This window comes from Typopeltis vanoorti, chromosome 21 (genome assembly GCF_054136105.1).
Source record: "Typopeltis vanoorti isolate ZY-2024b chromosome 21, IOZ_Tvanoo_1.0, whole genome shotgun sequence".
NCBI classification, from domain to species: domain Eukaryota; kingdom Metazoa; phylum Arthropoda; class Arachnida; order Uropygi; family Thelyphonidae; genus Typopeltis; species Typopeltis vanoorti.
In genome coordinates, this window is record NC_143569.1 from 45,841,798 (window position 1) to 45,913,886 (window position 72,089).

A 72,089-nucleotide genomic window follows, 5' to 3' on the forward strand; every position below is an offset into this window, starting at 1 on the left:
CTCCATATGACATCGTCGAACTCACCTTCCATCGACAGCTCCCGTAAGGATTCCTCTCGTTACGACGAGAATCGCACTCGGGTCTTTTCTTCAATCATATTTTTTTTTCAACATAAGTTAGTTTCAACTTCTTTCGGTTGACTAATCTTCAGACCTTTCAGCCCTTCAAAGTCCAATTTTTTTTATAGAATGCATCCTTTGTTTTCTTAATTAAATCTTCAACTTACGTGGTGCGACTTATTTTTTAAGAGGAAAACTGCTACTCGTTAACTTGAGTATGAGTAGTTATGACTCAATTCATGGAATCTATCAGCACACCACTAATCTCTGTTTCTTAACTTTTCCTAAGGCACTGTCTCCGAAAGCGAGCTACTATATCATCCCCTTTTTAATTTTGCAACATTCGCGTCGTATTTTTCAAGTTTATTCTCAAGTAATATCAAATTCTCCGTTCGTACTCAACTGGATTTCTTCAATCTTCACAATACACGAGCTGCATAAGAGGGATGAAATAAAATCAAAATGGTGTCTGGCGATTACGTGATTTTGTTTTTTACGTCGTCTTATTATGCCCTGCTCGTTTGCTATGTGTTTTCAAAACTAACAGGAAGAGGGAAGATAAAGGAAAAACGTTTTATTCGTTCTTTTTTTATTATTTGTAAAACTTATGGCTCCAAATACTGCAGCCTAGGGAAGAAGAATTTTCTTTGCTACTTGAGTAATATTACTTGAACAGTCTGTGCGCATTTGGAAGAAAATAATAAATGTTAACTGAAGTTATTATCTTCATTAGTGTTATCTCCAACTGAGTTTCAACGCTCGGGATCATACATTAAGAATTGGAAACTCTTACGCAGGTACAGATAGAATTTGAGAGTCATTTGGAAAGTCAAAGTTTCGCTTCCTTTTTTTCTCATTTTAAAGTACCTGGTTAGAGAACACGAGTTCGAAACAGTCATTTTTCATCATTAATAATATTTCCAGGCATTTTTCTTTTCTATTAATATTAGTCATAAATCTATGTTGCAATCATTCAGTCCTTAATTTCGCTTAAGGGTCGATAGCATATGGATTTCTCCACAGCACTTTAATTTTGCAAATCTAACTTTTCAGTTATTTATCTATAATAATAAAACAATGCATTTAAGTATAACATAAAATATGCTTTTGAAATAAATATCTAAATTAAATGTATTAGTATAGTACTAATTAATATAAATTTTGTAATTGGGGAGGTATTGAAAAATATTTCAATACCAAAAACAATTCCGGTTACTGTTTTTGTGCTTGATTATTCAACCCTTTGGATAACTCCCTCGAGTCAAAATTCTCTAATATAACATTTCACTTTTTGAATCGAATAAAACCTCTGATATATGAGCGGATTCCAAAATGCAGTCTTGCATAAAGCCGTATTTTCAGTGAAAAATTAAAAATAGGATACCAAACTAAATATTTTGAACGTTGTGCGCTTCTTCAGCTCCATAGTTGACTTATAACACAAGCAGATAAATCGGCTTGTCGTGTAAACAATGGTCAGATAGATTTGCTGGTCCTCGTTGTAATGCAGTAAGTTACGAATATCTGTGATATCCAATGTTCATTACTGATTATTTTTGCACAGTAAATCGCTCTCATACATTAAGGTCTTTAATGTATGAGACTTAATGTAACTTTAAGGTCATAATGATTTCGTGGTAGGCTTACTTGTATTTCGTTTTTTCCCGTAGTATTTAACTGTACCATTACAAGAATAATTTAGTTTTCAGCAGAGAGAAGGATGTGTAAAGTCGACGAGGTATTCAAAACAACGAAAGTCTCGATATCTGTCCATATATATTTAATATGCAGGGTTAGTTTGTAATTCTTACATATAAGTACATTTGCTCTCGTATTTCGCCAGATAGACATACTTTCTGTAGTTTCTAACTAAAATATATTAGTAGCGCGTGTGCGCGTGATAGAGAGGGTGATTGTCTGTATTCATTGGTCAGTTTGTCTGGATGTAACGGGGGAAAACATCCCCCCCTCTCACAACCTCGGTCCAAGAATGATTAACTTGGTCATCGTTTATTTATAATTTTTTACAATTATAAATAGGGGAACAAAGGAGTCCACTGAGATTAGATTTGGAGGTCTTTTTACGTGAAGGAAAGCCAGACTTATCTGTGGTATGCTAATTGACGGATCTCTAATGCTGAGAGTTGGGAGAAAAGGAGGAGGATGTTGCTGATGTGTTTCCAGCATTGAATTCGGAGTCTGCCTCTTTTTCGTTTCCCATTTGTGGGGACGTAAAGGACCAGAGCACCAAAAGGTGCAGAGAGCGGGTGTCTGAGTTGGTGGCCAAGCCATTTTATTTGGTTGCTTTGAACAGTGATGACTAAAGAATCTCGCTGGTTTCCTCCAGCGAGATTCTTTAGTCAATATAGTAGAGTTGGGAATATGACCTTGCCAGGAGTAGTCCAAGATATTTCTCAAACAAGTAGTTCCAAAGCTATTTATAATAGTGGTTGCTTGGTACCAAGAGAAAAATCTGAGAAGAAATTCTCTGTCGAGATTTGAACTGTCAGATCTCTTCATTTAGCAATCGTGCGCCACTGACACCACGCGACCGAGGCTCGAAGTGAAATCAACAACTTCGCTTATTTGTAGCAGCACTCAGAGCAAAACATTGCAACCTGTCATCGGGGGTATTCAGACGACATCGCAAATTTTTGAAGGGATTCCAACATTCCTGGTTATACAAATGGTTTTAAAGGATCCGATAGTTCTGTGTAAGACCTTCCAGCTAATGATTTATTTCTTCCATACGAATGTACAAAGAACAGGATGAATTTTGATAAATTATCGGATCATGCTTAACAGTCAGTGTCTTTAATGTTTGTCGAAGTAATTTGCACGTTAGACTGACAGGAAATCATTTTTTTTTTCTAACTACGGAGATAAGTTTTCACAATTTTTAAGAAGTTTTTAATTGGATAAGTTCATTGTTAAGAAATTTATTACCATTAAATAATGCAATATAAATGTATTATTTACATGAATATTGTAAATAATATTCATGTAGATAATACATGAATGTATTATAAAAAACCCGGAATCATAAAATTTTCGAACAAGAAAAAGTAGCTGCCTGCCAATGATTCATAAAATGCTGATAATAATTAGTCAATGTAACATTTTTAAGAGTTAAATCAAGCGAAATACAATTACTTTGAATAAAACAGACTTAAGACTTGTTAAGGATAAAGAGATTTACAAAAATGACATTTTAATATCGAATGCAATGAGACATTTGTAACTTCCTCATTCTGGATGATTTTTGCAAGTTATTTTTATTCTATACTGCGAATAGTTAATTATCCTGTGGAAAGAAAACGAAGTAAATACAGTATTCATTTCACTGAGTGCAAGCTACGATTCGCTGTACAAGTGACTGACGTAATACACAACACCATACCCAGTGGAAATATTATTCTTAATATTCAAATAGCCAGCCAATTGTCGTATCTAAATAATTAGAACAGAAACAAAATTACCGTATGATTGGAAGTATGTGATATTTTGAACGATAAGGATTCTATGTAGAGACATATAATAAAAAAATTACATTTTTAAGTGCAGTTTAAGTGTCAGAACAGCGCACATTTTACATACCTCAAACCTGCCACTCTTCTAAGCATACTCGAACCCACCTTGTGATAATGGCAGGATACTTCCACAAAGAATTAGGCAGCATTGAATTAACCAGACGTCTGACATATTAAGACATATTAAGATTGAAACACTTCTTTGCTCAGATTCAAATTTAATTTATTTGAAGGCCCTTTCAAGTTGTGAGACTCACGCCTCTTCATGTAATGGGATAATTTTATATCGAGATGTGAGTTTTTTTTTTTTTTTAATTTCAAAAACTTGGTTTTCTCACTCTTCCCTACTGAATATATCGATGAACATGTAATTATCAGACAATTATTTTAACGGTAATTTTCTGTCCAGACTGGACTTGAGAATTTCGGCTTCCTCTCTTGGGACCACAAGATCTCCTGCAAAACCAAATAGTTGGTTTTAATCAACTCAATTTTCATCAAAACTCTCAGAAAAAAAGGAAATCTTTTTTTTTTCAATATAAATTAATTCTCAACTACTTTCGATAATTAACCTTCCGACCTTTCAGCACTTCAAAGTCCTTTTTTTTCCTTGAATGCATGCTCTGCCTTCTTGATGATTTAATTATCTGACGAGGTGAGACTTAATGTTTAAGAAAATAAAAGTCTAAAGTGTGCTGAGTGTATATGAAAACATTTTCTTGTTTTCTTTTAATGTAACATGTAATAAGTAACGATTTGTGTACATTTGCAACATCCAGTCACTTAACATCCTCAGTGTCTTCGCCTCTTGTACCACACTAGAATTTCTAAGAGTTTCCCACATCTTCTTATGCTTTCTTCTTGTCAGTGGAGTTTTTCCTGCAAAACTCATCCTCGTTAAGTGTGAGTAGTTACGACTCATTTCACAGAATCCCTCTGCACTCCATAAATCTCAGTTTCCTAAGTACTGTCTCCGAAGGCACCAGTATCATCCCCTTTTTAATTTCGTAACATTCACGTTGTTGAATTCTCAAATTTGTTTTCAAGTAATATCCAATTCTCTGTTCGTACTCAACTGGATTTCCTCAATCCTCACATCACATGTGATGCATAAAAAGGATGAAATAAAATCAAAATGTTGTCTGGCGAACACGTGATGTTTTCTTACGTAGTCTTATGTCCTCGTTTGCTCTGTGTTTTCAAAACTAACGGGGAAGTTTGAAAAGAATAGTTTTTTCCTTTCTTTTTTATTATTTGTAAAACTTGAAGCTCCAGTAATACTTCAGCTTGAGGAAGAGACTTTTCTTTGCTACTTATATATTATATAACACAAATATATATGGCGCTACTGAGTGGGGAAGAGCCTTATGAAAATAATAACGAGGGGATCAGAAAACTTTTGAAGTGAAGTGTGACATCATTCGCGAATACTATTTATAATTATTGAGGAGTATTAAACTAACCGTCGAAAGTGATTTATTGCTATAAAATATGAACATGGGTTGTATAACAAATTTTGTTTTTAAATTTTAAATAAAATATATAAATTTAAAAAATTAATTTTTATTTCACACAAAAATAAATTATAAAATATGATTTGATAATAAAATATCTTATTATAAAATTCAAAAGATTCAAATAAAAACACTTTACTCGTCGATGGTCTAAGAAATAACTAAAATGCTTATTATACAATTAAAACCATTTCTGCTCTGACACACTTAACAGCGATTAAACCTACTTGATATCCTCTTCTCTTGGCAAGTGTGCACTACTGACCCTACGCTACCGAGACTCGAACTAAAATCAGCAACTTCCGTTATTTGTAGTAACACTCAGAGCAAAACACTGCAACGTGTCTCGGGATATTCGGACGACATCGCAAATTCTTGAAGGGATTCCAACATTCCTAGTTATACAAATTGTTTTAAAGGATCCGATAGTTCTCCTGGTCAGCTAATGATTTATTTCTTCCATACGAATGTGAAAAGATGAGGATGAATTTTGGGGAATTCTCGGGTTAGGCTTAACAATCATTGTCTTAAATGTCTTTCGAAGTAATTCAATGTGGCAGGAAATCTTTATTCTAATACGGAGATTAGTTTTCACAGTCTATTTTCAATCATTTCATTGTTAAGAACTTGACTTCGTCATCTACGATAAATGCAAAACATGACTCGCCGCGTTTTGTCCTTTTAATCCCGTAGTCATAAAACAGCTACCTGCTAATCATTCATAAAGTGCAGATAATAATTATTTCACGTAAATTTTTAAGAGTCGAATCAAACTAAATACAATTCGTTTAATTTTATTTAACATTGAATGCAACTGCCTCATTCTGGATGGTTTTTGCAAGTTATTTTTGTTCTCTACTGAGAATAGTTAATGAGCTACTGGAAAGAAAGCAAAGTAAATATTCGTTTCCTGTACAAGTGAATAGCACGTAATACATCACACCATACCCAGTGTAAATATTGTATTTAATATTCAAATAGTCATGAAACTGTCGTATCTAAATAATTTGAACAGAAAATAAATTTGACGTTTGGTTGGGAAGTATCTGATACGGTTCAATTTCGGGACATATCATCAACACGTTTGATGATATAACTAATATGATGATGATGATGATGATATAACTGTTGTATAACATAAGAAAAGTTCGTAATAGTTGCATTTTGTACCTTATCTTGGATAAAAAAGCAAGTGACAGCCGATCGGTGCCGAAGTACGACGACAGATCTTAACAAGCAAAGTGTTGGCGGGAGCGCACTTTCCAGTGATCGGGATTTTTCATCATGTTATGACTTGTTCACTGAATAATTCTATAAATACGTGAGAAGACGTATGAAATCAATTTTAGATTGTTTCTGAATTGTATGACAAGCAGTTAGCAATTTGATGTCGTGCATATTCGATACGAAATCGGTACTTCCATGGATTACACACAAAGCAAATTATTGTTGTTCCCATAAAACAGCAGGTTTCTCGTGAGTATTTTTGTACTTTTTATTGTAAAAAATAATTTGGTTTAGGTACGGGAGAAATTGCATTCTAGCAATTTTGTAAATTTATTTTTTATTTTTTTACAGCTAATATCATGGCTGAACCCAACAAGAATTGTAGACAATATAATGTCGAATATTTGAAACGGCTTTATTCAATCACCTACAAATAAAACATTAGCAATGTGCCTGATTTGCCAAAAAGTTTTTTCATGAATCTGTGAAGCCTTCAAAACTAGAATCCCTTTATAATTACCCGGATCCGTTTTGCCTTTTTTTTATTACATTGTAATATTTTTTTCTCTATTAATCCAAGTATTTATTTTTTCTGAAAGCGCTTTTTCTTATAGTTTAGTTAATTGAAATATTATTTTTCCCACTCCATAATTTAACAACACATTCTGCATTTTGTCTATTCCGGTAGTTTTTCTATTTTCGTGTTATTTTTTAAATATTTCATATTTTTTTCGTTACTTGTTTCATTTCTGAAAGTTTTATATCTGTCCTACTTTTCATCATTACATTTATCATGTAAATATATGCTAAAATACTTCTTTTTTCTCTTTTGTTCCCATAGCTTAACTTCCGTTGAGTACTAAGATGTCCATCTATTCCGTTTACGTCCAACTGTTCTCTGTCTTAAGGCTTCACATGCTACTTCTTTAATATTATTTTTAAAGATTTCCCAGCTCTAATTCACTTCTGTGTTTTCATTGAAATTTGTCTTTTATTCTTCGTTGATGTAGTGTTTTAATACTATCTTCCTATAAATGGTCAATCTTTTAACTTTTTCTCCTTTAGTCTTATAGATCTCTATGTAGATGCTACTCCCTCACCCCATCCGATTGTAATTTTCCGGTAACTAATGCAGAACTTGGATATCAATTATTTATTTAAATCCAACGTTTCCATTTGTTATTATATCGTTATGTGTTATGATATCCATTTGTATTAAAGTTTTCTTTATTCTCATTTCGTCATCTCTACAAAATGTAATAATTTAATTCCATTTTTTTATTTGGCACTGGTTCGTAAATCTTTGGTGTATTCCTGGTTTACTGGTTCCCAATTGAGCATTTAAATCTCCGGCTATAATGATTTTTCTGTTGTTTTTATTATATATATATATATATATATATATATATATATATATATATATATCGAGGGCAAAATTTAAATTCAAAAAATTTATTTATTTTTAATTTTAAATTTAAAATGTAAAATTAAACATTTACAATAAATAATTATGACATCAAACTACCATATGTACCCTAGACTCATCATGGAATGGCTCATTCAGTTAAGCAAAATTTAAGTGTTAACTTAAATTTTTCTTAAATGTTAAGTGCCGCCATCTGGTGGTGGTCCCTAACACAATATTTTTAATGTCTGAAAACAGTGTGGGTTCGACGGCCAATTTTCTTGAGTTTCCGGGAGGAAAAACCCGCTAGCCAGTGCCAGAGATCGACTAACTCTGAAACCGGTCGAGAAAAAGTTCCTCCAGGCGGCGACTAAATTCGAACACCGTAGAGTGCAAACGCCACTTCTACTGAGCTACACAGGCTATAAATTAATACTAATATTAAAATGACTAAATGTAATGTAATAATATTATTATATAAAATATGAATATTGCCATGTATAGTGTAATAATGTATCAATTTTAAAATGCATAATATTATATTACTAAGCAATAAATGAAAATATAATGTTGAAAGTATAATTCTTGAAAACATAACACACACCAGACTACAGAACTCTTTGGAAAAGTATAACATCATCTCACAAAACCGATACGGCTTCCAGAAAACAAAAAGCACCATCACTTTATTAGAAGACATCGCTGACGCCATAAACTAAGCCTTCGATAAAACCAAGTTCTCTGTCCTTATACTTCTTGATTTAACCAAAGCTTTTGATACACTTGAACATGGCATACTGCTGACCAAACTATATTCAGCCGGAATAATGGAACACCGCATACTGCGTTCAGGAAATATCTGTCAAACAGAACACAAGTAACAAAAATAGGCAAACCGGGCTATGCAGGTAAAACACGGTGTCCCACAAAGCGCCATATTATCGCCTACATACTAAAGTATGCAGATCTACGTACGTTATTTAAAACGTGTATACTACACTACAAAATTACTTGCAAAAATGCAATATGACGTCACAAAAATAATAGGAATAATCTTTTGCTCTTCTACCCCTCCCCCCGAAGAACAAAAGAGAATTGTACCTTCAAAGATGAAAATGTCAATACTTCACGAAAGTTTCGAAAACAAGTGGAATAACAGAATTGTAATTAATATAAAATTATCCTCACGTAGACAGATAATTTCGTACACAACTTGTCTTATTTAAAGTTTCTTGATTATTAACGATGAAGGACTTTTTCACCTACTCTAGCTTCAAAAATAAATATTTGATGAGAGAATTACTTTTATTATGAGATTCGTGATAGAATTGAAAAATTCCTTACACTCTGAGTTGAAAAAAGTTGACCCAACTCTCACATGCGGGAATAAAGTATTAGTCATGCGCAGTTAGATTTAGCCATTGGAGAATATTGACGAGGAATTGATTCCATTCCTTGCGTATTTTGAATGAAATATGCTATTCAGGGAGCAGGCAAATTCGTTCAGAAAAAATCAGAGAGTAAGACTATTACACTTTTTTTATATAATGTTCGTCAAGTAGCTTTATTTTATCGTCCTACATGTTTCGCCAATGTTTCTATCGGCATCTTCAGGGAATACAAACTAGTAAGCTATATGAAGGTAACAGACTAGGTTATAACTGATGGTTCTAATTCATACAAAAAAATTAGTATTGAAAGAGGCGATGCGCGTGTCTCGGGAACGTGATTTATTCGTTATGGCTCATGATGTAATTGTCATCAAAGTTCATTTCTTTGATGTTTAATGATCTGATTAAAGCTTTCCAAATTTCTGGTAAGGTTAGACCTTGATTCTTGTTTAGGTTTTCAGTTTTACGGGCGACTGCAGCTGCTTCCTTGAAGGTTCTTGAATGGTAGTTATCTTCTATATAGGGCATAAGTAGCTCTTATCCCACTCAATGTGATGGTTAGTAGAGGCAAAGTGGCAAGAAAGGCCTGAAATGTCTTGTCTGTTGTTTCTGACATATCTTGTGTGTTCTTTCTTTCTCGTTTCAAAGCATCTAGAGGTCTGACCTACATAACTAATACCACATGAGCAAGGAATATTATATACTCCAGAGTACTTGTAGAATGGATGAGGATCTTTCGGTGATCTTAAAAATTTCCGAAGAGTGTTGATTGGCTTGAATGCTACTCTGATATTATGTGGTTTTAGAAGGTTAGCTAATTTTTTGGAAATGCTGCTGACAAATGGAATAGTCATAGTACTGATGTATTGGACGTCATCACGTTGTCTATGTGGTAATAAGAATCAAGGTCTAACCTTACCAGAAATTTGGAAAGCTTTAATCAGATCATTAAACATCAAAGAAATGAACTTTCATGACAATTACATCATGAGCCATAACGAATAAATCACGTTCCCGAGACACGCGCATCGCCTCTTTCAATACTAATTTTTTTGTATGAATTAGAACCATCAGTTATAACCTAGTCTGTTACCTTCATATAGCTTACTAGTTTGTATTCCCTGAATATGCCGATAGAAAAATATTGGCGAAACATGTAGGATAATAAAATAAAGCTACTTGACGAACATTATATAAAAAAAGTGTAATAGTCTTATAAATAATAGTCAAGAAAAAATTAAACACAATCAGAGAGTAAATATAATAATAAAATATAATACGCAATGAAGAATAAGACAGCAATATTCTGATTGAGATGTAAAGAGAGTGTTGTAGGATATATAGAAAACCAGGATTAAAAGGTTTTAAAAATATTCCCATGTGTATCATCATACTATTTATATCTTTGCAGAAATTGCTGTGACTTGATCGAAACGCGCAAGGAGTGCACGCTGGGTAAAGAAAGTAATCAACTCCCATTCTGTGGTTATCAGTTTCAAATCCGTTGCATCTCTCTTCAGCTAGTGATGCTTTATTCCTTATTTTACACAATAAAATTCTTTACTGTATCCTTCAACAGTTCAGTTTTTTTTTCTATTTCCAATTTTCGTTTTTGAAGCTGCTTTACTTTTATTAATATTACTCTTTTATTTTCAAATAACTCATCAATTTGCGTAATTTCTCGATGTTTATAGAAAGGCTGTGTTAGCAAAGGAATATTTCCATCACTAGTATCGGAAATTTTGGTTTAAAAGGCTTTTTTTTCCCAAACCTTTTTCTCTGAAAAATCTTTGGCTTCTGCAGTTAACAAAGTCACGTTGTTGCTGAAGAGTTTGCTAACAGAGAAAAATTAAACTGAGTTATTATGTACGATCATACGTAAAAACATAATAATAATAATTGAATATATTTAATAAAATATTTAATACTAGTATTAATACTAATAATAATTGACATCGAACAGGTTTCTGAATTTCAGTATGTTAGGAAAAAGAAGTTCATGTCATAAAACAAGGTACTTAAATTTGTCCAATCAATTTATTCATAATGCGTTTTTATATCTTTAAAGCAACATAATTTTAAAAGAGAGATAAGAAAAGGATGAATTAATTAAGTATTATAGTTTAATTAAGTGAAAATCTTAAAATTCTACCAGGTGCGGAGAAAAATTAGTAGAAAACCTCTTCGGTACTTGAAAACATCGGTTTTCACTGTGGGCATGGATGCTTGTGATTGTCTTTAGGTGAAAGATGAATTTCATTACCCAGTGTGATACCACCTCCGACGCTTATTGGAGGCCCGAAGTGGCTTTATAAAGTTCCATGTTTGGTCTATAGAGAAGTTTGCCGAGCGTGAAAAATGCAATATATTGTACCCAATACACTATATACGGCTAAATTGATAAAAAAAAACAGAAATAAAATCGTTAGCTCACTGACTGACGATACAAAATGTACTATAAAGGTTTGCACATAACCTTTCGTGGGTGGGAGCAACGTAAAAAAAAAAAAAACATCTGTCTGTCAAATTCCATTTGTGATCATGAAGATGAATTATAATCGCCGTGGATTGGTACAACGAATATTGACGATGAAATATTAAGAATCTTTTACAAACAGAATTCAATCAATTTATTCGTAGGACAGTTCATCTTGTTCACAATTAAAAGACATGCCTTCTATCTGTCCATTAATTTCCCGTAACACTTTGCTAATATAAAGAGAGCATCTACATAAACAAATGCGCAATGTGTATCAGCTTCTTGGAAAGAAATATCAGAAACTTGGAACACTCGTTTAAGAAATGATGCATAGCAACACATTGAAGGGTTGCGAAAATGAGAACATCAACAGTAGAAAATAATTGAAAAGAATCAAAGTGAAGATTAACGTCTTGGATTTAGAGAAGGTGTAGAAAAACTCGGAGAATGATATGTATATGTTTAAATGTTCTTTATTGTTTGGATATTGTCAATAAGTAGTCTGCTGCAGTGATTTTTTTTTCTTAGTGACCGAACATAATCGTGCATCTTTCAATACGACGTCTTAGAATCAGCGATATAGTATTTCTTTTCTAGATAGATACTAAAATACCTCTGGCGAAGTCGATAAAGACGACACCCCTCTCTATCTCTCTCTCTCTTTCCTGGTCTGCATCTCGTTTAGAATGCGAAAAAGAGTTTGTAAATTGATGGTTTACTGATATTTTCTTACAGAGATTGGCAGGGTTTTTCCCTTGCAAAATGAATCCCTCGGATAACGTATGCATTGAATTGACTTAGAAGATTGTTTAGATAAGATTAACCACTCTATCAATTAATATTAATTGAATTTATATGAAAGCCTGGAAGCCGAATCATCCGTCATGAGATAACACCTAAAGAAAGATTGAAAGGATAAACTTGAACTTGTCTAAATCGTGAAGTTTTAAAGTACCACATAACTTGCGTTCTTACCATGAAATCTTTTTCAAAGAAGGCATATTCAGCAGAACCCAAAAACAAACATCATCAACAACAAAAATTTTCCACAGTTTGAGTGTTGTGCGAAGTGGGGACGGGTCTGGAGAGTTCTGATAAACACCAAGAACAAAAATCATATTAAAGCAACTGATATAACCACAAGAAAAAACATATCTTAAAACCCTATAATCCCCATGTTTCATCAAATTGTAATAATTTGTTCTCTTTCTTTCTTGTGGTGGTATCAGTTGCTTTAATATCATTTTTGTTCTAGGTGTTTATCAGAATTTTCCATCCTCCTCCCTCGTATATACGATTGTTTCCACTTCCATGTGGTTATGATTTAAGGTAAACAGAACTGACTGGACGGAAATACTTGTAGATAGTAAAGCTAAGGAAGTAGTCATTTAGAATTAAGTCCATAAGGTTAGAGATAATATACGTTCTCCACTATTAAACAGGATAATACATTAACTTATAATAGCAATAAGTGAAGTTAAAGAAGGTGTAGCTATTTAGCGGATTTAAATTTAAAATAAATATTAAGTTATATAAGAGATGCTGTACAAATCTTATATTATTTTAAGGATTATTTGATTTTTATTAACAGTTTTTAGAGAAATTAAGTCAGTTTTTAGAAACCTACTATGAAAGAGAACAAAGAGGTTATGATCTCATCGATGTTCTCATTATAAATGATACAAACTAGAAATGCTATACATACGAGCTACTAATTTTTATTTTTTTAAATGTGTAGAATCTGAAAATATTTGTTTTGAGATTCTGCACATTTAAAAGTGTAGTATCAGTAATTCTCTTAAAAATATATCTATTTGGAAATTCTGGAAATATGACATTACACATTTGAAGATTATTTTTTGCTTTTCTGAAAACACACAAAAATATTTTCAAAAACACAAAAAGTTAAAGGGCATAATTCGTTTATCGGTTCTAATCTACAAAAATAGAAAGTCTTGTTTGCATCCAGCAGCTCATTTTTTTTTTTTTTTTTTTTTTGCGAATTCTCACTAAACACCTTTTCTCTTTGTGCCATCAGAAAGGCTAAAATGCAAAACGCTCATCGTCTCATCGCCTAAAGCTAAACGTGACCACAAGATGGCGACACTTGTCAGCCGCCTCTCTTCATACAATGCCGTTTATATTTTAGTGATACTGAACTGTCGCCTCGGTCTCAAAAAGTCAGATAGGGCTAAAAAAAACCGTCTCGTCTACTCCCTATAGGGAAATAAAAGGCATCGTCGATTTTTTTTATTTATTTATTATTAGGAATACAATTCGGGAACCATTTGTAATTACCGATCCATCGTTATCGGTAAGAATGACGGCATTGGTTAAATTATAATCCTGTCTAGGACGTAAAGAACCTTTACAAAGGTATTTTCATGTGAAGGCGAGTTAACCAGGCGATTACGGGATTTTCTTTCGGGTGACTAGAGTTTTTCATCTCCTAAAATAGACAGGAATCCAGAAAAAATTCCTAGAAAATAGATTATTCAGTCATTGATTAGAGCTGTGGATGACCTCCGCCTCGGGTCATCCTGGTATGGAACAACTCACTCCATTTCCTGTTTCATTTGGGCATAACATCACTAACGTGAACTATTAGCTTATTGAACAACATGAGATTATGCTAATCAATAAATAATTATGAAAATCTTATAAGTAATATTATTTACAATTCTTTTTACACACCTTGGCGGTGCATGATGCTCAAAGCTTTGACAATTTCTTTGGTGAAATGTCTCGAATCAGGTTCACTGATATTTTTCTTCTGGGCGATTAGTTGAAAAAGGCTTCGTCCCGAGATATGCTGCAGTAAAGCAAATTACATTATGTGGATTAAGGCATTAAGAACAAATGCATTTAATAAAACATCTGGGTCAATATCAAATATACACTGGTGGCCAAAAGCTAACGACGAAATAGATTTTTATTAGTATATGAAGAAATTTTCATGACACTACAGCTAAATGTGAATATAAATTTATTATCAGCATACTAATAAATTATATTACACAAAAATGTGTCATAAATCTCGTAAGTTAAATTGCAATTTTTGACAAAAGTCACAAATTTCCCTAAGGACGTATTTAAGAATTAATGTACATTGCTTGCATAAAACTATGTGGAGAGAGAGATCCGTATGGAATTTGTTCACCCCCAAGTGCGATTCACCTCTCACAACACCGTACCATGCTTTACATCAGGACTTCTTGAGACAAAATGACCCATTCCTCCTTCAGGGCAAGGATGAGGCTTCGATTGTTTTCTGGAGTGGAATTTCAGGCAGTTCTGAGGTTACGTCCTGGAGAGCGTGCTAGCCACTCGATTTGATTAATATCATCAGTCTCCGGAAGTATCTCCATTGCTTGTGTACGACGTGGTGTGGCATTGTCATCCATACAAATAAATTATTTCCTTACACCACCATGACACAATCAAAACTGACGTTGAAGAAATTGGTTGCAAAATCGTTCACCAGTCCTAGGCCCTTTTTGCAGCACTTGTAGCTCGATGCGTCCATTAAGCATAATGCCTCCCCACACACCATGACGCCAGCATCGCCGTATCTATCATTTTCATGGACACGCTCGCGATGGTAAGCAGTACCACTTTCACTCCAGATCAAGTGTCGTCTAGAATCCGAGGAAAGACTAAAACGACTCGAATCTGTAAAACGTGCATTAGCCCATTGGTGTCTTGTCCAGTTTTTCTGGATACAACGTCACTAAAAACGAGCTGCGGATAAAGGGACGCAGACTGCAGGCCTTCAGGCGTATAGGCCTACTTTTACAGATCTTGCCACAGTTTATCGAGATATCCGCGTATCTCGACAAACTGAATAGGGCTGACTTGCTAGTTGACCTGCTGTGGTGCGTCGATTATGTTTTGCTGTTATAACCAAATATCTATCTTCGTGCCCCGTGGGAGCACGAAGTGGGAGCATGAAGGAGTAAGGGAGACCTCTTACCAAACGTCCGGAATGCATTTCACTTGACCTGATGCCCAGATACAATGATATGTGAGATTCCAAACTCTCTGGAAATATCAGATTCTGCCGCCTCCTTCAAGCTTTCCAAGAATTCTTCCCTTGTAAAATCACCTGGATGCTGTCTTTTAGACATTACAAGACATCCAAGTTTGCAACTGTTCTTTCACGAAAAGAGCTTCCTTCAAACACAATTCGATTAGCGCAGCCTTTTGCTCTTTTATCCTTGAATGAAAATTTGAATGTTCACCCGCTTTCTACTCGAAATCGGAAGTTACACAAATTCTCACAATCTGATTGGTTTGAATTGGCAATTGTAATCTTCAGAAAATTGTTCGTCCTTAGTTTTGGACACCAGTGTACGAGACATATGAAATTTAATTTTTTTCTTGTTGCTTGATTAACAAAGAGCACAAAATCAAATGAAACCGTGTGTATGCAGTGAATCTGAATCTTCAACGCATTTCAATGTGTCTTGAAGAAATAAACACTTAGGGATTTTCCCTAATATATGAGATAGTCGGTCACTGCTTATTATTTATTTATTTATTATTATTATTTTGAAATTTAAATATTCGGTCTTCTTTTTCTTACTATAAACACTTTTCAGCTAAAGGTGAGTCTGCAAGTTTTACAGGGAGGTGGCAAAGATTTTTCTTTCCGAAAAAAAAAAATTTTTTTTTCCCTGAAAAGCAGATAAATCAGCAAGGGAATATATCTTAATACAAACCAATCGTAAGTCCACTCAGACCCTTAATTATATTTTTCTTTCTCCGCAAGAGGAAACAATACCTAAAATAGTATTGAGATTTTTGTTTCTTAAATTTTCTCCATAATATTCATTCCTTGTTACAATAATGGAAATAAAACATTAAATTCAAATATCAAACACTAATTTGTCGTCTGTCAATTATCATTTTTTATATGATATTATTAGGTTTTAAAATGCTAAAATTCGTAAATATCACCAGCTTATCTTCAATTCAATTTTTATCATTTTGAAGGGGAGTTCACGCCTCTCTAGTCGTATCTGTAACGTTCCGTTTTGGGCTGCGAACCTTGAAATTATTATTGCTATCAACTTCATCGAAGAGAGGTCGCTAAACCTTTACTACTGCAGCGACACTTGTGGGCAAATTCAATTTTATTTCACCGTTCTTAAAATTACGTATTAGAAAGCATTGTTGTGCATTGATTTCTCAGACATACCGCTTTATTACAATTTTTGTTTTAAATATCGGAACTTTTTTTTAAATTGCATCTTTATTGAACAGTGGATATTTCATCCTACCTTCTAGTATGTTTCTAGTCTCAATATGTTTTTAATTAAATAAAAGGATATATTTAATAAAAATTTAAGTATAAACTAAGATAATTTTGTATTTATTTAAAAAATTAATGTTTTAAAATAGTTATAAATTTTACATTAATTATAAAACTACCAATAATAAAATTACATTAAATGGTTATAAAAAACAATCGATAAAAGATAAGTTTTCGATAATATTTAGCTTGCAGTTAAATGTTGTTTATGAATTTTCGACTATTTGCAGCTTTTCTTTTGTTGATAAATTTTAGTACCGGTCAAGTATTTATGTTTTTCAAGTTTTATTATTATTATTGTTGTTGTTATAATAAATTTAGTTTAATTCTTTATCCAAGTGTAAGCAAACAAAGTTTGCTCCTGAAGTAACTTCAGGACTCAGGCAACTCGTGGTAAAGGTGGAACCAAGCTCTCACCACTCCTTGTCTTAGTATCTTCCTTCTCTTAATGCATAGCATTAAACATGTCCGCAAGGAGATGTTCTTTGCATGAAGGGAGATACTAAGACAAGGAATGATGAGAGCTTGATCCACCTTTACCACGAGTTACCTCAGTCCTGAAGTTGCTTCAGACGCAAGCTTTGTTTGCTTACACTTGGATAAAGGATTAAACTAAATTTATTATAGCCTAACCAAGTGAAGAAAAAAAAACTTCCAACATTGTTGTTGTTGTTAGTTACTGGATAGTGAAATGATAAGATGAAGAGCTGTAAGTGTTAAGTAAAAGAAGAGAACAAACCTTAAGAAAATTCAACGATTCATATGTATTTTTCGTAAAAACGTACGCTATGTGGATAAACCGATATATTATCAACTGACCAATGAGATCGTATTTTAAAAACAGTATCTTCGTCCATAATATATTGAAATTTTAAGAGAAACCAGATGAATCTGCGAAACCACCATCCTACAAGTATATTTTTAATTATAAAATTAAAAGGGCAGTGAGGCACGTTTACGTCGTGTTCCCTGGGACCTTCCCCTCTTACACTGTAATCAAATCTAACACTCTTTGATCTCGAGTTCCTTTTGTAACATACATGCTGCCTGAGGAAGTTAACTCGCAACGGCATAATAAATTCAATATAATATATACTAGTTCATTGGATTGTAGATTGGCTGTGCTCAGGGAGGTCTGTTTTAGGGCTACTGCTGTTCAAGCTGTATTTTTAATGATATTTGGGAAGATTTGAATTGGGAAATACAGTTGTTTGCAGATGATGAACATTGGAATGATCTATGAGGATACACACGTTATTCAGATGAGATGAATTTCATCGCTGGTGAACCTCTATGATATTAGATTTTACACATTCAATGGAGGCATCGATTTCATTTTCCCCTTACAGTTCAGATTAATAGATCACTGCAACATGTCTGAACATATCGGGCAAAATAGAACTCTCAATACTGGAAGTTATAACAAAGCGACACCGTCATATTCGTAAAACTTACTATTGGCATAATCTTGTAACTTTCGGTCATGACACTTGTTTGAAATATTATCATTGTGCGTCGATAACACACATACTCAACAACTTTGATCTTCTGCCTGAACAAATCTTACTCTTCAAACGACCCTCCATTTTTTTGATGTCCATTTGATAAACTATTAGAAACTATTATAGAGAGAGAGTCGCGCTGAAAAGTGTCGAATTCATTCCTTTTTTACATTCATTACAAGTTGAATAGCATTAATATATATCTCTCCATTATATCTAACAGATATCTATTGGAAATCATGATGAATATCTGTTGTTATATAACGTAGCAGCCAAACAGTGGTTACCTTGAGTTACCTTAGTATTGTGTTACTTTAAAATATAAAAGCACTCTAACCAGGAGTTGTATATTTGCCTTTTACTGGCTATTGATTAATGATTTCAAAGAATGATTTCTCGTAGGTTCTTATCACAGACAGGACAGAAACCCTCTAAGAAAAAATCCTCTCAAAAATTAACTGTCCCAAATCTTCGTATTTTATCCAATTAAGAGGCGAGATCGAAACCCACTGTGGGTATGGATATCTGTAAATGTTTCAGGTGGGAGATTAATTTCATCCTCAGGTGTTAGACCACTATCCTGCTTACTAAAGACTTCAAATGGCTTGAAAAAGATCCACTGTTGTGTCTCTCTAGATCAGAGGACCAGGATTATCTATTCCTTAACTCACCCACCCACGTTACTAAAATATAAGGTTGGATTTAAGATTTACAGCATATCGGGAGAGGAGCTCAAATAAAATGAATGTGCCTGGTAGTATGCGTGGTTTTAAATAGCGTAATACCAAGCATAGCAACGGGATTCATCTCAGTAGCTACATCAGTTTCAAATTTTATACTATTGAACTTTCATTCCGAAGTTTTATTTTATATTTTTTTCATTAGATTAATCAAAATTCATTACAATTCAGATTCATTGTAATCGTAGCTACCTTTAAAATTCAGGACTCCGGATTTCGGAACTAAGTATAATCAAAAAGGTTTCCAATAATTGAAAAAGTTTTTGAAAATATATTGAAAACATATTACTTATATAAAAATATAAAGAATAATTTTTAAATTATACTATACTACTTAAAAAAGAATAACTTTCAATCTACCTTATACAAATCCGTGCAATGAATTCTTAAAAGACCAGGTAGCGAACAATATATACTACTGTAGAATCATCTTAGACCGTCGAAGATGGGCTTTCGCTTTATTCATTAAAGGATTCATTAAATTCACCCTCGAAGAGATTGTCTAAAAGGGAGACTTTATCAAAAAATTAAAAACTCTTTACCAAAAATTAGTAATAACTCAACCGATAATTCAACCACGTCATAGCTTTATTATTGGGATTACAATATCTCGATATGGTTACGATCTGCAACCATTTTAGTGCGCCAAAGTTAATTAATTTAATTTCTAATAATAATCCACAATATAATTTATATGGTGAAGGAAGAAACACGTTGTGTTGGCGATGGCTCAATCTAGTGAAAATATTGTAATGGTCAAACACTATTTAAAATATTCGCAAACCAAGGTGATACCAGTTGAAGCTTATACTACCTTTGCCACAGTTGCTTTCATTCTGAATGCAGATGGTGTGAAGCGGACATATGCAGAAGTTGTTCAACTAATGAGTGCCCAATTTGCTAAAAGCTATTTGAAAAAACCTGGTGTTCAAAACATTGAGCTCACTACAACCTCTTCACTAGATGAAGAAACTGAAGTGTATGAGGAGGAGGTATTAGAGCTGTTAAACAAATTGAATAAGAATTCAGCAATAGGGACTGATGGAATATCAGCACGTGTGTTAAAAGAGTGTTCAGCTGAAATGGCCATTCCTTTGACCAGGCTGTTTAATATGAGTCTCAGAATAGGAAAGATTCTGTAGGAATGGAAAGAATGTATGGTAATTCCATTATTGTATATATTGCAGGAATGGTGGTGAAGATTTGGGGGAAATTGGTTAGGGCTCGCATTCAGAAATGGGTTGACAGTGAATCTCTACTTTGCAATGAACAACATGGGTTTACTAAGGGAAGGTCGTGTTTTAGCAACTTGCTCACATTCTATAACAATGTTACCATTGAACTAGACAAGGGGAATGGATACACCACGATACTTTTAGATTTTGCTAAATCTTGGAAGATTACAGCATGGAACACTATTGCATAAATTGGAGAATATGGGTTTGGATATTCGCGCAATTAAGAGGATGACTGACTGATAGATATCAAAAGTGATATATGGAGGATGCGTCTGCGAGATTTAAGGTTACCAGTGGTGTACCACAAGGATCAGTGCCTGGTCCACTCTTATTTCGTCTGTACATTAATGATATTGGGAAGGATTTGACAGGCGACATACAGCTATTTGCTGATGATGCAAAGATAGGTAGGGTAATCAGAAATGCTGCTGATATGCAGTACTTGCAGAATGATTTGAATAAGTTGGAATTGTGGGCATGGGAAAATGGATGTCAGTTCAATGTCAGTAAATGTAAAGTCATTCACTTCGGCATGATTACCTATCCAATGTCGTATTATATTGGTGGGATTAGGATAGAAGAGACTGATCAGACTAGAGAACTTGGAGTGTTAGTAGATAGCAAGATGAAGTTGAGGGGACTATGTAGAAAAATTGCAAATACAACTCAAAAGATGTTTTGCCTCTTTACAAGGCTTGATATGACCTCACTTGGGACTACTGTGCGCTGGTCTGGTCTCCTGGCTTCCGTTGTGATTCTGATATATTGGAGAGAGTGCAAAGTCGAGTGCTAAAATGATATCAGGATTGTGGAATTCTGATTATGAAGACAGGATGAGAATTTCTGGACTGCAGACACCAGCAAATAGGAGATAGAGGGGTTATGATTGAGATATACAAACTTCTGAAAGGGTCATACGGGATTTCTGTAAATGGAATTTTTTATTTTATGGAGGGCGGTGAAAGGACAAGAGGGAATCCTTGGAAGCTAAAAATATGCAAACAATGTTGTTCGCATTCTGATTCCGTCTATATTTTCTTCGGCATATCGCATCGATTCAGTGACCTCAGCGCTAATCCGAAAAAAAAAAAAAAAATTAAAACCTTCGGTAATTTATACGGCCTACCTTTCTTGTGTCTGACATCGTCGTGAGGCCAATTAACAATTTGAAAAAGTTAGAACGGTATTAACACAAAAACTCCAACACGCTTATCTTGATAAATTAACTCAGGCCCAAGCTTAGCGTGGGAGATTGTCTACATCTACCTCCCGGTGAAGTGGGAAAATTCATGCTATTTCACTTTGATATGTACAATACACAATCAAACATTTGTCTCCTTTTATCATGTACTTTACAAGATTACTTATCACTTGATTTTGTTTTCATTCATTCCATTGTAAACGAGTGCATTTGATCCATATATAAATTGCAATTGCTATAAATACGGCTGTCTCCATGAAACAGCTTAATTTACTTTGACTGCTGATGAAGGTCCAATAAGATTGCGATGCTGGAGAAAGAGAGAACAGTAAAACCCTTTTACAACCTTATAAATGAGACAGGGAATTATTATCCTCGTGGATTTCAAGTACAGCAGCTATTCAACAAAACGTAAGGGAATGCAAATCACAAGTATATTTATTTACTGCACTTATTTTTGAAATAGAGAGGAAGAGATGTTTAGACTTCTTGTATGATGGTATGGGGTTTTCAACTCCCTATGTACCCAGATGAGTATACCAGCATTTTGCTGATAAAATATCGTGGCGCTCTAGGCTTAGAAAATACTCGTTATTTTACCAAATCTATACGTTGTTTACAATCTTTCAATACACCTTTTTATTTTTATATAAAAATTACTAATAATGCTTTAGGTAGAAGGCTTGTCTTGCTTTATATTCCTTTTATATTTCATTCAGATGTCTTATGCTAAAATCTCGGTTCCTCCCGAAAATATTAGCACGGCGGCTAAATTGACATCCACCATGAAGAACAATTTATATTCTCTGAAATCTCTGTACTCACCGCATTGTCGCTTCCTATTTCCTATTAACATGTTGATCATTTGTAATAATCTCTAACAGTGTTTACTTTCTCATTATAAAAATACATATGTAAGTATGTATAGAACAATTTTTAGATTATATTATACAACTCCAATAATGAGATATTTTTCATAATCTACCAGATTTCTATAATTATATTAGAATATTTTAATACACCATGTTAATGTTCATATAAAAGTCGCATTTCATGAAATTTCGTGGCATCGTTAAATCTAGTTTGTTATTTCTGGTTTTAAACTTTGGGTGTTTAATTTGTTATCAAGTTTGTTATATCTGGTTTTAAACTTTGGGTATTTAATTTGTTACCCTTTTTAGTTCAACTTTTGGTGATAAATTCTTGGGAAATGTTTTCGATTAAGTGTTAACACTTAAATACCACATGTGCTTTTCTATTGGCACTGTATTCACCGAAATTCCTTTTTTTTTTTCACTACTCATTTTGAAAATTTATTATTATTTTATATAGCACTGTAATTGAAGATTTTAGGTGCCTTTTTAAGCTTTTATTATAATAATTTAAACTTAATAACATTGCTTTATATTTTTTAATGATTTCTGAAATATTTGCACATGTACAATAGTCATCTTGAGTAACATTCCAACGAGTTCCTTTACAAAGTTCAAGTGAAAGTGCATATGTATTCGGTTTTATAGAATGATTTGAGTTTTCTAATTACTCTTTTATGAATTTTTCTGTCTTTTATTTTTTTTAATTAACAATTAAAGAAGTAAATCAAAGATATATCAATCAAAAATTATCAATAATAATAATTTTTACGATGACATCAGTTAAAATGTATTTTTTAAAAAATTGGTATATATTTTATTACCGTTAACATATTGTTCGCTACAACTATCATAATTAATTTAAATTCTAATTACCGTTAAAATTATAACATAATATTTAAAATGATTCGGCAGAGTGTGACACCACATAACAGATACACATTTGAAATCGCATGATGTTAAGAGTATGATCTGAAGGTATAAAATATTATATATTATACAATTTATTTTATTTTTGTGTATACATGTATAAATTATGGCACATGATGAAGGAAAAGAAATGGTAAATAATAATAATAATTTATGTAGTAATTATTTTCACTCTCCTGCGTGAATCGCCACTTTACTTATTGCAGACCAAAAGTAGCTTCAAAAGTAGTAATTTGGTCTCTACAGCAGAAAGGGGTAAATGAAATCGTTTATTTAAGTTTTTCACCAGATTAAGGCCAAAAATTACATTCTGCTAATAACAAATATTAACAAGCGTATTATTGTTGAATAGTTGAATTTAATCTGAAAATGTAAGACATTACATTTCACAGGATTCTTTGAAAATCAGTTCAGACATAAGATATCAAAGTCTCCGAAATATTGTTGAACCATTTTCTGTTCATGTTTTTGTTTTTTTTTTTTTTTTGCCTGATTCCAGCAATTCAAATAATGGATTTTGTTTTAATTTGATATTAAATGAAAAACAAATAAAACAAATAAGCATAACTAGTTAAACTAAATATGAAGGTTAGTATTTTATTTAATTTTCAACTAAAATCGGAAGCCGATTCGAAACCTCGAAGTAGCATATGGTATGTTAAGAAGAAGGTATCTAAAACTAGATAAATAAAAAAATAAATGCCCGTTATAGTCGTTCATTCCTTAATCACCGTATTTACAGATCCTTAAGCAGAAAACTGGCCAAATATCTATGTATTTATTAACCTTAATTTATCACAGTAAAGTGGTAAGTATTATGTCTATTGAATATATTTTGGTGTATAAACTGCGTGTGCCCATCTAACCAGTTTGCCTATTTGCAGGATGAAAAACCTGAGCGGCCTTGAGAGGGAAAATCCCTTGTTTATTTGATATGAATTTCGTCATCAAGTATGAGAACACCACCATTACCTCTGCCTTACGGAAATGGCTTAAAAAGATTCTCTGTTTGGTCTCTACAGCAGGGTTTTTACATTATGTAAAAAATAAATTATAAAAAAAATTCATAATAAATAAAAATAATTAAACAAAAAAACCTTTGCCCACCCACTACTAAAGTAGTTAGTTTATATAAGACTACATCAACAGTGAGTGGGAGTCACATAACAAATTTACCATGTGAATTTCTTATGTGACCCCACCCCCATTCTACAGATCTTTCCAAAAGAACAGCTATTTACATCACAGTATATTTCGTCACGGAACTCAATGTTCTTAAATAAGTGCACTGAAGAAATTATCACGAAGTGAGTTAATTAATTATTTCTTTGACATTAGATTGAAATTTCCACAGCAATAAAATCCTCATAATTCTAATCAGACAAATGTTGTTCGATCAACAACACGTTGTCATTGAATGTTAGACCAGTGTCATCAACAAAGGTAAAGTTCACGTCAATATTTCTCGCTTTCAATTTGCAATAAGCAGTTTTGTAATAAGATAAATCGACAAGGAACTTCCCTCTGGATAGGATGGAAAACCAACCTAGAATAGAAAAAAGAAATTTAAAAATTCTAATTGGATAATCATCACCATTGATGTCTAATAATCTCTTACAATATCAGTGAGACAATGCAAGAACTTTCGGGATATTTGACGGTGTACTGTATTACTATTCCCCTCTCTCCACACGCACACTGACATCTCCAATGAACAAGATTAGATATCAAGAGGCAAAATGAATATATGAAAAATTCCTTCTAGAGACTGCTCTACAATGAATTGCTGCATACAAGCAATGTTTCCAGATTCGAATTCTGTGGTGCAGAGCTCGTCGTCATTGGATAGCTAATTGTTGAAAAGCTATGGCATCCAGTGATGAATCTCGATACCCGTTTCCCAAGTGTTAGAATAAAGCTTCATTTTTTAATGAAATAATAAATTCACCATAAACGAAACAGCATTATTCATGAAATAGTGAAAGGCATGTGATACGTTCTCCTTTATCTCTTTTACTGTAGACGAAAGTCAAATAAAATTTGTGATCAGGAGACATGTCCAGATAGTCATATGAAGGGTTCTAAATTCTGAAAAAATAATAATATAATGAAATAAAAATATATAAATGTTAACATAATAAAAATAAAAATCTCTTAATATGATATTAAAATGCCGATCCAAGGAGAATAACTGAAAGGAAGTAACAAATTTTACAATTTATAAACGGACAGTTGATTTTGCTGATCTGTTGCATGTTCATTTTTGTGGCAAAATATTTTAGTATACTCATAGGATTCCCTAATGATTAATTAACTAGCAGACGGTAACAAGTTCCTCGATTTTTTCTACTTTCAATCAGAAGTTGTCACGCATGCGCTGTTCATTGAAGTCCGCCATTTTTGAGGCAGTGAGACAAACAAAAAAAGACACGTGTGGCCACGCTTTAGGAAATACGAATCCTGAATAACAGGAGAAGCTACAACTTTGAAATAAACGAATAGCCCATCAGATTCTACTCTATCCATATTAAGCAACACTGTATTAACTGCAGTAGTGTTATTTGGCGGCGGACAGATAACACTACCGCAGTTCAGGAGTCTTGAAAGCGTTTGGAAAATGTTTTACTGAGAGAAATAAAAACACTCATAAAGATAAATAAGATATTTATTAAATAAAGTATTTCATGTTAAGATTATTGATACGTCACCAGTGTGATAGATGAAAGGATAATGAGGAAAAAAAAGAACATTATAAATGCTTAACTGACTTCTAGTTGTGTCAACTAGAGAAGACGCTGTCTTCTGGAAACGGAAGAATAAACTACGAGATCTTCCTTGTCAGGAAGATCTCGTAGTTTAAAGGGTTTCTGGGTTTCTTACCTCTGGTGACTGCTATGCTAAACCGAGAGTAAAGAAAGAAAGAATGAATGTCATTCACTTTTGATAACGTACCAATACATTTGACCATAAGCATAAGCTGTCGGAATGTCCTGCATTGTGAAAAGGCCTGCAAAGCGGGGCCTCCAAACTTAGAGACAAGGCGATGCTAAATATTGCACGAATAGTACTGTACTAAATAGTTTTCTTTACCTTAGTTATATGTTTTACATCTTCTCATTACCGGAGAGAAAATAAATTTAGGTTAGAAAAAAAGATTTAATGGGAAGTGTACATCAAAGAGATATGTACTGTATCTTGAAGTTTAATTCTTTTTATTTAAAATTTTCCAAACTTTAAAAGCTTATTACGAAGCAATAACTCTTCCTGAAAGTCAAAATTAACTAATGTTAGTATTCAAATATAATTATTTAGCGTACTTTATTTTTTGTTTATTTTTATCTGGTACCCGCCCATGATATTTTGTAATCCTATAATACTTTCCTAAGGTGAGTTGGGCTAAAAATTTCTTTTTGCTTTTTTATTTTATTTTATATTTTTTTTTATTTATATTAATATTATATTTATTTTTCCATAGTCTGAAAGCCTTGCTATAGATACTAAACATGGAATACACATTAGTTGATTTACACTATTCAAATAGTTTTACGTGGTATATCAATCTGCAGAGGAAAACAAATTTTTTTTTTTTTTTTTAAATATCAGATGTCAGACGCTTCATAGCCCAGTCATGACGTTTACATTTCGGTTAAAATTACCTAAGTTCGAATTCCATCGAAAACGCGATGAACCATCATAAGGACTTCTCAGCTGAAGTTGAGATAGCCAGCCTCATACAAGGGAAATAGGGTGTTAGCTCCACAAACTCAGCTTTTTAAGCTTGCATGAGATACAGAAGGCCAGAGAATGCAGTTAGTATTTCACAGCCTTTTGCAAGTTACCAAAGAAATTGGAATTTGGTAACTCTTATGGGAATAAGAATTAGCAATATCATATTGTGTCAGATTTAACTCTGAATGCCCATATGGTATAATGTGGGCCTGAGAGAGTAATCTATGACAATGATTTCTATTTTATATTCCAGGATGGGATAAAAAATCCAACAAAGCTTTTGCCTCGCTGCATACAATGACCGAACCACCTCACCTCCATTCTTTAATCTTCTTAGATACTTGGGTTATCTTCATTGCCTCCCGGATCTGCAAGTTTTTAATCGTATCCAATTTTGTTATACTAACTGCAACTCTCAATATTTTCATTTCAGCTACTACGTTTATTCTCTTCTCCCATCTGTTGGTCATCTGCCAGGTCTCACGGCTGGTCTTACTACCATTTTATAGATTTGTTTCCTTTTAATTTGATTGACAACACAAGAAACCCAACAATTTCTTCCACTTTATCCACCCTAATTGGATCCTCCTTACTGAGTCTGGGCATCCATCACTTTGGACATATGATCCTAGGTTTCGTGAATATGGACACTTAGAGACTCGATTATGTAATAATAATTAAGTAATTAGACTGCCAACAAAATAATCACCTGCGCCATTAAAACTGACAGCATTATCCCAGGATTGATTGACGTTTATTGTTACATTCTTTCTGTAAAAAGCAAAATAGAAGTACGTCAAAATAATGAGAGAGAGAGAAAAAAAAACTTAAGATTAAATCTCTCTCTCTATCTCTGATATGAATTTTAAGTTCAATGGAAAAAAGTTTCACGTAAGTAATATGAATTAGCTCTGTCGGTAAATTCTACAGAAATATATTTACTTATTTTTTATCTCCAACGTATACTCATATTAATCTTGGCCGGAGACTGATTTTGTAGCTAATACATGACCAGTTCAGGATCCAGGAATGGCTCAATCCCAGAACGTACCATTCACCGGAGAGCTGAATAGTTAGGATAGAATGTTATGTGGCCTATAAGAAATTTTAAAAGATGACTTCAATTTGAAATAAGTAAGCTATTAAAATAGATGATATTATAGATACAGCTATATTTTATAGCCAAATATAAAAATAAATTTAAGGAAAGTTTAAAAAATTTACCAGAGTGCTTATGAGAATATAACCCTCGGTATTAGAGTTGCCTTGATATACTCTACTTATAAGGCACATGCTCTGTCTAGGAGGCCTTATGTTCGCCTTTAATTAGGCTTCACTGTACTTAAATTAGAGCTCTGATAAGGTTATATTCTCATAAGCTGTCTGATAAAGATACGAAGCGTTTTTCTATATTTAGCTATAAAATATGGCTGGATCTATAATATTCTCTATTGTATTATCAAATTATTTCATTTAAGATGATAATATGATTTAAGAAATGTATCTGTCAGAGAAAAGTTCTGAATTTTTTTATCCTCTTACTCCTTAAAATATTACCCTGTAATTCTTCTTCTTATTATTATTATTATTACACGACATCTCCAGGGAGTCCGAACACGCATCGAGGGGAAGGCACCTGCTCTACAACTCTGTCTCCACCAGTCAATCTACTAACTATAACGAACTGCAACTACAATCATCAACTACACCAACGCCATCTACCGCCCACCAACACCACTAGTATTTTCACAGACAATCACAAATATCCATGCCCACGGCGAGATATTTAAGTACGCAAAAAAATGTGAGTGAAGGGGTTCTGTTCGTGAAATATGAAATTAATGATATATATCCATTATCATCAGGAAACTTCAAATTAATGATATACACTAGGAATTCTCAACCTATGGTACGTGAGCCACTGCCGGGTGGTACGAAAACAGAGTATAAAATAAAAGGGTAAATTTAACATAATTTTTACTCGCAGTATGAGTTGAGAATTAAAAATGTATGCACAAATATTTAACAGTTCTACTTAAAATATTTCATGCAACTAAATGAAAACAATTAGATTTTACATTATCATTAAAAACTTTTGTATACTAATATACAAAAATAATACAGAAGTTCAATTTGAATTTAATAAGTATTAATCAAATGACAATGCCAGAAAGTAACTCGAATATATTTGACCGGACAACGATGGGAAACAGTTTGTCCGTTGTCGCTTGTTTAGCTGCGAGCCGCAGTTACAGTTAAGAAAGTAGTGGTGGGTGTTAGATTATTGTCTTTGAATGTGAGATTTTTGGGACTTCAAAAAGATCGAAGGGGGAAATGAGTGAAAGCGGGGGAAACAATTCTTCTCTGCAAGAAGCCACTACTTCGAATCCTAACCAACCGACGGAGGACATCGTTGTACAAGAATGCAACAAAAGGCCCCGTGCACGTAAATATAATCTTAGTTATTTATCATATGGTTTCACACATAAAGGAGAAGAAACCGCACCTGGTCCCCAGTGTGTGATTTGTTATGAAACGCTATCAAAACGTTCGATGAAGCCTTCCCTTCCTAAACGTCATTTTGAAAACAAGCATGGCGATTTAAAACACAAACCTTTGGAATATTAATTTCAAGAGAAAACTGTCCGATTTGTCAGCAAGGAAAAAACAAATATCCTCATTTTCAGGATTTATCACGAAGGCTCTGGAGGCATCTTATGAAGTCAGTTTAAGAAGAGCTAAGGCAGGAAAACCTCACACGATCGGAGCGTCATTCATATTACCAGCAGCTACAGATATGGTTAGAATAATGTTGAGGGAAAAGGCACCAAAACAACTTGAAATGATTCCATTATCCAATGATACCGTATCACGAAGAATTTCAGATTTGTCTTCAAATGTTAAGGAGCAGTTAATAGAAAAAGTTCAGGCTAGTAAATATTTTTCCATACAATTGCGTGAAACTACTGACATTACCAGCATGGCTCATCTTCTTACTGTATATAAGATTTATAGATGGGAAAACAGTGAAGGAAGAGTTCTTGTTTTGTGAACCACTGCCTGCTCGAACAACCTCAAATGGAATATTTTCAAAATTAGACCAATTATGAAAATGAATGATACAGAATGGAATAAATGTGTTGGTGTTTGTTCTGATGGAGCACGTGCAATGGTTGGGAAACACAGTGGCGTTGTTGCAAAAATTAAAGAAGTAGCTTCACAATCAAAATTTGTACATTTCAGCATTCATCGCGAGGCTTTAGCCGCACGAAAGCCTGTTGCTCTGAAGACAGTTTTAAATGAAAGTGTGAGAATTGTTAACTTCATTAAGTCCAGAGCTATGAATTCACGACTATTTTCCATTTTGTGCAATGAAATGAGTGCTGAATATGATTCTCTTTTATTTCACACCGACATTAGGTGGCTGTCGAGGGGAAATTTATTGAGCTGGGTGTTTGAACTTCGTTCAGAAGTGAAAATTTATCTCTCTGACAAATCCTCAGAATCAGACTTGAATTATTTCACTGATGAACTGTGGCTTGTCCGTTTGACTTACCTGGCAGATTTATTTTGCCACCTCAACCAGCTGAATACGAGCTTGCAGGTACTTCCTTAATCTTGGTACGGGATAAAACCTCGGCTCTTAGGAAATACCTTGGCTTCATCATGAAAGAAATCGATACTGGAAACACGTGTTACTTTCCATTGTTGGATGCTTTCTTAACTGAGAATGAAATTCTTCTTCACGGTGACCTGGCAGTGAATATAAAGAAGCATCTTGGGAATCTAATCACAGATTTCAAGGAATACTTCCCTGAAAACCTGGCTTCAGAATTTTGGACTAAAGAGCCGTTTTCCATTGATGACATCTTACCAGAAACGTTAACTCCTTTCGAGAAAGATGAACTGATTGAGCTCTCCTGCGACGGAAGTCTCAGGCAAACGATCAAGAAGATGGATTTAACAGACTTCTGGTTGCAAGAGGAAATGAATATCCAATGATCTCAGAAAAAGCTGTAAAATTTGTGTTGGTGTTTGCAACTAGTTACCTTTGTGAATGTGGGTTTTCTTCTATTCATTTATATCATTTATATCTAAAACAAGTACAGGAATAAGTTGAATGTTGAACCTGATTTAAGACTCAAATTAAGTCAATTGAAACCAGACATTAAGAAGCTATGTTTAGATAAACAAGCACAATCTTCACACGGAAAGGAGAATGTGAGATCTGTAATTAAAATATATTCCGTTTATAGCTTGTACTGATTGTAAGTTTATTTGAGAACTCTCTCTTTCTCTTCTCTCTTCTTCTCTTCCGTCAAAGACGGGTTGAGTCTTCTCTATTCCTTGCTGTTCGAAAACGTTCCTTATATGTTCTGCATCCCGAGATGTCCTTTATTAATTTCCGCCAGTAATTCTTGGGTCTTCTTTTTTCAGTTGGAAAAGTATTGATTAGGACGTTAGGCAGTCTGTCTGCATCCACGCGTACAGTGTGTCCAAACCATCGCAGTTGTTGTTTTCTAATTTTTTCTGTTATTGTCTTTTTATACAATAATTCTTGTCTGACTGTGCTGTTTGTTTTCTTTTCTATCCAACTTGTTCTATTTATTTTTCTTAAGCATTTCATTTCAAATGCCAGCAGTTTTTTCTCCTCTCTTTTCTTAACTGTCCACGCTTCTGCTCCATAGATGACTGTTGGTATAATTATTGCTTCGTATAATTTGATTTTGGCTTGCTTAGATATCTTGTTTGTTTTCAAGATTTTCTGTAATTTTCTCATGGTGGTCCATCCTATCGCTATTCTGTGTTTGATTGTTTTGAGTTCATCTATTGTTTCTGTTAGTTTTGATCCAAGATACATGAAGTTGTCTACTTGTTCTCCGTTTAGGGTGGCTGAGATGGTAATTCCGTTCCTCCCTATTTTCATCACTTTTGTCTTTTGTATATTTATTGTCATGTCATATGTTTTGCAGTTTCGTTTAGCTTTGTTTTTCAACTTTTGTAGTTCATTTGGGGTTCTTGCAATAAGGACGAGATCATCCGCATATTTCATATTATTTATTTTTAAGATTTATGTTTATGTTTTATATTTATATTTGAGAACTAGAGTACCATTATCAGGAATATGTGTTTGACAAACACATATTCCTGTGTTTGTCAAATTTATGTATGAGTGCATACATAAATGGGCACCTCCCTGGGTGCCCGTTTATGTATGCACTCATTATTATTTTAATTTTTAAAAATTGCACATTTACAGAACAATCCATTGAATAGATTCAAAGAGTATCTGTTTCTCCAATACATATCAAAAATAAAATAATGAATAACTAAATAAATCATTAGTATTGTAGAGAAATTCTTATTTTGCCCCTGGAACCAACAAATCACGCTTTTCCAGAATATATATTTGCTTACTGGTACATCCAATATCCTGAATTAAATATAGTGGTACGCCACTGGAAAAGGTTGAGAACCCCTGATATACACCATCAAGGCGTGTACAGATTCTCTGATTGATATGAACTTTCTTTCCCACAGATCTATCCAATCAACTGAAATACAGAGGCTCACACATATTTATCTTAGTTGTTGTCAAACATAAATTTTATAATATACTTTTTATATTAGTATACGAAGTTCTACTTGTATTGTATTGCTAGAATTAATAATATCGAGTTTAGCATGGATGTCATAAAGCAGGTGCTAATTATTTCATATTTTTATCTTTTTATAAGATATATTTATCTTACCAGCTAAGATAGATAGAGAGTAAACATTCACGCTAATAAAACTGTATATTTGAGATAATAAAGTCAGGATTTATATTTTTCATGATTTTATGGGCATTAGACTTAAAAAGATTATCTATGGCAACACTCGCAATATCATAACCACAATTGTTTTTGTCTAGATGGGTGAAGCAAGTATGCTTTTCATATTCCCCGTTCTCTGTAGAAGAAAATATATATATATGGGTGGGGTAATATAGCGCTATAAGCTCTGATCATGGTAGGAGGATAACAGCAATAGTCGAGCCTCAGTTAAAACTTCATTGGCTACATTGCCATCGATTACCCTCCCTGGGTGCCCATTTTAGTCTCCTCGTACGACATGCATGGGCTGCAGTGAGACTATTCTTATCCCAGCCAATCTGATGTTGTAAAGTTGTGCTTTCTATAAGTTAACTTTTTATAGGTGCATATGTGTAATTAATAAAAACAAACCTAAACGCTTCACTTCCTGCGCAATAAATTAATGAACGTAGGGAATATTATAAATCCATTTTTATTTCATAGTTAAACTTAAAAAGTTTCGAAACCGTACCAGAGAAATTTTGTCATTTTAAGCTCGTTTTCAATAATTAGTACTTACTCTTTTAACAGTGAGTTACATTATACGAATGACGTTAAATAAATTAATAACAAACAGAATTTAAAGAAACCTTGAATGGCAAACATTTTATAACTTACTCCTTTATGGTGGTGTTTTGCTTTCTTGTTCTATTTTAGAGGTTTTAATATAGAATATTTGAGACGTGTATGTGCCCGCACGCAATCACAAAGCAGCTATTCCATGATGGCAAAGGTTTTGTGGAAGAAATTCGAAGAAAAGATTTACTTAGTTAGTTTTCATTTAAACCACTACATTTTCTGCGTAATTATTAGATTACACTTACCTGCCATAAATCAAGATAGAAATCATAGTCTACATCACTGCAGTCGATATGCGGGTTTGATGGAAGGTACCATTTAGTTATGGCTGTTATCGAAACGATACACGCGATGGCACTCTGCAAATAGCGACACATATCGACACAACAGCAACAAGCAAACCAACTCATATTGTCTAGATTTAATTAATTACTAAAATTAATAATTAATTTTAATAATGAACCTTTAAACAGAATAATATTAGTAACGATATCGGAAAGATAAGAGTACTTTCAACATGCTTTTCCCCTTCTGATTACAAGCAAGTTTTGGGATTCCTTCTAGTTTAATTTTTACTACAGATGCATCGTTTATAGTGAGTTTTCGTTGAAATAGCGGATAATATTATTGAATTCATTTGTCAGTTCTAACAATAATTAATACTATAATTATGCATTTTCATCTTTAACATTTTAATAATTAATTATTCAGTTAGTTTAATGATAAAATGTTCTTCAGTAATTAGGTTTTCATTGTTAAAATAACACGTAAATGATATGCTGTCTTTAAACACGTTAATCTCGAATAAAAACGTTTGGTAAAAAAGCACTGTACCATAATTATACTGAACTCTAAAAGCGGAACTTATTATTGTCCTGGAAATATGACGCCACACACGTCTGGAATCTCAACCGGGACTTTTTTTTTTGTTGTTGTTATTATAGGGCAGTGATGGCGAACCTTTTTACCCAGGTGTGTCAAACTTTTTTTTTTTTTAAATATTGACGTTGTTGATGTGCCACTTGCATACATGCATTATAAATTTAACTACTTAATCATAGATGGTGACTTGTAGATATATTAGGCTATTTATTTAATAGGACATTGATATAAAATCTATGAATTCATATTATAAAATTAATTTAGTAAACTGAAATTACAAACTGACATTACATTTAATGACTTTTCTGTTGCTGACTACTGGTAGAAAGTTCTTTCAATGATCTTACATGATTTATCGCAGTTTTTTCATCAGAATACCAATAGTTTTCAACATCCAAAGTGTGTCACCTGAAACCCTCAAGTGTGTCAGTGCTGACACGCGTGTCATAGGTTCGCCATCACTGTTATAGAGGGTAACAAATTAATTATTTGTTTCTCCCTCATAGCGGCATTTCAACCAAGCCAAAAGAAGCAACAAAAATATGTGCTAAAAAAAGTACGTGGTTTTGAGAACGTATTCTGATATATTACGAACTACTACAAAATACAAACAAACACACCCCCTCTATTAACAGACATAACATACTTACAGTACTAGCTAATTTTAGAGCCTTAGTTTGCATGGGCCATAATTCCAATCATATCAAATAATTCAATGTACAGTTATTATAATATTATTGTATTAAAATATAGTAATTAAAATACACAAATATAAATATAAATGAGAGTAATATTTTAAAAGAGACAAAGAAAGTTGATAACTATATTTTAATATTGAAAATTATATTCTAATTTTAATTTTGATAATTTTATTAATAATTTTATTCCAATATAATATGGTAATTAAAATTAAAACAAACACCAAATATAAATAAGCATAACATTTCAAAAATACCAAAAAAAAACAGTTTATGACTGTATTTTGATGACTATATTTTGATTTAATATCGATAATTATACTTTAATGTCATTGTGATAAGAAAGACAAACTGTAATTAATAATTATTTGAAAGAAGAATTTTTGCTTTTGCTGCTAAATATCGCAAAATACTTGCAATAGAATCTTTGTTTTCACGCCTTTCCAGTGATACCATCGATATATGAAATCTCCTACAAGTAAAGATCGCGTTAGAAAAATGATATAGACAGGAAAAGCAACGAAACCATATGACATGAGTAGCGGAGGTGTGGATCGACCTGTTGAATATTCAGGTATGTTCAGGAGGGCCTGGGGATAGACAAGAAAATGAGTCGTGCATCAGAACTGTACAAATGAATAGCGAACACAGAATGATATATATCAGAGATAAACGAAGTAAGTCTCTTACTGACCTGCAATGTTCATTTCTCTCTCATTTACTGTATTAAAATGTCGCCATGGAAATTTTTTAAATGCTGTATTAAAATGTGTAAATACAACATTAAGTTTTTTTTTCATTGTTTAATCCAACCACGATATCAAATGTTAGACTGCCTTCCATTCGAGAACTACCTAGAAAATTATCAGTTTCTATTAATATTAGCTTTCAGTTTAATAATTAAACCAAATGTAGAAATGAAGGTTTCCGCACTAGCAGTGATGTGGATCGAACCTAATAAACGGATTCAAATCACCAACAAACTATTTCGAAGTTCGTGGGCCTTTACTTTTTTCATTATTACTGGTTTCGCTTTCTATCTCTTCTGTATCGTCTCACTTCATCTAGCATATAATATAACGAGAAAGCACTAAACAACTTCCTTCTTTTATTTCAGACAAAGCGTGATAGCTACGCTTATCTTAGTGATCATGGCAGAGCTATTTCTGCATATACTACTAACTTATTTATATATTCCCCAAACTGGAATATTCAGTCCCATTTCTTTGTCTCCTGTGCGACGATATGTGTTTCTGTCTTAAACGCTTTTTGTGTCTTATTCTGATGGTGTGCGTGACGGAGAGCAATTCTCCTTTAGATCTGGATTGTAGCGAGGTAGAAGATGGATTGCGTTTCAACACTGACTATGTAAGTCTGCAATAGCTAACTGGATTTGAATTCTTTGAATGCTCTTTCTCTTTTCACTACACACACACACACACACACACACACACACACACACACACACACACACACACACACACACACACACACACACACACACACACACACACACACACACACACACACACACACACACACACACAGAGGAACATGACCTTTATAGAATAGAAAAAAGCAATGCTTGTTTTAACTTTATTTTTATAATCAATATTTTTAAGACCAATATTTTTAATTATGGAACCTAAAACGACATTTTAGATTCTATAATTCTAGACCACTAAAAGAAAGAACGTTAGTGGTTCAATTCACGTCGCCGAATAGAGGAACTTTTTCTAGACTTGTTTTCAGCCAGATCGCAAAGTTATTCAATCTTTGATGCAAGCAAGTCGCGTTTTTAATCCTGGAACATAGATTCCATTGTCCCTTAATTCAAGAAAGGTGGTCGTAGAACTCAACTATGTCAAACAAAAATACTTTAGCGAAGGGGGTGGGCAAACTGCCGTTCGCGAGCCGCATGCGGCTCCCAAAGTTGCTCTGTGCGGCTCACTAGTTGGTTTTCATTGCCATTTTTTCTAAACTTTTATATTAATAATCTATAGTAGTATAGTATGTACCAATATTAGAATATTTTATTTTGTAAATGCTTTAAAGATAAGTAAAAAACAGATATTTTGAAACTCTACATTTTCAGCTTTTAAATGGTACCAGCCCAAAAGGGTTGTTAATGTGGATTTTATTATCGTATTTGGTTCGTAAAACGTGTTTGGATATATTATGGCCAGTGTCGCTCCCGCCAAAATCAGTTCCAAAATTAACTACTATGATCGCTGCATTATACACTGCCTCTGTTGCCTGGACGTTGCATCATCACTCTTCATGCAGTACGCACAAGTTACGCACTTGTGGTGGTATCAGAACATAACTGGTGAATTTTAGTGTAGATAAGTACTTTTCTGATTAATAAATAATTAAGATTGATTTTAGTGAAAGTTGTAAGTTTCACTAAAAGCTGTTTGAGTGAGTAACACTCAAACCCTTGACTGAGCAACAAAAGAGTATAAAACGGAAATACGAACAACTGAAACAATACGAAGGATTGTTTCGGTAAACTTAGAAACACTTTATAATGATTTTGAGAATAGGCTTGAGAAACTAAACAAGTTAAAGCCATATTTTGAGTTTGAGTTTCTTGTGAATCCTTTTGTGATTGATGTCATCAACGATGGATGTCCTGTTGTTTCATATTTTACCGCGGATGTTGCTTCAATAGAGACAGAGCTTATTGAGTTGCAGGAAGATGTGGGTTTGAAGCTAGTACATAAAAACTCATCTTTAACTGACTTTTGGAAACAAATCTCAGAAGCAAAGTATCCCAAACTTCAAAACACTGGCTTCGGACTAATCTCTGTTTTTGGGACAACTTACTGCTTTGAATCTCTCTTCTCTGTAATGAAATTTGTCAAGACAAAACATCGTGCTATCTCACTAACAGCCACCTCACTGAGCTTCTTAGAACAGCTTTGACATCCTACCAGCCAGATTTTAAACTATTAACTGCACAAATGAAGAATCGATCAAAGCCTTCAACGAGTAGAGATTAAACATGTTCTTCTTTGATGAGTAGGACTACTATATAGTTGTATTTTTTATTATTTATAAATACAATTTTAAAATAATATTTTTTGCGGCTCTTGAATATTCAAAAATGTATTATATGCAGCTCTTATTACAAGAACTTGCCCACCCCTGCTTTAGGGTTTACGAACAAGTGGGGTGGGAACCAAGTGTCTGCTGTATTCTCTCCCCAAAGTCGCCAAGATCATCGGTAGCCATGAACTCAACCACTAGTGACGAATAAGGGTAGAAGCGGCTGCCTATCGATTTCGAACTTTGTAGGACTAAACGAATTCTTTACTCCAATTTGGATAATAAAAGTATTACAAGATTTCATTATATATATATATATATATATATATATATATATATATATATATATATATATATATATATATATATATATATATATATATATACACAACTAACTTTCGACGTTATGCTTTGTGTCTGAAGAATCAATTGGAACCGACTTGCTCGAAATATTAATAATAATAAGGTCAGGATTAAAATGAGGCAATCAAGGACATTCGACTATGAGATATCTATTAATTGCATGTGTTTTCTGATCGGTGCGTGTAAAAACCGGATTTAAGGATGGAAAATCCAACCACTGCCATATGGGACAGGCTTAACTCATCATCATTTGAAAAGCAAATAATAATAATAATAATAAATTTGAATAAGAACTCAATGGTACTATAGCGATGAAACATAGTACATTTTCAAGTCCCTTGTGACAAATTTCGACCAATGACATTGCCCTAATAATCCATTCCCTTTCCCTTTCTAGGCAGTTTTTCTGGCATCATCCCTGAGCTCAACATTTTGTTTTATTTTCAGCTCTCTGGAGAATGGTACGTTTTAGCAACTACACCCATCGGATTCTGGTTCAATGACATGCAATGTATAAGTTACTACTTCTATCCCCGATCCAGATTAATGACCTTGTATTTTACCACTACCACGTGAGTAAAAGAGTTCCTTCTAAAAGAACGATTAATAAATAAATATAGCTTGAATAAGTTATATTTTCTGACGCATTTTCTATTTTGATTTTTCAGTGGTAACACCTCACTAGACTGTCAGCAGTCCTGGGTTGATCCGGCCAATTTTATTTTTGAACGTAAGTATTTTTGTTAGACTTTGAACCAGTTTAATATTAACCTTGATTAGTTACATAATGTAAAAGTTATATTAAGATGACAATATTGGTTATCGAATATAACAATTGATTACTTCATTATCTGTCTCAAAATAAAAACCAAAAGCATACATTCTAATTAGTTAGTTAGCATATGATGATACAATGGCCGTGAGGCCCATACGAAAGTTATGATACCATCTTACGAAATCAGTTTGATTTCATAAGATGGTATCATCTTATGAAATCAAACTTTACCGAAACTTTACCAATCGAACAATTTATTGTCAATTATTCGATTGGTAAAGTTTCGGGATGAGAAACCGTTTTCGAGAGGAAAAACCCTTCCGCCTCCGGATGAGTCCAGCTAACTCACCTTTATTGAAAAGATCCGAATAAAAGTTCTTTGCTCTAGACGAAATTCGAACCCGTTTTTCCAATTAAAGAGCATCGTCGAAACCGCCTGTTACCGAGGCTATCTATAAATTTAATAGAAAAGTGCTTAAAATGTTAAGATAAACAAGTGCTCGCACGTGATGGACTTTATTCTAACATAGATGAATGTTTGCCACTCAAGTCGACTTTGGTGCATTTTTCTACAGAGTTGTCGAAACTGTTTATGCACTTGTGCCACCAACCAACTAATAAATCAGGGTGTGAAATACTTTTAACAAAGAAACGATACATGTCAAGTGACGACTCTGCCATCACTTGTAAATCGCTTGTTAGTTCTTTCGTCTCATTTTACTGCCAGAAATTTGGGTTCACATTCAAGATAGGCAATACAGTAATCTACCGAATTTACAGATGCTATAGACTGGATTCATAGTGATAGCTGATTTGGCCGTAATTCCAAAAATTGAGGTGCGTTAATTGGTTCACAATGGATGGTCCTAAACATCCTTTTTCTGTAATTCAGATGGTAATAAATGCAATGCAATGCACGTTGTCCAGTGATATGTTAAGATCTTGGGAGGTAACACCCAGTTTAACGTGTCTGCATTCTCTGATTAAGGTATACGATGGACAGATATTGTTGTCCATGGTGGGAGTATTTGGCCAATGGCCGGCCGATAATTTTTTAGCTTTGTCCCACCGCTAGCTAAAACATTGCACCAAATTCCAAAATGTTTCTCTGACATGACGTCTAGTCCGTTCGCTTATATCGAATTAATGGCAATTTCTAACTGGCAATTAATTTCTATCTGTGTAGAAATCGGACTGCTCCTTCTACTTTTGCACATCCAGTTTACTATCTGATGATGTCACTATACCGTAGTAACATGATGATATTTCCGGTCATATGCGGTAAGAGATGACGCGGAAGGTCTTTGACCTCTTCCCATTTGACCTTAGAATGATACGTCTTCCCGTGCGATTCCGTTATCATCTTATTATATTTTATTTTTATTTTTTGAAACACCGTTTGACCTTGAGGGGGATCGAGAATCATATTACAAAGTTCGCTCTGATTGGCAGCGACAGGTTATGAGTGACCACTTTAGACTTCACCAAATATTCATAACTCGTAGTAATTTATTCGCTCGCTGCAAATACTTTTCGTATTTGTTTTCCAGAAGTTGCAGGTTGTTCTATGAATGTAAGCGTATTTGATAATGAAAGTAGTTTGGAAGCTTATGAAAAATTGTTTCATAACGTCAATGAAAGATAGTCACATGTTTATTTCGATAGTAAAATTAGTCAAGGAGAAAATATAATATTTCTAGCACATATGTTTTTTTTTTTTTTTGTAATTTCCATTACTCTTTATTGTGAACATTCTTGTTTTATTTTTCCTGTAAATATGGATATTACTGTAAATTTATTAAATATCGCAGAATATTCTGAATTGATGATAATCACTCACCAGATATTTTTCTTCTTATGATTCCACAAGAATTTTCTGATATGCAACAGACCTAGGTGGCGCTTATTTAGCTATACGAGAAGCAATAGAAGACAAAAATTCTCCCGACCAGCATTCAAAATTTGTTATGTTCCTTTTGTTGAGAAGATAATGATCCTGTTGGGAATCTTTATTTATTATCTACACACACACCTACAAGTTGAAAAAAACTTAAAGCCCATCAACGTCGTGTGTGGATAAATGGCTCTCATAGCCTAATAGTTTGCTAATATTCTTTCACGACCTTCCTATAACTAATTAACTAGCTAAAGGAGCATGATAACTAGCTCCATTAGCTAGTTAATGAAGTTCCATAATTCACTGTCATATGTTGACGTATGGTGCTAATAACGATACTATGTTTAGTTATTTCTTATTTTCTGTTAGAAAATGATCTACGTCTGATGATCTTGGATATGTCTACCGATGAAAAATTCTGTCTTACGTATTTCTATCAAGAAGAACAACCAGAAATACCTCGAAACGGTAAAGTAATATCTGTTATCTTATGAAAGTAATAGTTGCTTGTATTATCCATTCTGTCAACACTATTATTAATATTATTATATTGATTGGTAATAGTGCAATTTTTGTATAATTCCTAGACAAGCAATTCATTCAGTTTCACATTTTTAATCGTCTTATAACTTCTTTTCAGTGATGTTAAAATTAACTTTGTTTCTTCCTTTGCATTGCATGCAAGGGACTCTTCGGTCTTGTAGAAGCACTCAAGTGAACAGCACCAATGTACTTCCAGTTCGTTCGCATCAAATGTCTCCAAACGAATAAATCGAGGTCAATGAAACTCAGTTAACACTTCAAGGAAAAAGTTGTGCAATTTTATTTTATTTAGCATATGATGACAAAACGCTCATGAATGCCATACAGGCAATTATGAGACCATCTTATGAAACCAAAATGAAAAAATCGCTCGTGCCTGCACTAGACTTTACGGCTCAACTCACTGAATGAAACTAAAAGTACTTTAGTTCAAATTCTAATACGCAAAAGTACTTTAAATATCTCTTCCAAATTCTGGAAGTGTACAACATGGTAGGTACTAGATTCAAAATTATTCAAGTCATTTTTTATCGAACATTAACAGAGCCGGAGAAGCTACATTTTTGACGCACAAGGTAAAAATAAATTCAGCGAATTCTAAGTCAGCCTCTTCATTAAAAAAATACCGTATAATGAATCGGGGATATGAATTTATCACATGTTAAAAACTTCCCATATCATCGATTTCTATAACCGTCCCTATAAGTAGTTAGCTACACTCACTTGAATGATTAACATTCTTTATTCTATTACAGGTATATTTTCAATTCTATCAAGGGAGAAGAACCTGCTTGATCCATCGTATTACACCACAGTTTACTGTAAACTGAGATCAAGAAATGTTTCCTTTAACTTCACATCTATGGATCATTGTTAGCTGAACTATGGTTGCAACTGTCGTATAGCATTTGTCAATAACAGCAATGACGTCACATAAAACTATTTGATTGATGAATATTATTTACTTTAATTTATATGAAAATTTCACCCTCATCAGTATTTATGTTGATAAAAAGGATCCGATCATTTCAAATTCAAATCATTCCCTCAGTACCTATTTAAGAAAATAAAGATCGCACTGACAAGTTAAGAATGTGATTAATTTATGTGTAGTAATACAAGTTCGTTTTAGAAAAGAAAGAAAATCTTTCTGCTATTCACATTATGCTTGATCAATCTCCCTCACCTCCCAAACTCTGATTCAACAACCAACAAAGTGTGAATATGAAACATCCTGGATTTCTACTTTTAAATAAAACTTTCAAATGTATTAGACAATTAATTGGATGACTTGAAATTGTACTTTTAAATCGAAAATTAAAGCAGTTTACTTTCTCAATAAGGGATGTGATTTTCGTGATTTAAGAATATAAAAATTACCTCGTGTGAAAGCAAAGCTCAGGAGAAAACACATTACAAAACCTTTTAACGTAAGAGAGTGATGATTCTACCAAACAATAGTTCTACCATACATTTCGAAAGCTACTTTATATCCAACATATTCGTAAAATGAGAGACAAATATTTATTATGTAATCAGGGTCTCTTTGCTTTTACTTGATTTTCATTATTTCAAAAATAATTTTTATGGATACAGCACAACTGAAAAATGTTCTAAGATAAGCTGTGGATAAAGGGAAGCAGACTAAAGCCCTTCAGGCGTATAGGCCTACTTGTCGCAGAAGTCTTGCCACAATTTGTCAAAATATCCGCATAACTGTGCTTGAATAGAACTGGTTTGCATGCTGACCTGCTATGGTTCATCGATTACGTTTTTTGTTGTTTTATAACCCAAAATCTGTCTTCATGTTCAGCGGTAGAGCGAGGGAGACCTCTTAGCAAAACGTCTGCAAAAACACATTCGTTTGGTTTGAAACGCTGCCCGGAGCGTGAGATTCCAAACTCAGGAAATATCAATAAATCTGCGGCCTTCTTCAAGCTTTCTGATAATTTTTCCCCACTTGAAATCATCTACATGTCTTTGAGACATTACAAGATGTTTTCAACTTTATTCCTTCACGAAAAGCGCTTCCTTCAAAAACGTTTAGTGCAGCCTTTCGCCTTTTATCCTGTTGAGTACTACCACGTAACTCTACTCGAAATCGTCAGTTATACAAATTGCCACAAACTGATTTGTCTGAATTTGCAGTAATAATCTTAAGAAATAGTGTACTGCATTGAGTACACTACTAGTGGATATTAAATTTTAAAACAATTAAAAGAACTGGGCGATGGACTGAGTCCTTGACTCTATATCCCGTCATCTGAATGAAGAAAATCTGTGTAGATGGGGTATTATTGAGCTAAAAGCTCTAGTCATGGCTGGGTAACGGAAATAGCCGAGCCTCAGTTAAAATTTCATTGCCATTCGTTACCCTGGAAGTCCTAAAAAGGACTTTTCTCGTCTCCCTTTATTAAACTACTAGTGCATATAGTCCTTATCCTTATAAGAATAAGAACTGGCTTAAAGCGGCGAAGCAAGAATGCTTTTCATCTTCCCCGTTATCTGTAAAGGACAGTATATATAGGGATAAGGTGTTATTGAGCTATTAAATAGGGATAAGGTGTTATTGAGCTATTAAAGCTCTGATCATGGTAGGAGGGTAATAGCAATAGCCGAGCCTAATTTAGAACTTCATTGGCTACAGCATTGCCTTCCATTACCCTCCAAGGGTATTAATCCATTCCACCTCATCCACTAGTGCATATACATGCAAAAATTAACTATTAAAAATGCGCTATATATTTCTCGAAGAGGTGTAGCTACTTTCTTATCATTTAAATCATTAAATAATATTTAAATTAGGGAAGTTTTTGTGTTTTGATTCGATGTATATATAATATATTTTTATGTTAATCTCATTTACTTGATGTTGTTAGCCTACACAACATAATTAGCAATTCATAATGAAATTTATCTACCACTTAAAGACATTTACAAAAGATCCATGCTCACGGTGGGATAGAAACAAGCAGCTTGCTAATCAGAGTGGATACACGAATTAGCCAACATTCCGGATATAACAGAAGGATGTTGACACTAAACTGAAAATTTTCGGGGCCGCAAAACCTCTTCGTTGAGGACACTGTTTTGGACGATCTAGTTTTAATTTGAAGCTAAGGTAACACAGTTAAAGACCAATCCATTGTTTCTTCTCGCCTCGTTTCTAAACGGAGCAACCAATAGTATGACAATAAACGTCAAAAGATGTTCATAGCGTGCTTAAAGAATTTTCTCATTATGTATTGTTATATAATAAAAACCACGGGTTTGTCTATTGTGTTGCATTGTAGTGTATTTTAGGATTTCGCCAACTACATGTTTGTTTCTGGTCTGTTTGAATACTCGTGTATAATAATATCGTATCCTCGCCCCGATGAACTCAACTACTTTCGATGACTAAGGGTGGAAGCCAGATGTTCATCGATTATGAAAAGTTAGTTGGGACTAAAATAGTTTTCTGCCTGCCCCTTTTTGGAATAAAAGAAGTTCGTGTTTGTTTTATTTATTTATATTCCTTTGTAAAGGTTAAAAAAGTCCCTTAAGTGGGTCTTTTACACGCGAATAAAGCAGAAAAACTTGCTTTTTGCTTGCAAAATCAGCAAAAACTGACATATTCCAAAACAAATCAAAATCCACTATGAATTTGAATTTGAAAAAGAAAAAAAAAAAAAAAAAAGCATGGATGACGAGTAGAATTGATGCCAGCCCTGGACTTCCAGGACTGTCGAAAATTTAAGTACGCTGACCCAGCGGCTACATGCTATTTTAATCTAGCAATCAGATTCCTTTTTAAATTTAATTTAACATGTCCGTGTTCCATTTGAGTCCCCCTTTCTTTTAAAAGAGGGGGAATATAGTCTGAAATTCTCCCTTTTCATGTGATTTTAATTCTGATTTTAACAAGTCCTCTGGAATTCAGCATCAGTTGTTTTACTGCCCTAGCGTTTTAAATTGTATTGACTCTGAATCTTAGCTTCTTGAATTTCCGATATATTGACTGTCCAAATTGAGAGAAGTATCGAAAGGGATATCTGTAGTTGGCTATCACCCAGTTGTCTGTAAACCGATTGTAATACGTAAATAGACCCTGCACACTGAAGGTCTAGTTGGCCGAAGGGTTAAAGTACACGCCCTTCAAATAAGATGAATTTCAACGCCCGAGGAGAGGCCAACACCCTGCTTACTGAAAACCTAAAATAGCTTCAAAAAGTTCCATGTTAGTTTAGAGAAAAGGGTTTCTGGATTGTCTGAGCCAGTCCACGATACTAATGTACCATACGTCTACAGTCTGTCGCGAGAGGAGTCACATTCCATCCTATCAGTGGTCTTAACAGGCACTTAAGCGCTCAAGACATTTCCAGGTATTCTTGGACTTCGGAACTACAACCGTAATAACTCGAGGATATGGTGGTTAGCCCTATGCCTCTCAGTGTGTCCTATGACTGTAGGCGTGTGTTTTCAAGGGACGGGTTTGCCTGTTTTTAGGGATGAAAAACTCGAGTTTCCACGTGGAAAAAAAACTATCTTCGTATGAGACCGACCAACTCACCTTTAGTCGAAAGAGACCACATATACATAATTTAAAAAAAACGTTCGTAAAGAAGAAAGCGAAGCCCACCCTCATCTGGCTTTGTTTTTATTTTGCGAAACAGATTATGCTTCAAAGTTACAAACCTTATCTAAGAGAGAAACTTTCTATTTTATATAAGGAGAGTTCCAAAAGTAATGGCATCTCTACTGTGACAGCAACCATCTAAAAGAGAAGGATTTAAAGTTTTGGAATAAATATCTTCCTTTCAGACTTGGTTCTATCGAACCAACCTGGTTATTTCCTGGTTAATGGCAGAAACATCTCAGCTGAGGATATCGATTGCCGCGAGGTCACTGCAGAATTGAGAAAATTGTCCTGAAAACAACCTGAAAGGTTTTACTACAATGAAAACCTTGAAACCTTGTTACGCGGCGGACAATATGTATGAAAGGGTTGAGATTTTTAACTATCTTTTGTATTTTTATTTCACTGACATATCTCGTTTTCGTAGGGAGCAATTGCAGGAATAACTTTAGAAACACCCATCGTGTTTAAATATAAGAGAGAGAGAGAGAGAGAGAGAGAGGAGCAGCAGGAAGAGGTATATCAAAAGTCGAAGTATTCATTAGGATTGGAATTTTTAGATCATGATTGAAGCAATTTGTCATTTGTCATATTTTAAAAGTCTTAAAATTAATTTAATAAGAATAAATAAATCTGAGGGTGAGTTATAGTAGATATTATTATATATATTTATTAAAGTTTTCTTTAATTAAAAATGTGTAGCTTTTTAAAATGACATAATAAATGTACCATAGGACCTGGAATTTAACGATGACACATTTGTGTTTTGATATTACCGTCGATGAAAGTCAGGTGTATGCGATGTCGAAATTGCGTTAAGCATTTTGGACGGTTTAATAGTTCAGTGGGATGAAAAGTCAGACCTGTATGTTGGGTCGCGTGCTCATTTCGGTTGGGTGTGCTGTCATGTGCGTTATGCAACCCTCGCTACAAATTTCACGTCAATTTGACCGTCTGAATGGGCATGCGTCCGCCGAAAATTTTCCAGGGGGAAAAGCTCGGATATAAATAATTACATCGATAAATTTTTATAATTAATCATTATTTAAATAAATACATCAATAAACGTCTTTTAGCTTTTTTAATGTAATTATTTGTCGATGTAAACTATAATACATTATTTTCATTTTGCATCGATTTTAACGATCTTTAATTCTCAGAAAAAAAAAAAAGTATTCAGAATTAATAGTTTTTAGCACAATTTCTTATATAAAAAATTGTCCGTCATATTTTATTAAAAATCAACTAATCAATTAATCCTAAATTAAATTATTTCCGTTTAAAAGCAAAAAACCATAAAACTAACAAGTAAAATAATATTAAATTACATACACTTACTTTTTGAAAATGTATTTTTCTGTTTAAATTTGTTTCACTATAAATTTACGATGCACACTCAGTAACTCACTAGACACAGAGGGCAAACTAACCAGTCACTGTTCACAAATCAGAAAAAGATGAACCAAAAACAGGATCACGTGCTTTTTTGCTGCAATAAAATACGTATTCTATTGCTACCCCGCCGTAGGCCAGACGAAACAGGCCAACCCAACCCATAATAAAATTTTAAGACAGACAAAGCGTTCCCAGGGTCGAGGGTGTAAGATTACATATCCCAATCAATTTTACTATTATAATTTGTGGAACTTTTTAATCGATCCAGGGGGAAGTGCCCCGTCCATCAATAAAATTTCATACATCAATAAAATGCGATCCCCGGGATTGCATTTTATTGATGTATGAAAGTTTTGATAGGGCTTAGTGCATCAGCACTCATCTTAATTGGTCCAGTGCAATTAATTGCAGGATAACTTGGAATACTTCTCCGTAGAGTGGGGAAAACAATCTGTTTTAGGATTTATTAGAAAACAACAATGAAGGAGAATGCTTTATTTGGTTGGAATATTTGAAATACCCAAAGATGAAAATATGTGAACCATCATTTATAAGACATGTGAGAATAGGAAAGAATGAGTGTGAGTAGAAACACTTTCATTAATGGTGAGGAATAATTATCATTTGTGATATGTGTGTCCTATAAGTTGCTGGGTAGAGCGAATACCACGATCCTATAAATTCTAAACATGAATAAGTGAATTTATGATGACATAATAATAATAATAATAATATTAATATTAAAAAAACTTATCAGGAGAGAGAGAGAGAGAGAGAGAGAGTATTGCAGAAATAAATGTGGTTTGATGGAGCAGCAAATCATCTCGTAAAATTTGTTGCACATGTTATGTGCATTTCTCTGGTTTGTGTATATTTCGCTCCGTTTTCCAAGAATTTTATTTTGTTTACTGAGACTCAGTATGAATAACATCTGATCATTATCGGAATTATCCACACTTTCGGGAATCCTAAATTCATTAGGTTTTTTGGGTTTTTTTTTAGTATTATCAGCGGTTCTTCTGTCTTATCAATCTCACATATGCTGATATTTTGTTGTAGATCAACAACGTCTTAATAAAAATGCCTCTATACACCGTTAAAAAACTTTGCAACCTCAAATGATGCTATACTGCACAACCAAGAGAAAAAACAATTAGCGTTTTTCTCCTAACATCCACTTTCAAATTTTCAGTCCCAGAAAACATGTATAACAGCTGTTTGCAATACAGCCATCGGATACAGAAAGAGCTCAATTCATGACAAGTGATAACGTCAATTGGAGATTGGTTGACACAATAACCAATCAGGTGCTGAGTGAGCTCAAAATTTTAGCTCACCCGGACCCGCTTTCTTAGTGGTTTACAAATACTACCACACTAAGAATTTGACTCGCAGCGCCCTCTTTACATCTTTTCGAATGGCTCAAAGGTGTATGTTGTGCATTTCGAAAGCACACCCGGGCTATTAATGCGAATGTGATGCAATGTTTACGCTGCAAAAAAAGTGCAGTCTACATGACGCACTAATACTTTATTACCCTACTGAAGAGGACAATGAAGCATTAGTATAGTATATTGTGATCAATTTTAGGAATCGCGCGAAGTCTGCAAACGATTGGGTGAGTTTTTAACGGGAATAAATGCAAAAATATAATATCCGTGATACTGATATTTCGTGGATGAGCACCGCACACCCGAACCGGAATAATAATCTCTCTTTCTCTCTCTCTCTCTCTCTCTCTCTCTCTCTCTATATATATATATATATATATATAGAGAGAGAGAGAGAGAGAGAGAGAGAGAGAGAGAGAGAGAGAGAGATGAATAGTTAGATATATTATTTTTTCTTTATATACCACTGGGTTATTTTCATTATATTATAAGGACATCAATCGCATGATCATGTGATTCTTACGATGGTAGGTGTGTGCGCATGTTTGTGGCAGGAAATGTCCTGAATAAAACTGGATAGCGAACATCGACATCGAGAGTATTCTCATCTCCTTAAGTAGAACTATCGAGACAAAACCATCTCCAATTTGTTCGTTTTCTATGCTGCATTGTGTGTCTTGCTATCAAATATGTTGTCACGCCATATATTTTGTTTTATTTCTATTCCTTTTTAACTTGTGGGAATTTACCTGTTCAGTTTAATGTTTTCGAGGATTTACTGCTACCACCAAAATTTCCAGTTCAACAGCCTCAGGCGAAAAGTCAGTAAAAATCGACATAAATCACTGGAAAAAAGTAACATATATGAGTAACAAACATGAGACTGAACTTGTACGAGATGAACAATGAAATAAAGAATAAAAAATGATGATTAAACTACAAATGATACGCGAGAAAAGTCTTGTCAAAGAAGATTGAAGAGAACATAGAAGAGGTGGACAGAAATCTATGATTACTTAAATTATGTGCAACAGAAAGCAGATGACTAAAAAGATATCTTTTACAGCCAAAGAGTGTGGATAAACAAATATCTTTAGTGGATTCAGAAAGCCCTTCAAAGGATCCACTTTCTTTGAAGTCATCCCTGGATAACTCCAATGAAAGCGATACCAATAATTTGTAGACTCAATAGTCACAAGGCGAAACGGATATTCACTTAATAGAGAAGAAAATTCTTTTATCCCGTCTGAGAGCGAAATTAAATTAGAAATAAAAGTAAAGAGTCATCAGATCAATCAAAGGTCAAAATCAAAACCTCTATTTATAGAAAAGCCATGCCTCTTCCGGAGAATGAACAGCAGGGAACTCAAAGGAAGCGCAAAAATTTAATTATAAACATTAATCATAAAGGAAAAAAAATTTTTGATTTAACTAAACCAAGAAAAAAAATATTTAGACAAAAAAAGGTTGATTTCAAAAATTGTGAAAAAAAAGAAAGAATTAAAATTCTTGCTGTTTCACTAAAAGAATTTAAACGGTGTTCCTTCGTGTGAATATACTGTAAATGTTAGCACATGCATTAACAAATCCGAGCATTTGGAGAGAAAAAAAATATATATATATATATAATGATAAGCATTTTTATGTCATTTTTTGAAACGTTTTGAAACTCAGGGGCTACCCTGAGTGTCGAGTCTTCAAAATTCGAGTCATCAGAATTCAAGGAAAAGCGGCCTACTAGTCCGGAACTCGGGGGGTTAGTCCGGAATTCGGGAGAACTCGAAAAGGGGGTTCCGCCAGGGGGACGGAACCCCCTTTTCGAGTCTTCAAAATTCGAGTCATCAGAATTCAAGGAGAACCGGCCTACAAGTCCAGAACACGAGGGATTGGGGGCCGTAGTCCTCATAATATATATATTCTTACAGCTCATTCTTGTTGAAAATATTTGTTCAGTGTGAATCAAATTCCGTGAATCGTACTGGAAATTCGATTCCACACGTGTAGAATGGATAGAGAAGATATCCTGGCAGATATTGGTAAGAACTAAAGAATATTTGTAAAAGCAATTAGGATTGGAAATAAAAGAAGAAACAAATTTTAAAAAAATTGCTATTTTATAATTTCATTAATTGCAGATGAAGATATTAATAGCACATTACAGAAATACACAAATATATCCAACCGTGTTATGTCAGAGCATATAAAACATAAAATTAAATAAAGCATATAAGCAGTTTATATCCGGGGCTTCTACAGACGATTAAACACAGACAAAAAATATATTAGAATTATTAGCATTAATAATAATGTTGAGCGGTAACCAGCCATGAGAACACTCAAAAACTACTATTGGTGATAGATGGTACTAGTGTCACTGTATATTGTAGTAGGAGAATTAATATAGTAGGAGAAACGGTGAGTTGAGTGTGGTAGAATAGTGCGCCCTCTCACGAGAGAGTCCTTGGACTCCCTGGAGGTGACACGTAATAATAATGATATTTAAATCTTTTTCTTCTGATCTTTAAGGCTCTTCAAGTATACTTGACTTCCGAAAGCTTAATTCCTCATCGTTCCTGTTTTCCAGAAACTAAAGTTGAGTTTTAGGAATTAAAAACGTTGCTACTTCCATATGACACCGAATAATCCACATTTAGCTGAAAAGTTCTTTATAGGATTCGAACCCAGATGTTTCCAATCAAAAATCATCTTCGTTATCAACTACAGAGGCTGCTGTTATATTAAAAGTATATATCAGCCTTTGCAGTCTCTTTAGAATAAGAAAGGTGGTCTTATTTGCCATAATATATATCTAAATAAACACAGTTACAAAATCATATTACCACAAAAGAATACAATTAATGTTTACGAAGTTGTATTCTTACTAACGCACAGAAAAAGCTATAGTTGCTTTACTTCCCAAACTCAACACAGATCACAGATAAATGTCTATTAAGTAACTGGAGATTGACAGCACATTTCCCAATAGATTACAAGGTTTTAGCCTAAACAGCCTAAAACAATTGTGTACAGGTCAACTATAAACTTCAAAATGTCATATATAGATGTCAAAGGTGACAAGAACATGACAGACAACTGCCACGATCTCGTGTTCCTAATATTATCTAACATTCTTGTATATGTAGAAATATAAATATCTATAGGCATCTGTAGAGCGTGAAAGATGCATCTAGTAGCCAGCAACGTTAAAGTACGTTATCTCAAGTACTTGCTTAATATGCCTCGAGAAAACACTCCTGATACCAACAAACTGGCTATGAGTCTTTGATGCAGTTGCGCACTCAGGATTTAATCTTGGGGGGGGGGGGGAGTTGAGTAGACGATTTAGAATGCACACTACGCATCGCATACGACCTACGACTGAGCATCTGCAATGATCACTAATTCAAAAGTAGTATAGAAATAGAAGACACGACATAACATAAATAAAAAAATGAATTTAATTAGAAAAATATTTTTTGAAAATTTTTCTAGTCTTTTTTTCTTTTATTTGGGGGGACAAGGGCCCCTTAGCCCCCACCTCTGGGTGCGCCACTGCTTTGATGGATCCAACGAGACCATCCTGTAGCCTCCATATGCCAGCTTCATTGTTAGCATGGAAGAAATTAATTGAGATTCGTTGGTCCAGGATCTTTTACCCATTCTCAAGGATATGCTCTCAATACATTCATATCCACTTGTTTTTAGCTGACTGGAGTGAAACTCGGTGACGTCATCTGATACTATATCTCATCTATGATAGAGAACAACACACTGAGAATTTCGATTTGCTCCCTCGTAAATTACTAAATGCGCGGCATTTTTTAAAATGAATCTCACTCATGAAAGGTTGTAAATATATAGTACTTAATACCGCAGGTAAGCTAAGGTTTTGTTTTGTTTTTTTAAAAAAATGTGGAATAAAATTTCTGCTGAGCCTAGACAACTCTCGAATCGGCTGGGGACAAAATAATAAAAGGAAAAAAAAAGTTTCTGTAGTCGGTAACCAGAGTCAGACGTGTAACGTCGTAAGGCTATAGAAGTTATCACTTATATATAAACTTATAGAAGTTAAATATTTATATATAAAATAAATACTGTGTATAGAGTACGTATACGAAATATGATTAAAATCTTGTAATCATGTAAAAAATGTTATTTAAGACGTGGTCGCTTTACCACAGCATACCTCTTGAACTGATGTTCTCCTGTTAGATATGGAAATACGAAGTTACATCGTAAGGTGACGTGGGTTAAGTTTACCCCCCATCCCTCCATACACTGCTTTGCTATTCCATGCTACATTTCTGAGCTGCGAAATGTATATCATGCATCTGCATTGTTTAATCTGCCCTGTTATTCTCCAACTCCCCTGTAAAAATCAGCTGCATTGTACAGTTAATACTTCATAGTTTATTTCATGTTCGGCTTAAGTCTTAAAGAATTACTTCATCCCAAAAAGAATTGAGTTTTGGACTCAACCCGTCTATAGAACGTTCACGAGCCGGTTTGCCTGTTCTGAGAGATATAAAACCTGAGTTTCCGGGAGAAAAGAAAACATTTATCTCCCTCTGAGGCGCCATTTGATCGAAAAGGTCTCATAAAATTCCTCACGTTGCATACGGATTTCGAATCCGGGTGTCTTTTCAACAAAGGGCTCATCTATACCAACTAAGCTAGGAGGCTCTTGAGAACTACAAGGTCAAGGTAAATTCTGCTTTTGTCGTAAACCCTCTATTAAATCTATTGATAACCATAGACATCGTACCGGAAGGTGACTATTCTATATCATGGGCATTCAGTTTGTGGACAAAGCAGAAAAAAGCTGTTGCAGTTTCATCAGACGACATTAAGGAATTCAAAAGAAAACAGCTTTCATTCATATACAGCGTAAATACACGTATTTCTCCACTAATACTGTTAATAACAGCTATACGACAATACCATCTGCAACACAGTACAGTATCCGGTGTTCTAGTTAGTTAATGCTAATATTTCCCCTATTCGTTTCATAATAATTGCGGGTGATATTCTCGTTAACGTGTTGAAATATTTCCTTTTGTATACGCATGTAATAACGAAGTGGCGAACTTATAAACTTTTAGCAACACGTTCTATAACTCCAGTATTTGCTATCTTCAACTATGTTGAGCTTCGTGAGTTATTTCGTTTATCTCGTGTTGGTGTTAAACACTGGCGTATCAAGCGATAATTCGACTCATGAGATAGATGACGAAGATGAGCCACTGTACTTCAACACGCAACAGGTCAGTTCGTATTACTGCTGAGTAAAAACGGTTTATTTTATTTTCACAGATATTTTCTTTTTAAAAATTAAATGTTTATGGTAATAAAATGACATCGCCTAATTCTTTACATAATTAATTATTGTCAATAGTCAATATTTGACACTAACTCGCATGAAGAACCAGTACATTCATAGTAATTTTCATAGCATGTATTTATAGCTTTAATTCATGTAAATAATTCTGAATAGAACTCCGAAGAATGATATTTAAGTTATAATATCTTAATTCGAAGTATAATGTCTTGTTTTTGTTTACTAGCTGCCTGGAGAGTGGTTTGTAGTGGCAGTGTCAACAAGCTGGGGATCATCCGATTACAAGACATGTATCGTATACAACTTTGATCTTCAAGAAAATTCTTTGGTTATCTTATTTTATGGAGAGGAGTAAGTGAACCAGACATGTTTAGCTTATTTTAAAAATAATAACTTGCTCATTATATTATGGACTAATTCTTCAGAAATATCCTGTTTAGTAAAAAATCAGATTCTTCTTTTTTAGTTAATTTTTCCACGCTAATTTGGGATTTAAAGCATTTGAAAATGAACTTATCTCTAGTTTAGTAAATCTGGATGAAATTCTTTATGGTAACTTTAAAATTGTCCGAATAATAACATTAAATTACAATAATCAACATAAAGTTGATTGTTTGTCGTTGTGCTGCCTATTGAAAATTTTAACCATTTCCTTTATAATTTTCTTTTCAGTGATAGAACAACTGAATTTTATTGGAAAATTCACAGTAATGAAATATATTTATAAGTTATATTTATTAGTAGAAATTCAAAATGACAATAAAATATATTTTATTCTCATTTTATTAATTATAATGCTAACCTTATTTTATTTGTAAAGACTAGGGATAAACAAAAATAAACAACTCTAATCTATTATTAAAGTGATATAATTGATAAAATGCTGTTAATACAGTTGCAATTCTGTTTGCATTGCACTTCACGATAGCATTCTTCTCATAGTAGTGATGTGTGTGTGTGTATATTTATTACAATTTATTGTTCAGTTTACAAATAAAGCAAAATCACTGTCAAAACTCTTAACATTACTACATTTATGATTTCGTGTTATACTTGAGATCCATAGAGCTATGAATCTATAGTCGTCTGGGATAATTTATACGTACAATCGAAGCCACCGAATAGGGCTACTCTAGAATTGAAATAATTAATTTTCCTAATTATATTTACGATGAATATTTGTACTTTGATTAAGTATATTTATTTATTATAAAATATTGTTAAGAAATGAATTATTTAAATAATAATATTTATTTAATAAAACATTTTGAAAACTAAATAAAAAATTTTTATATTTAATCACACCTTTTTGTATCTCAGAGTCAATTTTTATATTATGTTATTACCGGAAATCCATATAATATATAATATAATGTAATAATTGTGGAAGAATCGATCGTGATATGCGGTGATGATTAATACCCTTGGAGGGTAATGGATGGCAGTGCTGTAGCCAATGAAGTTCTAACTGAGCCCCGGCTATTGCTGTTACCCTCCTGCCATGATCAGAGCTTTAATAGCTCAATAACACCTTATCCCTACACTGTCCTCTACAGATAACGGGGAAGATGAAAAGCATTCTTGCTTCGCCCCTTTAAGCCAGTCCTTATCCTTATAAGGAGTATGTAATTGTAATTGGGCGAGCTTAAGCTCAATAATTCTCCATTCAAAGAATTCCTTTTCAGACAAAGGGGAATATGAAAAGCATCTATATCCTCCCATCAAATCAGTATCGTTCTGCTGCTTCTATGTAATTATTCCATTAGTTCACCTGTTAGACACAATTTCTTTGTGATGATATTATTCCCATACGGTTGCAAGTTTTAGGTTTATTTAGTAGAGGGGAGCATCTTAAAAGTTATAGCTTATGGACCACAACAAACTTAAAACCGGTTCTGAAATTATTACAATTTGCTATGCATGACTACGAAATGAATAGACATTTCTGTTTTTTTTTTTTTTTTTTTTTTTACAGTTGGCAAAACGTCACCTTTAATTGGACCCAATCTGCTACTGATCCAGCTAGATTTGAAGAAATAGGTAAGTATGAAGAAATTAAGGCCTATTTGGCCTTAATTTCAACGAGAAGCAAAATATAAAAACTTTAATTTATATTTAAAATCCATTATACAAAAACGCCTCTCTTCTAATTGTGATTGTTCCAAGTTTGAATCATAGAAATATTTTCGTAATACTGTTAATTTTTCATTCATTTAAACTCCTATCTCAAAATAAAAAAGAAACGAAGGAGATAATGTTTGTTGATAGTTTTCGTTTTTTTCCCTTAAACATATACTTACGTAGAAGAGATATTCCATCCTTGTTCGCCTGAAGTACCTTATCAATTAATGTAAAAGTCTTCAAGATTGCGTTGATATTAAAGCATATAATTTCGCATTATGAGATGCCGGAATTGGCATTTGCATCCATAGAGCTAGGATACCAGAAAAAGACCATATTCTTCTCTAGTCGCGACTAGAGAAGTATTTTTTTTTTTTTTAGAAAAACGGATTTTTAATCCGGCCACTTAAAAAATCGGCAGTACAACTCACTTATTACTGACAACAATACGAATGTTAGTACTCTCTCTCTCTCTCTCTCTCTCTCTCTCTCTCTCTCTCTCTCTCTCTCTCTCTCTCTCTCTCTCTCTCTCTCTCTCTCTCTCGGTGAAGCTTCAAGGATAGAGATTGGCTTCCTATCTATCTTCAGAAAGCTCGTATAGCCTTAACCAATTTACTGCTTACACACAACGATAAATTTCATGGCTTGGCATGAAACCACCTTCACCACTGTTCTATTTATACTGTAAGAGGAGCCACAGTTCCTGGATTGGTATCAAAGTGCAGTGAAATCAAATTATCTAACCCACTGTCTAGCAAGGTACTACTGTACAATACGCTTTCAATTTTGGCTGCTGGGATTCACATAAAGTAATTTTTTTAAATGTATTTGAATTGCGGCACTATGAGAACCAAATAAATGATAAGTGAGCTGAAAAAAAAAAAAAGAAAAAAAAAACAGGACAGACGTTTAAAGAACCAAATAAATAAATAAAAATAAAAAATAACTACAAAGCTTCGCCAACAAGCATAACCCTATTGGTATTATTATTATTAGTAGTAGTAGTAGTAGTAGTAGTAGTAGCAATGGTAGCAGCAGCGGTGGTTGTGGCATACCACTAGATTAAAATCGATCGACAATATCACCACCACCAAACCGAAGCCAAGATGCTATCTACTTAGGAAATTCTCATAGCTTGTTGCTAGAGTGGTTAATCTACTCTTTTTTCTTCATCTAATAGGCTTGGAATTCGAACCCTACATATGCTTGGGATATTTGTGATTGTTTTTAACTGGGAGATGAATTTCATTACCTGGTGTGAGACAACTTGTCGAAGGCCTGAAGCAGGAATATATATATAAAAAAAACAATCAAAAACATGCACGCTTTATAATTTTTTATTTATTTTTAACTTTATATAATTTTTCATGGAGAGGTTTATATCTATCACGAGCATGAACATGATAGAACATGCACGAACATGAACAGTAATAACCTCGGTAAACAGGAGGTTGTTTACTGCTCATATGAACTGAAACAGAACCAAAATAGTAGTTAAAATAAGGGAATCATTATTATTATTAATATTAAATCTCGAATATTATATATTTCTCACAAGTATAACTTTTACTCCTGGTGACACAAACTTCTTTTTTTTTATTCGGTTATATTTTTGTTTTCTTCTTTTTTATTCTTTTACTCACTTCTTTAATCTATACTTTTCCTCTAACTTTAGTGCGCTCTTCTTTCATTTTCTTCCTTTTGTGTTTTTTTATTCCTGTGGTAATTGACGTAATCAGTCTTACATGTCCGTCTATTTGAGAAATTTAAATAACCTTCAATTTTCAAATTTTATTACTAAAATAATGAAGATTATATTAATTTTTTTGCTGTAAATAATATAAAAGTCTGTTTAGTATAAGATAATAAACTAATTTTGAATAAAATATCATAATACTGTTTATATTTTTCCCACACCACACGTAATTTCTTTTGAATATAATCAAGTATATAACAATTCATTGGAAATGATAATGATATCTCTTAAAAGAACATATAACATTAAACATAATGAAAAAATAATTATCAATTAAAAATAAGAACATTTTAAATGTGCTTATTATAGACCCAGAGCTGATTCAGTTGGGTGTCGACGCGAATCTAACTGTGGTAGATATGTCGATTGATGGTCAGTTCTGTCTTACATATGCTGAGTTTTATACTTTCAATTTTCTGACTGGAGAGCCCATTTATGAAGGTGAGTATAGCGTGAAACCATTTAATTCTCTTTCTAAGAATCTGTTTCTCACCTGGAATCCCATAAATTGATCAACAAACCACTGAATGAAGTTCACCTAACATAAGAAATTCATGAAATGCTTCTCATGTTAGGTGTTATTTTCAGATGAACATTAAAGATAAAAATAGCATCTTAAAGTTAAAAATAATTGCAACACCTAAATTTATTTCTGAAATGAAAGCTTTTTCGTCCTTCTTTAGGTGGAACTAACCAAAAAAAAAAAGGATTAAGGCGATCATAAGTGCATTTGTTAACGTTTGAAACAGCGTAAAAGCATTTAGCTAGATATTATAATGAAATAAATTAATATTGTAAAGAAAAATTAATCAGATTTGAGTTTAAAAGCTACTTTCTTCCTTCTAGATATTTTTTCTATTTTGGCAAGAGAGAAAAATTCCATTGATTCATCGTATATCGACATCGCTGAATCGAAACTAAAGAAGAGAAACATTGATGCTAACTTCACTAGTTTTGATTCCCCTTGTTAACTTTTAAAGCACGTTATTTCGGGTTATGCAATGCTGTTTTGTTATGTTCGATCAGTTTATTGTTGGATGGTTTTCCATGAATGCAAATATTGTTGCCTTCTGAACCTTTATAGCAAATTTAATTAAATAAAAATATACCAAAAATGGAATATGTTCTTTTATTGCTTTCCATGATCAAGATTCACAGGAAAAACGCTAAGCTAAGACAGTAGAGTTAGCGATTTAGGGATTACTTTCTATACAAGAATCATTAAGGGCAAATTTCGACCTCCTGTAACTGAGGTTCTAAGTTTAATATTATTGGTTGGTCACTTCTATTTGCAATAAAAGTGACCAGAAATGGATATTTAATAAAAAAAAAAGAGGAAAAAACGCCTAGATCTCACACATTATTAACTAATTTAGGCAAATAAATATATTTATAAAATAACGTCTTGGGAGGAGAAAATGCTGTGTAAATAGTCTTGCTGCTTTTACGAATGGTAAACATATAGACGCGACTGTTTGGCCGAGTGGTTAGTTTATCTGCTCTTCAACTAATAAGCTTCAAATCCTGACGTGGACTTGCGAACTTTGATTTGACCATTGGAAGATAATATCCTACCTTTGATTTCAAAGCTGAATATTTATAATCCTTCAGATTAGAATGCTCGTTTTTAAAAACAAAACAAAACTAATAAATACATTAATAACTCCACAGTGACAACGAGCAATTTTACATCTTAGTATAGTCTATAACAATAATCGAAAGAAAAAAAAAAAGGATGGAAAGAAGACCAGAGTTCACCTAAGAATATTTAACAAGCAAATTTAACCATTCTAGTCACCTTATTGATATCAGAACGCTTAAAAGAATTGAATTAATTTAAAATTGATTTAATTAATTCAATTAATTAAAAATACACTAAAAACCCTAATAAGAGTAAACAGTTAAAGGAATATTAAAAATACTGTTAAAGCCATTATACCAAGTATTAAAGCCTCTAGAACCTGATAAACGGATAAAAACAAGTGAACAAATTGGGGAGACTTGGCCCGGGAGATCTCGTCCTAAAAGGCTCAGGACCGCCTCGATTTTGGCCTTCGCAACCTGGGTTTGTTCAGGCCAATCCTCCCTACACTGGAATAAAATGAATTTAGACCAAAATGACAAAACTAATAAAATTTGAGTTTAAAAGGTGATTAAAACAATGATGTTACAAATATATGCACACTTTAATTCTCCCCTGTGTAATCTGACATATACTTGGTGGCCTACAGCATCTCCTTAGGAACAGTTTTTCGCCCAAGAGGCATCTTTCCCGATACAAGAATTGAAGGAGATAGGCGAAGAAGCAGTTCTTAATTCCTGTCTTCCTCGGTGAGGAGATGTTTTTTACGTATTTTCCATATGTGATATTCTAGAACATTGATGAGAAAAATTAAGCATTTTTTGTTTGTTTCTCACTTGTGGTGGAAACTGAAATTATACCATCTCGGACAGTGGCCAACGGGATCCTAAGCACTTCAGCCAGCCTTCGCCAAATGCGCTGCACTGGTAGAAGAAGATCCCTACAGTTTCAATTGTACAGCATGCTTCACTAAAGAGGGACATAAGGTCGGGTAGTACGATAGTTAACAAAACCATTTTATGGTCTGTTACTGAACTGCCAATCGTTATATGCCTTACTCTAACAACTCGCCGCTTAAGTTGCTGGAAATGTAAACGCAGTCGAGTCTCTTGAGACTCCTCCTCGCGACAATGTGGTACCACCGGTGCCAGAATTGTTGTTACCTCCCACCTTGTCATATCGTGTGTCTACGATAATGTTTCATCCCCCCCCGCCGCAATGATAGATTGAACCCCGTAAAAATAGAGTTCTAGGGACGTGAAGAACCTACATCGCTAGTGGGTATTATTAGGGGAAGCGGATCCTGTACCAAAGTATTCTGACCGAGTGGTTAGCGCATCCGCTCTTTAGCCAAAAGGCTACGGGTTCGAATCCCGTTTGTGATTGTCTTTCACCTTCATACATTCATTCATACAACTATATATACATTCTCCCATGAAGAAATGGGTCACCATGGGAGAAGTAGACCGAAATCATTAATCAGCAGACCATGCACCAAGCGGGACATAATGCTAGAAAGAAGAAGATGAATAATTATACATTTGTATATTGAAAAACCCGTCCAGATTAGGCTGACGAACAAGGATTCTCACCCCCCCCCCTTTCGCGCAGCGCTCTCCAGAACACTAGAAGCTTTGCAAAGGGAAGCCTCTGGTAAATTACTAATTATATGAAGAGCCAAAGGCTTCAATTCGGCGACATGAACTTATTTAAGTTAAGAGATATTACATCTCATATAGTTTCTTAGCCGAATAAGAAACTCAAAGAGTTTCATGCCGAATATAGAAACTATATAAAGTTCGGCGATTCCAAGCGTAAGCAAATACCTGGATAGTGCAGCACTGAGGCAACTCAATTTATTAGGACACCTTCTTGGCAATTCTCATAGTAGGGTATGTAAGTTCTGTTTGCTACAAACTTGGTATTACTTAGGTCTACCTACTCACTGATGAGACCTCAATAAAGGTTGAAACCGGTCTGGGTAGTGACCTCTCATAATGTAGAAGTAATACAGCTCCTAGGAGCTAAGTTCACATTATGGGAAAAATACCAAGAATAGTGATCGGAGCTTGCTTCACCCTTACTATGAGTTGCCTCAGTGCTGCACTACCAAATGGATTAGGTGTTGCCCTATCCAGGTACTTGCTTACGTTGGGAATCGCCAAACTTTATATAGTTTTTATATTCGGCATGAAACTCTTTGAGTTTCTTATTCGGTTAAGAAATAATATGGGATGTGATATCCCTTAACTTAAATAAGCCTCTGGTAAAGTTTTCAATGTCCCAGAACTGATAAAAATGCATCTCCTGCAGAAATAGTACATGAGCCTGATAAATTAAAAACGGTCTGCAAACAGCGCTCTATGAGGAGATAGATGATCGCAAACTGTTGATATTTAGAGTGGCAACGCGAAAATGGGGAATTGTTAGTCATGTTAAAAATTTTAGGATGGTAACCCCCCCCCTTTTACTATTTCAGTTAATGTCTCATGTAAGTATGTTATGTCCTCTTTCCTGCTTATGTGCGGGGAGGTCTCCAAAAACTCGGTCGATCCCGAAAGAATTATTTAACTCAGCTGTGGTTCTACGCAGTGACGGGCTCGCCCTACCACTGTGCAGAAATGCTCATATTCCAGGGAAATGCATCCGCGGAGGCAACCTGGATACAGGCCACCCCAACGGACCCAAATTCCCGGATACTCAACTGCACTCCCAAGGCAAAAACCTCAAGAAAGCAAAGGCTCTGTCAGCCCACATCTTCACAAAAGCGCATTTCTGAAGCTGAGATAGTTCATAAATGAGTCTAATGAGACAGTTAGTATATCGGTTACGGAGAGAGTGAACCATTCCACGGTGACACAGGGTTCGACCCAACCTTCCTTGTTGAATATATAAAATACTGGTTCGCCGAACCTGTCCTGTGCAGCGAGGAGTCTTTCCATTGCAACAGAGGTTCCCGGATTATGATCCCCCCCCAACACACACTTGATTCTACTCGGAACTGAAGAGGTTGACCGGTTTTGCAAATTATCACGCCTTTCTTCGCCAGAGACGATGTAACTGTGGCAGGGGGGGGGGGGAAAGCTCTTCCTTGCATGTAGACTCTTTCTTCTTACTATCTGAATTAACCAATGGGGAATTGTGATTGGTTCGATAGCACTCTCCCAGCAGCAGTTCTGCCGCTTTGGGGGGGGGGGGGTAGTACTATCGAACCACTCGATACACACGTGTCCGTTCGATACGAATACGCGTTGATCTTGTGGTCTTGTCGATGCCATTTTCTGCAACGGCTATTACAGTGCTCTAGGATGTGTCCAGATTCGTTGCAATTACAACATTGACTCTCATGCATTCTGATCCCAGATGGTCATAGGAACCACAACCGAAGCACTGCCTCCTGACACCCGAGTAAGAAACCTAACCTAACCTTGCAGAACCAACTAATACAAAATTACGAACTGGGCTCTTCATTTCCATAGTAAAACTAATCTCTCCAGATTTTCACTCCGGTTTATCGTTATCAGTAATTGATGTGTCTTACAGTTCTCCATTTCGAGACGATCTTATGAATGACGCCGTCGTTGTTCTCAGTGTATTCTAAACGAGGCTTCTAATCATGATCGGAGTATTTTGGCCTCCAGCGCATTTAAAACCTTGCAGCAACTTGTCTCTCGTTTCTACACATTCTTGCATACTATCTGAAATCTTCCCCCACCATATGGGGTGAAGCCATAAATGCTGCCAGATCCTGCTGCCTCGCGTAAAGCTTGGCACACTATCTTGGGGCCTATTTCAAAGCCTAACGTTCTTACCTTAGGCAAGAGCGAAGCCATAAATAATCTTTGCAAGACAAGACATACAACTAGCGACCTCTCAAGCAACATTATATATATATATACATATATATAAGATAGAACAGCTTTAAGAAAACAAGTTCTCATGAGAGACTACATAAACCTGCAGAAAAAACAATCATATATGTACAAAAATACCAAAGAGAGAATGTAGATGCTTCGTTACAAGATATTCAGAATTGTTTCCAGAGAACAGAAAATTAACGCAAACCATTCTGTGACAATAATATATTAGTTTCGTTCTTAGTTTATGAAATGGTGCTTTAGTTAATTTTATAATAAATTATTTAATTTTCTTAAATTAAGGGGATATTAAATCCCACATAGTTTTAAAACCGAATAAGAAACTCAAAGATCGGAATCAGAGAGTTTCTTGCCGAATATAGTAAACTATAAAGTATCGGCGACACTAGCGTTAGCCAATGCAAGTGATCCTAGTACGGAGTACAATATCGGGCAACTCGTTGCAAAGGTGGAGGGAGAAGTTCAGATCGCTATTCTTAGGTATTTTCCATAATGTAAAAACACATTTCCTAGGAAATGTATGCTGTTATTACATTATGGAGGGAGGTCACTACCCAGACCGGTTTCAGCCACCTTTGCAACGAGTTGCCCGATATTGTACTACGTACTAGGATCACTTGCATTGGCTAACGCTAGTGTCGCCGATACTTTATAGTTTACTATACTATATTCGGCAAGAAACTCTCTGATTCCGATCTTTGAGTTTCTTATTCGGTTTTAAAACTATCTGGGATTTAATATCCCCTTAATTTAAGTAATGTTTTCATTGCCGAAATGAAGCTTATTAGCTCTTTATACTTAAGTATTTAATTTTCTTTTATATTAAAACTTTATAATTTTTAAATGTAAGATATTTTTATAAATTACCTTTCTAGCTAAAAAAAAATCAAATATTTTATTTTAAACGATTATAGTTTCTTTCGAATTTTATAGGTACATGTTACACGAGTTTTTATATGTATCATAATATTACATACGAGGACATCCAAAGTACAATGATGATAATCTGGGTGAAATATTAAATTAATTGTATGGGATTGGTGGGACCTAATCTTCTCAAGTTAATTACAGATATTAGGATTTCGTTCGGACTCGCACGTCCAATCGTGGGAATTGGACGTGCGAGTCCAAACTTTATATGGAATAAGAAAGAAATTAGTCAAAACAGTAAATTAGATGTGTGTACAAGACACTGTTCAAGCCAATTTTAACTTATGGATCCGAGAGCTGGGTCAGAAGTAAAGCACCTGACCAAAGACTAGAGACTGCAGATATGAGAATCCTGAGAAAGATTAGGGGCGTGAACTGATGGCATCAATGGCAATATCATATTAAAAATGAGGATATTGGGAAAGAACTTGACATTGTTAGCATCAAGTAATGTGCTAGCAGAGCTAATCTCAGGTGGTATGGTCACTTAAACAGAATGGACGAGGAAAGATTAGCAAAACAAGTGTTCTCTGCCAGGTTGCCAGGAAAACGACCCAGAGGAAGACCAAGATATAGGTGGATTGATACAAAAAGTGCCATAGAAGACAGAAATATAAGATCTGATAATGTTGGAGTCTTACAAGTAACAGACTGATTTGGAGGAAAATTGTTGATAGGAAGTTAGTGGTTATGTAAGTTTTTCATGCAGTGCTATCATATCCTGTACACTCCTTGAGGGTACATGGCAGGAATTGATGATGAGGGTGATCGGTATATATCAATGATAAACGATTTTATAATCTAAAATTGTTTATTAATGGATATTTTGTTTAAATAAATTTTAATTATATATTTTAATATAATTCTTTATTTTGTTTCTAAAACCATAAAAAATTCATTTATCTGAATTACAACTTTTTAAAAATTAATTTATCTAAAAATACCTTTATATTATTCAAAGTTTAGTCACTTAAATTATGTAGTGGAAATAATTTAAACTAAAATGGTCAGAATACTACCGTGTGGTGGCCGAGAAAAGAATAGCCCCAGTGTAGCTCATGCATGTCGTACAAGGCGACTAAAATGGGCACCCTGGGAGGGTAATGGATGGCAGTGCTGTAGCCAATGAAGTTCTAACTGAGGCCCGGCTATTGCTGTTACCCTCCTGCCATGATCAGAGCTTTAATAGCTCAATAACACCTTATCACTACACTGTCCTCTACAGATAACGGGAAAGATGAAAAGCATTCTTGCTTTGCCCCTTTAAGCCAGTCCTTTTAAGGACTAAAATGGTCATTGGTAAAGGTACTCTGGTTGAAAAAATCTGTTGATAAAGTTACGATTTACTGACTTTAAATATCTGAAAATTTGTATGCGTGCAACAATACATGTAGATACAATTGATAAATCCAAAAAGCGAATTTTCTTAAATATTTTTGTTGCATTTCAAAAATACTGTACACACGGTTTTTTTTTCAACTTCACGATAGGAGGTAATTTGCATGCAATTACAAATACTTAAAACTTTCGTTAACGAAAACTTTAATAAAAAATGTAACATTTCCGTTGTTAGGATTTTCTTAGAGAAATAAGCATTATTATCATTTGCCAGTCATTGCTGTATTTTCATCGCAAAATAAAGTGTCAGAAATTTTATGAGGTATATTTATGAATAGATGGACAGCAATTATGAAAGAGAGAATGTTTGCAGTCTTTCAATCCAAACATATGCACCGAACGTATCACTAAAATAATCCTCACTGACATGAAAACATACTGTACATTCCCCAAACTTCTCTGAACTGCACTCCCGTATCCAAACCTTGGTTCTCCAAAAGATGTGCTAAGGCTGCACAAATGAAAAATCAGGCATACCACAACTGGCTCAAATTAAGAACTCCATCCTCCTTTAGTGCCTATACTGAAGCGCGAAACAGATGCAAAAAAATTATCAATGATTCCAAAACAGAATTTCAACGGACAAAAAGCAGGAAACTTGCAGCCTGTCCTGGCGGCAACCATTCCTTTTGGTCTCTGTTATTCTACTGGTATATACAGTGGTGAGCTATAAGGGGCTCGCGCAAACCCTTTGTTAAATTTTTCTCATATTTGCGAGCGCCTTGTTCTTCTTGTTTACTTTTTTATTTTTTCAAAAAAAAAAAAAAGTTTTTTGAAACATATTCAGCGACAAACTCATACGGTAACCTAACAAAAATTAGTCTGTTCGGCAGTGTATAGATTATTTGGAATTTGTTTCAACTCCTCTATAACGAATGCGCCCAAGTTTGAAAATAAAATAAGCGCATGTGCTATTTTACCCTTTTCCCTTCTGGTTGCCAATCGTATGGTAAAACCAGTAGCCAATCAAATGTTTTATAAAAGATTATAAAAGTTTTCATTCTTATTATATTTTGATAGTTAAAAAATGTTTTTCTTATGTAAGATAAATTAACACAGTTGACTGTATGCAAATATTTCATGTTTAGATCATGAAATATTTGTTTAAAAATGATAGCCTTTAGAGGTTGATTGTCCTCTCACACTTTTTGATTGGAATTTGTACACAAGCTGTATTATTAAAAGTTTTTGTGTGAAATACGGCACTATTTTTTTTGCTCGACGATGCGAGCCCTTTGTTAAAATTTCCATAGCTCACCACTAGGTATATATATATATATATATATATATATATATATCCTACAGCCTGGAAACTGGCCTATATTCAACCCATTCCTAAAAATGGGGACAAATCGCTGCCATCTAGCTGCTGCCCTATCTCACTCGCCTCAATCCTATCTAAAGTGATGGAGAAAACCATCAATTCTCAACTCCTACTCTACCTTGAAGGTACTCAGCTATTAAGCGACCATCAGTACGGATTCCGTCGACGTCGATCAACAGGTGACCTGCTTTCATATATCACCCATCTCAGGACAGAAAGCTGGCAATCCATCTGTAGAACTCCTGAGACAGTCCAAATGGGAATATTTGGCGAATCCTAAGTAGTCGCACTTGATATCTGTAAAGCCTTTGACCAGGTCTGGCACAAAGGCTTGCTAAGCAAACTTCCATCATTTGGACTGTCTCAGAACTTCTGCAGATGGATTGCCAGCTTTCTGTCTAGGCGTACACTATGTGTGATGTTAGATGGCTCCCTATCCACCCCCACCATCCAACTAATGCTGGGGTCCCACAAGGTTCAGTCCTCTCACCGACCCTCTTCCTTCTGTATATTAATGACCTACTTCAGTTGACCTCCAACCCAATACACAGTTTTGCAGACGACAGCACATTACCCTCCTCCCTTTCATTTGACAAATCCTACTCTACAGAACTCACTTCAACCCGCAGAACATCAACCACCACTGCCCTTAATTCTGACCTCCAATGGGGCTCAGATAACCTTGTCAACTTCAACACTAGAAAAACTCAGTTCTGTATTTTTTCCCACAAAAAAAGAACCACTTTCCCCCAACATTGTTTTCGATAACACTCAAATTCTCAGACAAGATGAAATTTCTCTTCTCGGAATTACCTTGACATCAGGCCTCTCCTGGCATAAACACATCACAACCACTGCATCCTCAGCTTCCAAAAAACTAGGCTTTCTCATTCGCTCAAGACGTTACTTCACCTCAAAACAGCTGCTAACCTTATACAAATCACAAATCCAACCAGCTGTTGAATACTGCTCTTACATTTGGAGTGGGGCTCCTAAAATCTCCCTCAAAATGCTCGACTCAATAGAGAGGAGAGCAATTAGACTAATAAATGACTCATCCCTCACCAATTCGCTCCCCCCACTTTCACATAGACGATTGGTCTCTGCAATCTGTATATTCTATAAATACTTTCATGGGAAAGGTTCATCTGAAACAGCATCAATAATTCCCCCACCCTGTACCAAGCCCATTGGAACACGTACAACTGCCGCTGCCGCTCAACACCCTTTTACAGTACACCTCGAAACCCACAGAACAAGTTTCTTTTCCTCATCATTCATCCCTGCTACTGCAGTACTGTGGAACAGTCTTCCCCCTGACGTATTTCCCAAGGAATACAATATACAGGCGTTCAAATCAAATGTAAACAAGTTTCTCCTTTCCAATCCCACTACCCATATACGGTACTAAAGTACTATAGGTTGACCTGCCAACCTCTCGTATATGGGCTCAACATAAAAAAAGAAAAAAAAATCTCCCACAAAAACCAACGAAGAATTTCAAAACACGCGATGTGTCACCACTTACAAGTATCCCAACGAAATGTTATTCATTACTAAACCTCAACTTGCATCCTCTACGACAATACCTAAACTTTTCACATTACATCAAGAATAATCTTCTATAAGAAAGGTGGAACATACGCCTTTACCTCGCGACAAATTCTAATGACTATATTGGCCTTTTTTAAACTTTTATCTTTAAAATTGATCGCATACGTGTAATGACCCTAACAGTGAGAATCTTCCGCGGAGATGTCGGCGTCGTAATTCAGACTGGCGTCTCTCTTCTCGAACTTCATGGATCAAGCTGGAAGAGAAGCTGAATTTATGTTATCAATAATGGTATAACCCAAACCTACTATAATACTGGATAATTCTTATCATTCTCCCAACACCCCAAATCTTTCTTAAGTAGCTCTTCCTCCAAATACTTCAGTGACAATGGTTCTCCTCTCATACTTTTATCATAGCCTTCTTCATGTTTCTTTTTCTAGAGGTCATCATTCTCCTAGTTTATTACATTTCGTATCTTATTCCACTTGTACAGTGATAACTGGAATAACCTTCCAGATTTTTATGAGTCTTTTTCATAGTCTGATAATTGCTTGCGCTCTCCTGATCCAAGCACTTGACCTGATTTATCCTTGCTGTAGTGAGTACTTTTATTACACACTCCCCGACCCTTATCCAAACCTTTGTTTACCAATAAATGTGCCAATTCAGTACAAGCTAAAAAATCAGAATATATTCAATGGCTCAAGTTTAAAACCCCTTTTTCTCACATAGCTTAAAAACTACAGTCCGTAACAACTGAAAAAAAAATCATCAACAAACCTATAGAAGAATCTGTAATGGCTAAATGTACTAAGCTTGTTTCTTCTTCCTCAGATATTACACTAACCTTCTGATCTCTTGACAGGGCTGCTCGTCAAGGTAAAAATCTTCCGCTATTCTTCAACCACTAAAGTATGCCTTCTCTGATCTTTCGACAGAAGGACATCCGAAAAATACTTAATAAATTTCATAATAATAACTCCCTTGGCCGAGATGGCATGCCTCTAGTTGTACGAAATGCTTGTGCTCCAGAACTAGCATCCATCTTGTATCATCTTTACAAGCTGTCCTCCTCATCTGACGTTTTTCCAACAGCATGGAAGTAAGCTGTTATCTAGCCTTGTCTCATTTCCTTCACCTTGCAATGTCCCGACTAGTTTCGGTAACACTAAAACTGGTAGCTTCGTCAGCATTTTAAAGCGCAAAAATATATTAAAAACATAAGTCTCTGTAGCTCAGTCGGTATGAACGAAGACCTTTGGTCAGAAAGACCTGGGTTCGATTCCTGTTCGTGACGTGAGTAAACTTTATCTGGTGTCTTGCGGTCTCATCCGGAGGTATGGGGTTTTCACCCAGAAACTCTGGTTTTTCGTCCCCCAGAACTGGCAAACTGGCCCTGTGAACACACGCATCCTTATTCCCTTTTTAGGTCAATCCTTATTCCCGAAGTATCCTATGACAGTAGGACACTCCGGGAATAAGAATTGACCGACCTATTCCGTAGGATTTCCGGTTTTGAATCGTAAGGGCATAATACGCAAAGGAAGAAGAAGACTCTTGTAGAGTTATTATGTGGGAATCTCTCATGAAATCATTCAACTACTGGAATTTCAATTTCATCCACAATCACTTCCAGGCTTTGCGTGATGCCATCTAACTCATGACATGCAACTTCACATTTGTGTTTTAGGATGAATCAATTTATCTTCTTTTCAAAGAAGAATAAATATTATTCAGAAAATTATCTAAAACGCCAAAATTTAATTAAAGCCTAAAATATAAAAAAATTACTGTATGCATTCTCAATAAATAAATATTTATATATCGAAATAACTCATTTCATTTTATTAATATTTAAAATACTTTGATTAAAATCAAAGTATCTTAAGTATTACTAATACGTAAAAGAAACAAAAACTAATAATTAAACTGTTATTAGTGCTTAAAACTTAGAATAAAAGAATAAAACTAAAATTAATATTTAGAATGAACTAATGAATGGTTTTTAGATAGCACAGAAATTTTATTTTTTTTAAAAAAAAATATTTGGAGACTGTTTATTGTGTAATTCTCCTGTATTTTAATGAAAAAAATCTTTTTTGTCTCCTGTCTTGTCAAAACTAAATTTAATTACCTTGGTAATGTCTTGGTAAATTTCATTTATTTTTCTTTCGTGTTTATCTTCACTGTAGTTTAGTTCAAATCCGCATGTGATTAGAACAAACATTGCTAATGTTGTCAGCGAGCCTTTGCATTCAACAAATTCTAACGCTGCTGTTACCAGAACATTAATTTTTAATGCATTTTGTCAGACCTGTTTAACTATGACACGCCACAGATTTCCTTCTCCCAAACTGACTCACCTCATTCGGTTAGTTCTCTTAAATGGAACATCTGTTCTTTGCTCATTTTATTGTAATTTGAAATGTACAGGATCACACACACGTAAAGAGAGAGAGAGAGAGAGAGAGAGAGAGAGAGAGAGAGAGAGAAAGCAACAGATGCTTCGTTTTCTGCGTAGCATATTTGCGTCTCTGTTAGAAGATTTCATAACGTATGTGCGCGTGCGTGGAATAGAGAAGTGATGACACGTATATTTGTTAAGCTAATAACGTGTTGTACAACTTGGTTGTAAAAGATGTTGAGAATGAAGTGTTTATTGACGATTGCAATCCTTTTGCTCCTAAGTATACTTCAAGTAGTTGAAGGACAATCAGAAGGACCATGTCCTACTGATGAGTGCATTATTCTTGATTTCAACCCAACTCAGGTAATAATCCGTTAAAATTCTTATTATTGAGTTTTTTTGTTTTTGTGTGCCGCAATCAAGCTAACTGTGCATGTAAATGGTAAAAATCATTTATTTTTCTGCACATCGATCTACTAAATACTCTACTAGAATTACGCGCTAACACCGAAACCGTATTTATGTACTTATTAGTATAACTTTTACAGCTTAGGTGATGCTTCGACGGACTTCATTCCATGGTTCCGCTCTTCATCTTTAAAAAAAAACAGAGATGAAA

At 34.3% G+C, this 72,089-nt stretch overlaps 3 protein-coding genes across 3 annotated transcripts; all 3 read left to right on the forward strand.

Moving 5' to 3' along the window:
- The first annotated feature begins 29,466 nt into the window (after positions 1–29,466).
- LOC150094819 (zinc finger BED domain-containing protein 5-like) lies at positions 29,467–30,184 on the forward strand. Its single transcript, XM_090411670.1, has 2 exons — positions 29,467–29,578; positions 29,820–30,184. Exons 1-2 carry the CDS (start codon positions 29,467–29,469, stop codon positions 30,182–30,184), a joined length of 477 nt encoding a protein of 158 aa, XP_090267796.1.
- A 117-nt stretch (positions 30,185–30,301) lies between these two features.
- On the forward strand, positions 30,302–30,748 carry LOC150094820 (protein ZBED8L-like). Its single transcript, XM_090411671.1, has one exon. The coding sequence runs from the start codon at positions 30,302–30,304 to the stop codon at positions 30,746–30,748; it is 447 nt and encodes a 148-aa protein (XP_090267797.1).
- A 50-nt stretch (positions 30,749–30,798) lies between these two features.
- Positions 30,799–31,134, forward strand: LOC150094821 (zinc finger BED domain-containing protein 5-like). The gene has a single exon (XM_090411672.1). The coding sequence runs from the start codon at positions 30,799–30,801 to the stop codon at positions 31,132–31,134; it is 336 nt and encodes a 111-aa protein (XP_090267798.1).
- The last annotated feature ends 40,955 nt before the right edge of the window (positions 31,135–72,089 follow it).

What these genes read in the sequence shown, in the direction of transcription:
- LOC150094819 (XM_090411670.1), top strand. Translation starts at nt 29,467, where the DNA reads ATGAGTGAAAGCGGGGGAAACAATTCTTCTCTGCAAGAAGCCACTACT. An exon ending in CAACAAAAGGCCCCGTGCAC is followed by an intron (nt 29,579 to 29,819) that starts GTAAATATAATC and finishes CCTCATTTTCAG; the next exon opens with GATTTATCACGAAGGCTCTG.
- LOC150094820 (XM_090411671.1), top strand. Translation starts at nt 30,302, where the DNA reads ATGGTTGGGAAACACAGTGGCGTTGTTGCAAAAATTAAAGAAGTAGCT.
- LOC150094821 (XM_090411672.1), top strand. Translation starts at nt 30,799, where the DNA reads ATGAAAGAAATCGATACTGGAAACACGTGTTACTTTCCATTGTTGGAT.